At 36.4% G+C, this 72,089-nt stretch overlaps 1 protein-coding gene across 1 annotated transcript; it reads left to right on the plus strand.

Moving 5' to 3' along the window:
- The first annotated feature begins 9,528 nt into the window (after positions 1–9,528).
- Positions 9,529–59,916, plus strand: ABCB1 (ATP binding cassette subfamily B member 1). The gene is given in 30 exon segments (XM_018075595.3): positions 9,529–9,716; positions 17,321–17,437; positions 22,353–22,515; positions 23,360–23,469; positions 24,196–24,256; positions 25,567–25,714; positions 27,056–27,122; positions 30,755–30,946; positions 31,594–31,765; positions 32,889–33,013; positions 33,721–33,892; positions 35,479–35,592; positions 36,565–36,675; positions 37,741–37,866; positions 38,054–38,257; positions 38,641–38,811; positions 40,959–41,120; positions 42,653–42,835; positions 43,662–43,808; positions 44,133–44,237; positions 45,400–45,477; positions 46,363–46,446; positions 47,418–47,621; positions 50,535–50,635; positions 51,633–51,773; positions 52,900–53,056; positions 53,832–54,029; positions 55,621–55,827; positions 57,107–57,253; positions 58,616–59,916. Coding segments are annotated over 27 exon segments (3,858 nt in total). The 5' UTR covers positions 9,529–9,716; positions 17,321–17,437; positions 22,353–22,515; positions 23,360–23,383; the 3' UTR covers positions 58,811–59,916.
- The last annotated feature ends 12,173 nt before the right edge of the window (positions 59,917–72,089 follow it).

The following is a 72,089-nucleotide window of genomic DNA, read 5'->3' on the forward strand; positions in this document are numbered from 1 at the left end:
CAGTCAGGTGGAAAAGAAAATTGGAAGAGTAAAAGTGAGAAAACTCATGGGTTGTGATAGACATTTTAATAAGTAAAACAAAAGTTGCACATGCAAACTAGGAAAAACAAGGAATTCGTTCACCACTTCCCATGGGCAGGCAGGCGTTCAGCAGGAAAGCAGGACTCCCTCACATAATGGACTTGGAAAGACAAACACCATCACTCCAAACATCCCCTCCTTCTTTTTCCCCCAGTTTTACATGTTGGGCATGATACCACATTGTTTGGGACATGCCTTCAGTCACTTGGGGTCAACTGTCTCAGCTGTGTCTCTTTCCAACTTCTTGTGCACCCCAAGCCCACTCGTTGGCTGGCTATTGTGAGAAGCAGAGAAGATCTCGACTCCATGCAAGCACTGCTCAGCAATAACTAAAAAAATCTCTGGTTATCAATACTGTTTTTAGCACAAATCCAAAATACAGCCCCATACTAGCTACTGTGAAGAAAATTAACTCTACCCCAGTCAAAATCAGCACAATTATTTTGATTCACATTTGATAGTTGCATTCTAGAATTATTCCTATAATTAATTTCATAAGAAAAAGTACTTTCGGCTCTCAAGTTTCTGAATGCAGAATGCATAATATGAATGTACCATGTCATTGACAACACAATGTTTGTGTGAGTTGATGCACAGACTTCCACCAGTTACCTATAACAATGATTTTAGCTTTAAAGCATTAATAAGATACTAATAACTGTGTTTGCCAGAGTATGTGGCTTCACTAAAGAAAGTCCATAAAGAAAGCATGGGCATGGGTAATGAGTGAATTCTAAAAAAGTATACAGAAAACTCCCACAAAACCAAACCTACTGGGAACTAACTCCTGTTATATTTCAACCTTGTGAAACTGGAATGCATTACTTACAATAGTCAGAAACAGTATTGCTGGAGTAGGAATTTGAAGTCTCACTATGTGAATAAATAGAGCAGCTTTGACTGGTATAGTGGCAATGAGGAATATTAAATGAACAAAATACATTTGGATCTACAGATAGCAATGCCTGTATGAAATTTGCTGCATCTCAAAGAACAAAAGACTCAGAAGTGCTTCTCCAGACTTACTGGCTTTCAGTCAATAATAAGATGATTTTTAAACAGAAGTGCAAAAACTCCAGTAAGGATATTGTTGATCTAAAAAGTGTTCCCCTATCAAATTTGACGTAATTAATTCGCTTGAATTATTTTCTGAAGATATAAGCACATTGGAAAATAAAATCTAAAAGTCAAACCTTTTATTGCATTCATAGTGAGTTTGACTCAGTACAGTTTGCAACTTTAAAACCTCACTTCTGAAAAAATTAAATATTTGCAAGGTTTAGTTTCACTTGAAACTTACTCTACAAGTTGTGTACTGAGTCTGGCAGGGACAGTTAATTTTCTTTATAGCATCAAGTGTGGTGCTGCATTTTGAATTACTTACCAAAACAGTGCTGGTAACACACCAATATTTTAGCTGGTGCTGAACAGTGTTTATATAGAGTCAAAGCTATCTCTGCTTCTTGCACTTCCCAGCTAGTGAGGAGGCTGTGGCTGCACAAGAAACTGTGAGGGAACACTGTTGGATCCCGAATTCATATATCTGCAGAAAGGAATTTGAACGGTCTCAGCAAAAGGCTTTGGGCTACGAGAGCTGGGGGAAAAAACCTCAGTTTAAGAAGCACATGGGACATCACCAGTGTGGAGTGCCCTGTCCAAGCCAGAGAGACCATATCCTGATATTATCAAACATCTGCAGAAGACCTATTGTGTTCTATCTCTCCCTTTGTGTTACCTGAATCCTGTACATTCTGTAAACTTGAATACCTATTCCCCCCATGTAATTCCCCTAAGATAAAATGGGGTTTCCCCTATGATGTAAGTGTTAAGACCCCAAAATTTGTAAACCTGGGTTTTCGCCTTTTACCTCATCTCTGTAAAGCCCCCAGTTGTAACAAGCTGACCCTCCGATGAATATGCCAACCCCACTGTGAATGTGTAGTACCCCAGACCCATAAAAATACCATTTTTGTACGAATAGAGGATTCCAGTTTCTTACCTCCCTGGGATCAACTTAGCTTTATTGACCTCCACAGCTGACTCCAACTGACCCAAGGGATATCCCATACCGTATGGCATTGTGTCCAGTGGTAAAAACTCAGTCAGAGAAGGAAGAAACGGGGACATTTGAGGTTACAGCATTTCTCTTCCCAAGTAACTGTTATGAATGATGAAGCCTCACTTTCCTGGAAACAGCTAAAAATCTGATTATTGATGGGAATAAGTGAATGAATTCCTTATTCTGCTTTGCTTACATGCACTGCTTTGTTTCACTTTTTAAACTGTCTTTAACTCAGCCCACAATTTTTCTTGCTTTTGACCTTACAATTCTCTCTCCCATGCCACTGGGCAAAAGTAAATGAGTGGCTGTGTGGGCCTTAGCTACTGGCCAGGGTTAATCCACAAGAAGTTAACACTGTATTGTGATTTAGAGTAGGAGAAAATGAACTTGATATGAAGATATCACATAGAACTCCCTCAGGAGCAAAACAGAAATTGATTATTGCACATATAGTATGAAATGTAATATATTTCACTATTGCACTTTCAGATAATTTGGAGCCCATCTCATGAATTTCAGTCAGTTGCTTAGCTCTGTGTATATGTAAGAGGCATACATGCTTGCTGTTTTAAAAGTTTGTGGTTTGAAACTATTTGGGCTTTTTTTTTTTTTTTTTGCTTTGTTGTGCTTTTTTTATTGGCATATCTGTATATCTATGTATATTTGATTTATCAATATCTTTGTACTGAAACATGGTAGGTATCATTTGAAATTCTGGTTGTATTTTTGCAAATCCTGTTTCCTACATGAATTATCATATTGGGTAAATTAGTCTGATTATTTGTATCTTGCACTTTGGCATTATTGCTTACCCTTATGTCTTAAAAAATCTGTAAAGGAGCCTTTAAAAGAAATGTTTGAGGGTGTTTTAGAAGATGGAATTCCACCCACCTTCTTTTTTGCCATCGTGCTGATACTTAATTCTGTGGAAGGAGTGAAAGCAGTTGAGGAAAGCACAGTACCATATGCCTCTTTAGAGCACACTTGAGTGACAGGCAAGAACAGAAGGCGGATAAGAACAAAAGCTGAATTTTACAAATGACATCATCGTAGTAGAACTGGCCAAAAAAAAGCCACTGAAATATGAAGCATGTTTGTGATTTAGGACTGGAAGGGTGTAAATTTCAATCTGTGAGTTTTAAAACTTGTTGCAAGTCAGTTTGAGGTTGCTTGCCTGAAATGAATAGGAAAACAATATTTGAAGGCATCGTGACTTGAGCACTGGAAAACAGTTTTTGAAACCTATGCTTGTGAACCATAAATGAGATTACTGCTCTATGTCATGGCACATAAAATTTAATCCATGTTCATCTCTCTTCATCAGTCTTTTTGCATATTTGAAAGTTATGTTATAAGAAGTTATTACACTTTTCTTCTGTGACTTAAAATATTTACATTGCCACTTGGTGGCCTCATTTGATCAGATAACAGAACGTAAAAATATAAGTTAAGGTCCTTTGTTTTTCACAGGTGTACAATTCAAACCTTGATATGTTATCTTCCTACACATCCAGGACAGTAGACTCCTTTTTGCATGTATGTGTCTGCTGCGGTAATTGTTGTGGTGGTTCTCAAGAGCCTGAATTTCTGATGTTGGGGTAGTCAGATCTGAGAGCTCTTCAGTAAGGATAGAACTAAAGTGGATGGTTTTTCTCCCCATTCTTCCTTGCTCATCCTTGATGTTTTAGTGTTCTTCACCCCTTCCTAATCAAAACAAGCAGAGGATATTTTCTGCTACCAATGGTTTAACTTCTTTCTTTTTTATAGGACTAGAACTTGTTCTGATTTTGCCAGACTTCTTTCCTGCTTATTCTGCATCCTTAGTTCTTATTTTCTAGGTTTTATTACTTGATGATGTTTTTCTGTATCCCTTTTGTGAAAATATACCCCAAATGTCTGTCTCTTTTTGGTTCCATATATAATATATTCATATGATTAGTTGTGTTACAAAATGCTAGTTTGTTATTGCCGGGTTTGCTGCTTTAGTGTATTTATGTCTGGATTCAAGGTAAGCAAATATTGATTATATCATATTTAATATACTTTTACTCATAGAAGTCTTCTACCTTGGTAAGCCTCTTGTCAGTGATGGGATGGAAACTCACTTCCCTGTGCCTTGCAAACTCAGGGAGAATGACCTGGATGAGTGTACAGTGAGCTGGATTGAGAACTGACTGAATGGCAACCTCACAGGGTTGTGATCAGTGGCACAGTTGCAGGGATGAAGAGGTAGATGCCTCCTCAGTGAGTTTGCTGATGATACATAACTGGGAGGACCCATCCTCTGCAGCCCTTCAGAAGACCCTGACAGGCTGGAGGGATTGACAGAGCAGAAGATTTTGAAATTTCACAAAGGCAAATGCAGTGTCTTGCACCCGGAGAAGAATAACCCCATGTACCAGGACAGGCTGGGGGCTGACCTGCTGGAAAACAACTCTGCAGAAAAGAACCTGGGGATCCTGGTGGGCAATAAGCTGTCCATGAGCCAACAGTGTGCCCTTGTGAGCAAGAAGGCCAATGGTGTTCCAAGGTGCATTAGGAAGAGCACTGCCAGCAGGTCAACAGAGGTGATCCCGTCCCTCTACTCAGCCCTAGTGGAACCATATCTGTAGTGCTGTGTCCAGTTCTGGGCTCCTCAGGACAAAAGAGACACAAAGCTCCTGGTAGAGGTCCAGCAGCAGGCTATGAAAATTATTAAGGGACAGGAACATCTTTCTTATGAGGAAAGGCTCAGGGAGCTGGGCCTATTCAGCCCTAGAAGAGAAAACTAAGAGGGGACCTCACTGATGTCTATAAGTATCTGAAGGAGAGGTACCAAGAGGATGGAACCAGGCTCTTCCCAGTGATGCCAAGCAACAAGAGGCAATGGGCAGAAACTAATGCACAAGTTCCACCTGAACATGAAGAACTTCTTTATATTGAGCATTGAAACAGATTTCCCAGAGACTGTGGAATCTCCTTCCCTGGAGATATTCAGAAGCCATCTGGACACACTCCTGAGTAACATGCTCTAGGGGACCCTGCTTGGACTAGATGACCTCCAGTGTCCCTTCCCACCTGAACCATACTGTGATTCTGTGATTCCAAACCCACAGTCTCAAGCTCTGCTGGCTCAAGGCTAAGTACTGCCTCAGAGCAGGAAGGTGGAGTGTCACCCTGCTCCAGTCTTGTCTCATGATTTCCTTGCAAAATACAGTTCTTTTGCAGTTGTGTAGCTCCAGATAGCCCCAGGTCTTCCATCACACATTACAAGGTATACTGCAACCTGTAACAAAAAGATAACTACTTAATACACAGGTAATGATTTATGGTTAAAAGAACATGTAATTCTTGTAACAGTGATTGTCCTCTGAAAATACCATGGTAGATTCAATGTTTCTTCATCCTTTCCTGGTCTAAGTGGCTGTTGAGTCTCCAAAACACTATGTCTTCTCACTCCTTGCTGTCTATTAATTAAATTTTTTTAGCTATTTGCTCTCTTTTCCATGATTCCTTAATGTTTTTGTCATAAAGATTTCAAATTAGCCCCAGGCGGGTGATGTTCTGGATATTATAATTCTGTTGGTATAGGCAAACATTACAAATGTCTATCCTAAATTATATAGCTGAGAAATCTTACATACCTGTTTCTCTACACAGAGCTCAGTTTTCTGGCGACTTATATTGAAATAAATACAGAGAAACAATAACATGTATCTGTATCTGGTGTCATAGGTCCTAGAATCATTAACTGTTTAGGTCCACACACAAGTAGCTACTGCTATCATAGGAGCAATACTCTGTTCCCATCGTGGGGGCTTCTCTGGACAGCATTCCTCTGTGACAGGACTCCGTGACTATGATCACATTTCTGAATCTGTTAATACACCATGAGTAGTGCCCCTCAGCTCCTGTGCAGTGACTGATACATATCTTCAGGCAATAGCAATGTGGGTTCTGCATGTGCTGTTTTACAATCATCTCTATGCCGCCTTCTGTATAGCATCTTGGCCTTCATTTCTTCTAAAATCACATCTCTGTCTCATTTCAGTGGTTGAAACTTTGGCCATCCTACACTCTGACTGTCCTATAACTTGTGTGCTGGTGATTACTGCTTGCAGAATCTACTGTTATTGGTAGTTTAACAATGTTAGTAGCACTTTTGAGTTCCAGTACTTTTCTTTCTGTAAAACTAATATTTTTACTATTTCTACCCACTTTTTGATTCCCATATGACATTGTACAATCTCATTTAATAAAAATATCTTGTGTAAATAACATTCAAATATTTATTTATACGTATTTTTATTTCATGGGGTTTGTATGTTGAATATAATATGCCCCAGTTTTGATCACTTACTACTCAAAGCTTTTAGAGAAGTGGTATCTAAAATTCCAGTTACAACTTCTACTCCCTTAAAATTATATCCAACCCTCTTGGTATGTTGGACTCAATCACATGGAATCCATTTCTGGGTCAATGTTACAAATAACCTTTTAATAAAAGCAGTATATCTGTTCAGTCTTAGAAAACTCAAAGTAAAACTTTCTTCACAGCGATATGCACTCTATTACTTTGTTACTACAAAGTAGTATTTGTATTTGTATACCCAAAATGGTAAATTTTCTCTGGAAACTTTGGTTAACCGCATGAACAGCAAAACTCCGTGAACTAAATGTTTGACCTCTCTTTTTTGTTGTTTGTTTCGCTTTCTACTTCGCTTCTGATTTTAACACTTTATTTAACCATCTCTGTTGTTCTCTGCTCATATATCAGTTGGTATGGTTGTCCAAGTTCCATCACAATTGCTGTACATTCTTTTGATTTTTAGCCAAGTAGGTAGAAATAAAATATCCAAGTTAAATTTGTATGTACTTCAAGCCCCCAGAGTACATTCCCTTAAAATCAGAGACTTTTGTTAAAATCATAAAATTATTTTTGGCACCATGGAACATAGATGCTGTTGTTTAGCCCTCATATTTGTTTCCCACAATTTTAAAGCAGTGGAGACATGTATCTTACATTTTTGTGATCTGTGGTACAAAAGAGTTTCCCATTGCTACTGGAGGTAGGATCTATTATCAACAAAAAGCAGGATGCTTACTACTTCCTTTTTATGCAAGCAAATATTCACAAATTTGAACCTAACATAATTATTAATAAATACATGAAAACTTCACTCAGACAAAGCCTAATAATTAATTTATGCTGCTTCTTTTAAAAGCCTTTCTGCTAGCAATAGTTCTGCTGTGACTTCCCTTACTGACTCTTAAATTGTAATAACAATGTCTGTAACATAACATTCTTGCTTTTTGTTGACTTATTTACCTTTCCATAATTAAAATTGAAACTGGAACTATTTAGACATTTTTCCATTCATGAGTTTTTCTTCATACATAAGGTCCTGCTTTGTTTATAATTGGATCTGGTCCATCCTATTTATAGTTTAGACTGTAAATTTGCGTGGAAAATATGGAACATTACTCTCCTTCCTCCTTGTCATTCGTCAGAGTACTGGTTTATTCTTGTTTGTGTATTCGTGCATTGAGCATTCCTTCCCATCTGAGTTGCTATAACGTCATTAAACACTTTCCATGTGTTTAGATAGGGTCTGTATACATTCTTCAGTTAAAACATTAGGCAATCATTTTACTTCCAGGCATAGCTCAAAATCACATGAGCTTGTGAGAAGCTGTTGTGGCTCACAGACCATTACAATGACAAGGTGATGTGATATCCCAAACTTTTCTGTAATTTTTCACCATTGGGCTTAGTGCTATTTTTGTAGTCCCATCAGGTCATTCAATTTACCTTGAACTGCAAGTTTCAAGCAATGTGGAGCCTTTCTTTTCTTCGCAGGCTCCCACATAATTCCCTGATTATTTGCCCCGGAATAAATATTCCTTGTTTCAAATCAATCTATTGGTTTAAATCCCATCTGAAATATACAATGTGGTATATTACATTGTGGTATATATATATAATAAAATATGCACTGTGGTACACTTGGCTGTAGCTTTCTTTACTGGAACAAACTCAACCCACTTTTTCAGTGGCTCTAAAATTAGGAAACCATACTTGCTCCCACTTTGTGTGGTAGGTGGGAATAAGATGGGACTATGCTAAATCTAGCATAGTCTGTTTGTATGATTGCCTGTTGTCCTGGTTTTTGCTGGGAAAGAGTTTGCTTTTTTCTGAGTCCAGTACTGTGTTTTGAATTCCGTATGAGAATTATGAGATAACACACTGATGTTTTGGTTGTTGCTAAGTAGTGCTTCCCTTAAGTCAAGGACTTTTCAGTGTCTCATGCTCTGCCAGTTAGGAGCTGCACAAGAAGCTGAGGGCAGGGGGAGCACAGTCAGGACAGGTGACCCGAGCTGACCGAGGGAATATTTCATACTACAGGATGTCATGCCCAGTATATAAACTGGGAGGAGTTGGCTGGGAGGGGCTGATTGGAACTCAGGGACTAGCTGAGCATCTGTCAGCGAGTGGTGAGCAATTGTATTGCACATTACTTGTTTCTCTTGGATTTTATGTCCCCCCCATCTATATTTTTTTTTTTTTTACTTTGTTTCAATTACAAAACTCTTCTTACATTAAGCCATGAATTTTTACTTTTTTCCACTTCTCCTTCCCACCCCACTGGGCAGAGAGTGAGCGAGCAAATGGCTGTGGTACTTACTTGCCGTCTGGGATTAAACCATGACACCTACAGTTCATGAATTCTGATGTTTTAATTTTATCTTAGTGAGGGTATTCACCACAGCACAAACTAAGCTATTATATACCCATCTGTTTTCACGTTTGGCCAACTACCTACCTTCTAATACTCCCTTTTGCATTCAAACACCCTGTAAATGATCTTGTTCGTGCACCTATTGAAACAAATCTACTGCAAGTGTACGGAGTGCTCCTTATCTACAAGTGTTTGTTACCTGGCCACAGTACACTCTCTGTGCTTCACCTCTCTACTAGCTTCTATAGTAATCGCCCCTCAATGTCCTCATTTTCATGTGGCAAATAGCTTGGTCTTTGATACCTTGCTTTGTATTGTTTGGTTTGTTTTCAAACTGTGTGTTTCTTCAAATGTTAAGTCTACTGGGGCCACCACAATCTTGACAAGGGTATGTGCTTGACTATCCCAATACTGCTGCCTCTTTATGTTCCTTTTGATATACTTTTACATGACTTGCATTTTTTTTTCCTCTCTTCTTTTTTTAACCTATGTACAGGATTTCCTTTCCATGATTGGTAGGCTACCAGATCTCCATTTTGTGTTTGAAGGTAATTTTTATTCTACTTTGGTAGCCAAATAGTTAAAACTTGATGCATCCGGTCTGAAACTATGTACAAAGCTAGATCATTTCCTTCGGGTTCCTCTTTTAACCTCATTAGCAGAGCTTGTGGCTCTGCTGCTTGCACAGAGTGAAGGCAGACGGCTCTTTTTATTTTTCCCAGGAGTTGCAGCATATCTAATAGAGGATTTTCCACACTTTTGAAAAGAACTGGAGCCATTTGTGAACCATACTGAATAACCTGTGGCACGAAGTGGATAGCAGAGCTTTTATCCGGTGAGAGACACATAAACAGGTAAAGTGCATTTATGTTCTGTTCCAGTGGTTAAAAGCCATACAGAGCTAGTGATAAATCTTTTTATATTCTACATAAAGCTTTTATTTTATAAAAGCCATTGTCCAGCTAGCCTAGGGTTTGATACATATCCAGTTTGTACTTTTCCACTGATTATGAAATCATGAACTTCAGTGGAGTACGTGTGATATATACTTTAGTGAAGCATGTGTGCCATGTATTACTGCAAAACAGCCTCTAGTGATGTATTCCTGAAGCTAATTGCCTATGCCAATGCTTAACCTGTTTTTTAGTATGTAATAGAGTTCTTTCCCACAGGTCTTAAGACTCTCAAAGCAAAGGCTGTAACTTTCATCTTATTTCTGTGTTCTTAGCACAGCGTAGATCATTAGTGGCCAGCTGAACACGAAACAGTTTACAATAGTCTGAGCATCTAAAGGCCAGTGTTTGAAGTAGTGCATTTTTGCTTCTTTTCTTCTTTCCATTCTTGTTGGTGAAATTTCTTTGCTAATTTGGTTAGTGGTGTACTGATTTCTGCAAATGTAATTCTCACGAAAATGTAAGCAATTCCAAAATTGAATCTCATACAACTATTACTTGCATGGACTCTCGTAGTCAGTTCTATGCATTGCTGATCCCATTCCTTCCTGACCTAAAACTATTACTGAATATTTCATTTCAGATTGTACCAGCTGAATCTTGTCATGATTAACTTTAAAGCCTGTGTTGAAAGTAATGATGATTACTTCCTGAATATATTCCCGAACTTTCAATTCATTTTTAACATGTACCAACTTATCATTCATGTATGGTATGACATAACACATTTTGATGGTAATTTCATCCACATGTGATACATTTGATCTGAAAGTCTTGAGGTACATGTATAAAACAATATTGCTTTCTCTCACAGTTAAATGTTTGTTGTTACCAGCTTTGCTATCTTAGTGGAATTGTAAAAAAAGCATTGGCTAAACCAATAGCAAAAAAATCAGTGAAATATTCTGCTTAGTGCTACATGAATTTCAGGCATGTTTCCACTACAAACAGCCTGAGAGGTGGCTACCTTACGTAAGTGTTAAAATCCCACTTTTAGGATTTTTCCTTTGCTTTTAACACTGGACAAATAGGATGTTAAAAGGATAAATTTCTGTACTAAAAACTTGCTTTCCAATAAACTTGTTGGTGGATTGGAGTCCTTCCTCTGTTTCTGGGTATCCAGGTGTTGATATTGTTTTTTGGGAAGGAGGATCTGGACTTTCCAATCACAACTTCTATTTTTTTACATTTTAGCTTACAGACACACAAAACTTGAGGAAATTCTGTTACCCAAATATCCACTGTTTTTACTTCCTCCGGATTCTTAATAACAAAGCATCAATGACTTGCAGGAATCACTCCACCCTCACCTCCCACTGGTCAGGCCCAATTCCACAAACATCCGTAGCAAAATCTGAATCTAATCCATTTTGTTTCAGCAAGACTATGCCAATAATTCCCTGGTGTTTATATGAGGGGTCCTCCCACTACTATACTCAGAAGGAACTCCTGAACTTGGCAGCTATTTAACTGCAGGCAGAGATCTTAATACGGGTACTTGAACATCCTTTCATGCATATAATACAAATTTTATCACTTTTCCATTTTCTTGAGTTCCAGATGGAACAAATATTCATTGAAGAGGGGTTATTGACTTTATAGTATCAATTAACATCATGGCACTAGTGGTAGTTAATGTTCTTTTCTTGGCCATCTAGTACTAATATTGTTATTGGCCATTTGCATTGATTATATTGTAATTGCACCACTAGGCTAGGGACAACTAGACAGCAGAGCGTTCCTAGTCTTTGTTATTGAGAGGAAGAGGTGATGCCAGAGGGCTTCACCGACAGGGATCTGTTATTTTCTGTTGTTTTCATTCCTTCTCATGATTTTTCATTTCCTTAACAAAATGAGCCAGTGAAGAATTTATGTATTCTATCCCATTTTCTCATATCTTTGCCTCTTTTCCTCAGATTTTACCATGTTGCTTTCCTGCAGTCCCATTGGTGTCGCCTAAAGGAAGTTTTTATCATTTTCTCCAAGGATCTTTTGCAGTTACCATTTTGCAGTTACCATTTACCCCTATTTACACAAAGAACTATACTCACAGCGAAGACTATTTTCCCTTTTCTGTTCCCTTTGATTTTTATTTTGAAATGGAGGCTTTGGGTCTTTTGTAACCATATTTCTGAAAATTACAATATGTGCAGACCTTTAGTCACATCCTTTAGTCACATCCTTTAGTCACATCCTTTAGTCACATCCTGAGATTTCCTTGCATTCCTTCTTACCTTCATTACCTTATCCATTTTCCTTGTCCATACTTGTTGGAGCTGAATTTGCAGCTCTTCTCATTCTATTTCTCCTTGATTCACAGGCCCCTGAGTTACTCTTGCTGACTTAACTCTGGTACCACTGTGACTTGAAAGTCACTGTGGTTCTGTTTAATCAGATACATTCTCAGATGCCAATCCCAACAGTTTTCCCAGGTTTCGTATGACTTTACAATCTCATAGTGTTCTAGATGGATTTCCTGCTAGCCAAATCTCCTTTCATTGCTTAGATAACTCTTCTGAGACATCTACCTATTAAATTTCTTACAGGAGATTCTTCTTGTGGTGTAACTGATAATCATACTCCATTTTGAGGTTGTGCAATTTTTACCAGTTAAGGAAAGCTAATCCTTTAGGCCCAAAAGTCCCATTTTACGAGTTTCTGAATTTAGTGGCCTATAGTTTTAAGCATGTCCTCTTACTTGCTGCACAGTCAGGTCAGTCGCTATTGTTATAATAATCTCCTGTTTTCGGAGCAATGCGACCAAGCAGGAGCAGCCAGTGCTGTGAGTTCTTTTCTTAACACTGTTTTGGTTGAAATTGCATAACTGGATCATAAAAGCCCATTTTGCTGTCACATTAGCATGAATTTTCATTGCAGTTGTGGTCTGAGTTTCCCATATATCCCAGTTTTATCCTGAATAGAAAAATGTTAACATATTTGCTATGCGTAGTTGGCAGTTGTGTCCTGGCTGAGTGCTATTGAAGTAAAGGGGCTTTTTGAGTCTGCAGAAATTAATCTGTACAGTATAGCTTTCAGGGTCTGTCTTCAAGTTAGTACATGGTCCACTGCAAAAACCATAAGGTAAATGTAGCAATCAGAACCTGCGGATGTACTGTTAAATGCCATCACACTAGTATTATACACCCAGATCAAAAAACACACAAAAACCTGACTGTTTTTATTATCAGCTAGATCAAAATTGATGCACAACAGAGGGTTTTGGAAACATTTACCATTATTTCTACTCATATTTTGCTGATATAGAAGATATACATATATATTTCTCCTTTTCTGTTGTTCAACCCTCTCTTTTTCTACATATTTGTATAAATATATGTGAAGAAAAAGGGGATTTTCATAGGTGAGCAGTGTCATTATTCTTTTCCTCTATTTCCTATCATGGTTCAACACTAATGGATATATGAGTCATCTGATACGGCATGACAATCATCTGTGTCCATGGGATCCGTTGTGAGGAGATCAGTTTACTAAGCTTACCATTATTAGAACAGCCACTGCTATGAGTATTGTGGTAGCAAACAAGATGTTTTGATCACTACCGTCCTGGTGGAACATCAAAAGGAAGAGGATAATAACTTCTACCTATTCTTGGGGTTTCAATGTTTGTGGGGAACATCTTACTATGAAATCTTGAGTTAAGCATTATTCTGCCTGCCTGACTTCACCCTTTTGTGAAAAAGAGGAAATGTCAGTGCTGGTGACAGATTTACTGGAACAAGGTCAACTCTGTAACAAATAAAGTGTGATAACCCAATCTAACCCCCAGTATGAAAAGACCATACATGCACTCATGATGATATAGACTTACCTTCATTTATAGGACTTAGGGAAGCATGTACACATGCTTTCCCTGAGAGACCTACCATGCTTAAATAGTTCAGTTTACTTGAAATACGAATATACGTGGAAATCGATTAGGAAAGTAGGTGGTAATTCTCTTCTGTGAAACAATCCACCACTATTCCAAAAGGGGTTTTGTCACATACATATTTGGAACAAAATGAAGAACTGTATTTCAATAACTTTTGTTCTTGTAAACACACAATTTCTTGTACACATTAGATTATCCAATTAGTGTGTGAGAAATTCTTCTGGTCCTGTCCCATAGAGTAATCTTTGTGACATAAGCATCATAAGCATGCTTACATGACACATAAGCATCTTTCTGAAATATTGCCAAGATGTTCCATAAATAACCTAGGCAGATACGTTCTCCTTCCTCATGTGCACCATACCATGGAATTGTTTGGTTATAGGACTTGGCCTGATTCTAACCACACCTGCTTATAACTTCCAACTAAATGGACACCTACATCAACTTTTGCCAGCCTTGCATGGTCACTGCAGAAATCATCTGTCTTCTTTAGGATGTGGGAAAACTTAGCAAAATATCTGTCCTCAGATACCATGATATAATGTCTTCTTCAAATGGCCCATGACATGGAATCACTGCCAGGTCATTTCCTCTATTGCTTAGATAGAAGGCTTTGTTTGCATGCCCCAAGCCCAATAGACACTCAACAGAGGTAGTTTAAAATATTTTCTAAATTCAGTTCTGCTTCACAGTACTGACTATACAAGGAACAGCTGAGGATGCTCCCATCAAGGAATCCCTGTAGCGTTTAATAAGCATACCTTGCCCAAGGAGGTGTCTCTGGATCCTTAGGATATTTGCCTTAGTTCTCTAATTTCTACTGGAACAGCATTCCTAGTGTACCGGGTGCAGACACAGAATACAAGAAATATAGGCATTTTCTTACAGTAGTTGGTATCTCAGTTTGACTAGGTGCTCAGATGAGCTGCTGAGAGTTGCTACCTTGAACATTTTCCATATGAACAAAATCATTTGCTTTGAGTGAAAGGTGACATGGAAAACAGGACTGCTCTGAACACTTAATTCAGTCAGGGTGAGCTGTTAATCATTCATTATTTCTTGCTGACTATAAAAGGAAATCGAGGAATTACATTTACTGCCACGACCCCTACACAGGGTCACGTGTCATTGCATGCAAGCAGAATGTAAACTGTGCAGAGGTTGTGACTCAGGGTTGAGTCAGAAAGGAGAAGTCTAGAGTGCAAAGGTGAGGAAGTCGCAATACAAGCCTTCACTTTGTTCTTTCAATTATCATTGGGTGATACTGGAGCACTCTCTGAAACCTCGTCGTTCAAGGGTCTCCATGAATATTGACTTTTTGTGGAGCCACCCCCAGTCCTTCTGGCTCTGACCTACAACCTTCATCTCCCATTCTGTCTGAGAAGTAGAGAAGAAATCATGTTGTGATTTCACAGTCTACACAGGGAAAGGGCAGAACACTGAGCAAGACCCCTGTGGTTTGCTGATTAGTTAAATATTTTGTATTGGTTCTTTCTGCTGTTTCTTGGGCAGGAAGGTCTCTGTTTACTAATATTACTCATATTACTCATATTTGTCTATGATTAGAACTTATACTGATCACATTGCTGTTTATTATGTTATGTCACTTTTACACAAAGCTTATGCTTAGAAGTGAGTAAGAAACAAATAAGAAAAAAAGGTGAAATTTGGATTTGCAAGGCCAAAGTCTAATAAACTCAAGTTTCAGTGGGAAGTATATGGGAGAAGGTTGTTTTTGCCTTGACATGGATAATATCTGGAGGTCTTATCCCAATAAACCTTGTTGGAGTCAATAAAGCTTGTTGGAATCAATAAACCTTGTTGGAATCAAAATATATTTTAGTAATCTTATGATGTACCAGCTTGTCACAACTGAAGTGAGTTTTTCCATTCTCTCTGCCACCAGCTTCAGCTGTTGACAGTCCCTGGACTAGAGATAGCTTGGAACTGCAAGCAAACGGGATCTTGTACCTGGATGTGTTAGGAGAGATAAGGAGCTTGGATTAACCATTGAGTACGACTTTAGGAAATAAATTTGTGGAAATTAAGATTAAAGGCTCCTGATGGAAAGAGGGAAATTGGGGGTTAAGAGAAGCTGCAGATAGATAATGAGACATCAGAGCATCTAGTCTGAGTCAATAGAATGACTGCAGGTAATTGCCTTCTCAGTAACCTCAGTAACTGTAGCCATAATGCAGCTGGCCACAACATAGTGAAATCTGATGGTCTGGTTGCTGAAGTCCTGCATGGTGAGAGATTTATTTCCTCCAATCTCTTTAGAACTGTTTCTTGCAAAATGATCACATGAAGCAGAACTTGATATCATAACTGGAATCTTCCTGTTGAATCTCCCTGGATTGTTGTCAGAGATGCACTGGTGTTGTGATATGTGAGGCAGACTGAGCTTTGGCATGTGACAGCATGTTTCTGGAAGCAGAAGTGATCGATATGAAGAAGCATTACCCCTACTGTCTATGGTTATGGCTGTTTAAAAGGTTTGGAGCTTGTGAACACGACTGTATACAATTGCCTGTAGAAACAAAATTGCCTTAGAGTGGACAATTATTTGTTTTATGGTAAACATCAAAAAGGAACAGAGCAATTTGACTCTGATTAAAGACTAACATGCAGAACATGGTCATAGTGCCATAATCGATGACTTATGAGATTAACTGAATGATTATTTTTAGTCATTTCACTAGTGTAACAAAATTCAATATATAGATTAAATAAAATATGTAAGTATCCTTCCATATTGCTAGAGGACAAGAAAGTCAAATTACTTACAGAAACTTAAAATATTTCCCTATTTTTTTAAATAAACAACAGACTGAGGCTACTTTCCACAAAGAAAAAAAAAAAAAAAGAACCTGTGAAACAGTTTGGGTCCAGAGGATAGTAATGGCAAAGATCAATGGCACCAACTCTATCTAGAAGGTTATAGGAACTAGGTTTTGTGTTTGGTTTTAGATTTGGGGTTTTGGTGGGGTTTTGTTTGTTTGTTTGTTTGCTTGCTTGGGTTTTTTTGGTTTTTGTCTAGAGAAGACAGGCAACATTTGTGAAAGCAACATTAAAAGTTTGAAAGCTGTGAAAAGGAGTAACAGGTCTAACCTGTGTCAAGGACAATTCATGTTAGACATCAGAAAAACTTCCTGGTGTTTCAGATAGTCTAAACGTCTCCATCGTTGTTTTTAGAAACTACCAATGGAGAGACAGAACTTAAACACCCGTCAAGAACGGCATATGTAACAATTGATCTGATCTGGAGGAAGGAGGATGGCCAGGATGGCGTTTTGACATTATATGTCATCTACATATAATGAGCTTTAATTGTAGAATAGCAAAATAAACAAAAAATTGGAATTCCGTATTACTAGGCAGAAGCTGAACGACAGGTTTTTAACTCTCATAATTTCCTGTGTAATCTAGACATTTCACAAATTGTATGGAATAGAATGTGAGTATTCATAAAATATGAATTTAAATAGTATTGTACAAGGAAATAAGTCAATATTAATAGATTCAATTTCTATACAGGTATAATTTTAATGCTGTTATATATTTCATATAGAGTGACTTGAGTTTGTAAACTCCTTTCCTTCTTCCTCAGGACTTCAGCTGTCTGTGATCCAAGACACAGTTGTGTCACCATCTCTCAGACTCGTGAGGAAATTGCTAAATTCTGAGCAAGAACTACAGAGAAATTGATAAAGGGGACTTCTGCAAGGTAAGAAAGGTAAAATGGCAGACAGAGGTAACAGTCTTGAGATGGAATTAAGCAACTGTTTAAGGATTCAAGAGGAAAACATCACCATGAAAAGGAAAAAGCAGCAATTTGGAAGACAGCAATTAAGTCACAATGAGAATCTGTTCCAGAGGCAGTAGAAAGCAGCTCTACCCCACCTCACTGGGGACTTCTTGGCCAGCAAAGACTTTTCCTGTTTCTTATTCAGAGCACTGAGCATACCAAGGGTCAGTTTAATATTTCATTAATTTAAGTTATCAACAAATGGTTGTGTATGGTAACTAATCAGTAACTGCTGAATACTTTTAAGTTGTGTGTATTCAGCTTACAAAGGATTCTTTGTGCACAGCAAAAAGGTGTCTGTCCAATCAAAGAGACTTGATGAGGGAAGGATTGCTTGTACTGTTACAATATTACGAGGCATATAATTGCCTAGAAAAGTTGTTTTCCACCTGCACAAGAAGTAATTTTATATTTTTCCTGCAATTTTTCATTTGTGATATAAAGTCCTGAGCATTTTTAAATCCCAAATATTCCATACCATATTTCTTTAAATGCATTTTTCTGTTATAACTGTAGGAAGAATATAATTTTAAATGCAACTATACTGCAAGTAATGATTATGAAAAATATTATATCCTCACACATTAATGCATGATTGAGTCATATTGAATAACTCTGGTGATAAAGTTGTTTCCCATATACAGAAAATATTGCTCAAAAGGAGGGGTAGATCTGTCTGGATTTTCTGTTGTTTAAGTGTAAGCCAAAAAAACTGTGAAGCTTTCAGAAACAAGACTGAGTTTGTGAAGCTGAAAACTGACACATTAGTAATAGGAAGCTAGTGACAGTCCTCCTTAAGTCCTCCTTAAGAGAATAAATAATTAACTTCAAATCAAATTGCCAGACAACAGAAGTAATTTTAGAACTTGCTTTTCAGAGTAAACTTTCTTTTTAAACACAAATAGAAGCTTGATGCTTACAACAACTTGATTTGTCCTCATGCTTAGTCTGAGACAAGTAAAATGCCCACCGATTCCAACGGGCATTCTCTCATGGCTGAGCATACAACATAGTTCAAGGAACATGCAATTCTCATTTTCTGACAGTATGATTATTTTTGTCACAAATGACAAGTCTTGTTGACAGAATGGTAGCCAAGTTGGCAAAATTCCTGTACAACATACTATTCTTTTCCAACACTGATTAACAGGAAAGAGGCTGCTAAAATGGAACAGGAGTTCCCTGAGTACTATAAATCAGAGCTTCTTCACAGTTGTTCTAATCTATGCTAGGATTGAATGTCATTTGAGGAATCATTGCAGAATTCCTGGGACCCACTCCACAATTTTGTCTACCTGGATCTTGTTGGAAAATCCAACTCTCCATCTTTAAAGTAAATAAAAGAAAAAAGTAGCTTGTGGGATTTTTCTCTGGTTACATTATATTCAGACTTTGAAGTATTTGCTTCAGTTTCTACTCTTGTTTGCTATTTTTATTGTAAGTATAAAAAAGGTTAATTTTTCTTGATTTTGTTTAAAAATTTTGAAGGCATCATGACATCATTTCGCTATGTTTTGTCTCTGCTATCAAAGTCAGATTAAAGTTTCTGTGTTGGTTGTTTATTCTGATATCAAGTCCCAGTTAGCCATCCCCTTTGCGGGCCTGCATCAGATAAAAAAAATACGTGGAACCAACGTGTGATTTGTGGGATGAGATCCTCTCAACACAAGTTATTTTCTGGAAGCATAAGCAGTTGAAATTTCACTACAAAACATGACAGCCCTATTTTTGAAATGCCTTTTCTGCTGCTCCAGAAGTTTGTTCATCAAATATTGAGACATTCTGACATACGGGAGAGGGTTGGATAAGTAAATTTAGATAATTAAATACTTGGAAACAATATGGAATAATTAATAGTGAGTTACAGTATAGGATGATCTGTGTTACCTAACTTAACTGCAATCCAAAAATTAGGTTATAATCATGCAAAATACAATTTAAACGCTATTGTGAATAACGGAGCTATACTGAAAAGACTGGTGAGTGGTCTGTAAGAGCAATGACTTAGAGAAGGATTTAAGGTTTGTCATAGTTTATTGTACCTGTACAATCTCTCATTGTACTAGAGTGCCCAAGAGAGATTATTCAAACCATGCATTTATATCAAGTAGCAGAAGGGAATTAATTGTACCTCAGTTTAGCATTACAGTGTTGACAGACTATTTCAAAGGATTGATGGTCATCCTTCAAACGTACAAGAAGTTCTTACGCTCAAAATTCTAAAAATTTGAGTGAATATAATGCAAAAACAGTAAAACTCTGTCAGCCAAAGGGAAACCGGCTATTATCTTAATAAAGAGAAGGTTGAGTAAACCTTCTGAATATGTATAAGTATTTTCAAATAGAAAATATATCTGACAATGCAGGTCCTCATAGCAATAATAATATCCAAGAGGTATTGTTCTCTCTTCAAATAGCAATATCCATGAAGGGAAATGCAGCAAGAAACAGTTAGCCAATAGGTGCAAAAAACTTGTGACCTATTGTAATTTTTAAAGTACAACTAGATATTTTCCTCAAGTATAGCCTTTACTTTAGACAAGGTCAACTTTCCTGACCCATTGAGTCACTTGGCAGAACTGTCAACTGCCTGAAATCCCCTAAGACATTTACCACATAACTCAATAGAGGTAGCTCTTTGAGCTGCAGTTGTCATTTGCTTCATAGAATCCCACTGGTCCACTGTTGGATAGGGCTGAGATGGACGTGTATTGGAGTTTTGGACAATCCAGGTGCATAAACATTATCAGCCATTTTTTATTTGCTTGTACAAGGGATTTGAATTGTCCAACAGTTCCCATTTCACCAGATCTCTGCTTCTTCTAATCATTGAATAACAAACTGCTTTGGGAAGGAATTTTGAATTGTTTATGAGCCTTAAATAGCTCAAAGGTCATAGATTGGTCACCTCTGTTTAAATCTATCTTCTGTGTGAAATTTTGTGACTAGTAAGTAGAAGGAGAAAAAAGAAAGGTTTTCTTTCTTCTGGACTTTTGAATGATCAGGACACTCTGCTTTCAAGACATATTTACTTAGCATCAAGTTCGTGTCCACTCGATACAGACAGTGACTATAGGAGATTTCATGCCTCAGCTCTTCAGTCTACAGAACTAAACCATCAAGGCTTGGTTAAAGCTGAGGGTAAGCTGTTGATTTAACCAAATAACTGATCTGAGGGAAGACAGCATTTTTCAAACATTGGGATTATGAATCCTGCCAATGTATTTAGGGCAAAACTGGTCGCCAGACTTTGGATGAGACAGCATTTCTCCTCAGAAGAGATTGACTGCCACCTACATTGTTCCTGGATGTTTTTGTACATCTTTGGTTGTGGATCACCTGCTATATTCACCTACATGTTTTTTTATACTCAAGTGCAGGTAATGTGCAGTGGTGATGCCTCGGATTCTTCTGTTGTTGTTTTATGATGCAAATTTAATCTCTGCAGACTGAGATTATATAGTCAAATCCAAATTATCAATTTTAACGTGGACGTATCTGAATGATTTATAGCCAACTGCAAGATATAAGAGATTAGAAGGAGGATTTAGTGATCTTCTCTGATTTCAAATTCTGTGCAATTGTGAAGCTGAGTGAACAGTCAAAGTATACAAGCTATAGAGAAATCACAAAATTTTGTATCCTACTAAGTAGGTGTAAAATACTGTAAAATACGTTCCCAATTTTCTCACCTTTTTAGTATCAGTTTAGTTGCTTCAGCTCATAGTGTGATAAAACCAGGTGTCTTTCATTTTCTTTGCTTTACTGTATGCAGGCAGTAGAAACTCTGGTAAAAATTAAATTGCTCTTCTGCTATATTTCTATTTCCCTTTCTTCTCATGACTGCAGTGCCATAGCATCAAGACATTCCAATGTGATAACAAAATGTTGTGAAAGATCTTTTAGTTTTGACCATTCTCCCTTAAATGTGAAATAGTTCTGAAAGTCCTGCATATAATATTTCATTTTTTAATCAATTAATTTTCTTTAAAATTTCTCATTTGACTTTATTCAATTTCCCCTGAAATAATTGGACCAGTTCATTAGGATCAAGTAGAGGAAAGTATTTAGGCACCCAGGTTAAAACCTATTAACTGCTGTGGATAGACCTCCATACACATATTTCAGAATGACTTTTCATAAACAGATAAGACTTATACTTACTAATCCTTTATATTTTGCTTGACTGATAAAGCTAAACTACCCTTTCTAAACCATTCCTCAATCTGATAAGACTGTTTGTATTCCAAAACATTATAAAAATACTATTTACCAAAATTTTGAGATTACAGGCATACATGAAAAAAAGGAACAAAAATAATTTCTTCTGTGTAATTATCAGATTAAGTAAGTTTTGTGTAAGTAAAGTGATAGGACACCTACAGAGAAATTAATATAAATCTACTTGTCTTCTAGGACAAGTATTTTTATTCAACTTTTCACAAATTTTACTTCTGTAAAAGTGTTGAAAAATGTCTAGTTCAATACATATACTGAAATAAGGTTAAGAAGTGAAATTCATTTATTTTAAATGTTTTAAATATTTATTATTTTCATCAAAGTAATGCCTACAGATAGTGATAAAGCCATTACATTCCACAATGTCCATTAATAATGGTCCAAGTGGACTACTAATAAGTGGTCCATTTCAAACAGTCTAGAATCTGAACATACATTCAAAAATCAAAAAGATGCTAATTGAGAAGATTTCTGCTGACCAGAGCTATTTCCAAACCATTTTTAAACTGAGTCTGACACTCATCTTGCTGTTCTGCAGTTACTCAAATGAGAAATTATATGCACTCCAGTAAAATTCCATTTTCTTTCATGCTAGATGGGTCGTGTTTTCCTGGATTAGACTTAGAAGACTGGAAAAGAAGCAAAAGAGTAAAACAATCCTTTGGTGTTCTTTGGTTTCTTTCTCACTGTGTATTCAAGAATGGATTCATCCTTAAGTGTAACAGTTACTTGGAGCATTCAGCAACACCTCTAATAAGGTAAAGAGGAATTCCTCTGAATTTAAGGGGCATAGTTAAGCCAACAGTAGATCCAGGGAACTTTTTTGGATGGAAGAATAGAGTATTCAGGGTTGTTTTCCCAGGTGACAGTGAAATAAGTGTGTGTTTAAGGAGTAGTATTACTCCCTTTAGGAAAAGGGAGGTACAGTCCAAAGTGCATACATTTTACTCGCCAAAATAGGCAAGGCAATTGGAGTGGGAAAAAAATGAGAGAAATCTATTTGTTATCTCTGTCTTACGTAACAAGAGCAAAGTCCAATCATGCAGTGTGTCCTGAACCATCTTAATTCTGCTCATGTTTGAGTAGTTTTTCAGAGGACTGGACACAAACTCAGAACAACCTTCCCGGTATGTCAGTAGTTTGGGACTTCTTTTAAATCAGAGATATTTTATAAATTCACTGATGTCTAAAATCGGGGAAAATCCAGTTAACTGGATAAAAATTAGTTATTTTAAATAAACATTTACTTTCTCCTTTATTTTGTATATCTTTACTGAATTGCAGAAAATATTATGCTTGTATCATTCAAATGAAATTAAATGAACAAGGTACTGTCATCAAATGAATACAAATCCAAAATGTTTGTCAGGAAACACCAAACTTCTGGGCTGTTCTCAACATGCTTATACTTGTTCATTATGAGGATTCACTTGCAATGTATGATATTAATAACTTTACTGATTTCAATAAATATCTATATTTTTCTTTCAAACAAATGGTTGTTGAGATTACTCAAAAAAAATTATGGTTTTGAGATTACTAAAAAAAATTTAAAACTTTTGCTTAAGATTGTGTATTTCTCAGACAAATATTATTTTACAGGGAGCTATTTTCAATAAATTTAAAATGCATTCTGAAGATGAAAAGAACTATACTGCAGATGGAAATATTCATGATGTTGCCAACCAGGGTCATGAATCTGAAGACAAACAGTAAGTATTCTTAAACATTGTGAACATTCTGTATTGAAGCTTGTAAGATTACATTACCTTATTTTATATTTAATTTCATTTATTTATTTTATTTTACTTTATTTTTCAGAAAAGCCTAATAACAGAAAGCTTGGTATCAAACTGAGAGTAACATTGATTGACATGTTCATTTGGTGCAGAAGGACCTTTTATCTTTTTCTTGTAAGGACTAAATGTCCACAGTTTTGACAGGAGTTTATTGAAAAAATAAATCTGAAATATGACAGAAATTCTGTTGGAGTGGACATCTTGGATACATTTATGTTATTTGCTAGATATTATCTTAATATCTTTCATATGGCAGGGAATCTATATTTTACATACCTTGAACATTTTATGTATTCCCCACCTACCATATGGAAAAATTTGATTTTGTAAGTTATCTTCCCCTTTCCCATTTTGAAATTATATAGTGCTTCAGTTCACAACTTCCCTGACCAGGTAGTGGAACCACTGAAACAGGTGAACTGGGGAGAACTTGACTTAAATTTACAGCAGTCAGGAGCTGAAACCTGGAGATTTAAGGTATTCTCAGGAATAAATCATATTCATTTTGCACACAATTTTTTTACTGTAAATTTTTTTCATAATTGTATTTTAATTGAACTGCTTTAATATGTTGCATTAGTATTTCTGTAAAATGTCATCCATTTTTAAACTCATTAAAATCATCACCCCTTTTCTTAGAAAGAAAAAGAAGAAGCAGAAGAAAGGGGAAAAACCTAAGGTGGTCAGCCCGTTTGCTCTGGTAAGATTTGTTCTCTCTGTATATGTGTACCTACATATTCATGCAGGCACATTTCAAAAGGCTAAACAAAAATGATTGCAATTATGTTAGTGCACTGCATCTATGATACTGTCTGTACAAAATACTGTGAGACTGCAGAATACTGGCTATAGCATAGAAATCAAGCAGTTCTCTTTGTGGATGCAGTTACGTTAAAGAAGCTGTCTTATTACTGTTAAGGATTCTTAGGAGTCTTCCCTTATAAGTGATCATGCTAAACACACTCATACTAGATTTTTGTTTGTGAAAGATAGGGATTTCCATATTCAGTCATTTCTTCTGACACAATAAAAAGGGCATCCATGTGTCTGCAATTATGTGTGGTGTCTTCTAAATTACAGGAGTCAGGTACTAATCATACTGATTAGGCCTATCAATCATTATTCAGTCATCTGAATCAGCAGTAAAAAGTAACTCTGGGGCATTGATGAAACTTAAAATTAAGAATTGAGTGCTAAAAAGTACTTAAAATTCCAGATTTTTTCTGTATATTTCAAAAAATTATTTTAATCTTTAATCAAAATCAATCATATGTCCTCTTTTAGTAATACTAAAATATTTTCTTTTTTTGTAGGTTTTGTATACATGATACACAGCAATGATATTGCAAATAACAGACATAAAACTACAGTCCATGATGCTGGACAATGCCCAATTTCTTTACTTTGCTATATCAGCTTGCACTTGTACAATTACATCATGGGACAATAATTTAAGTCAGTAATCTTAGTAATTTACAGTACAGAATAAAGCCAGTGGTTTTGTAACAGATGAACTCAAACTTTATTAAGTTCAATGGCAGGAGGATTTAGGATTTCAGTACATTTTTATAATGTCTGTAGTACATTAGGAACAGTTTTTCTGACTACATAATAATGAATTTAAAGTAAAAGAGATTATTGCCTTAATTATCCCAATGCCATTAACATTTCTTATAATTTGAACTTTATATGGTGAACTTAAAAAGGGCAAATTTCTTGTGCCTTGTTTACCTATGGCCTTTCTTACCCAGGTGCAGATAATAATACATTAAAATTGTACACCTCTCTAGTTTTGAGAGTTTATAGCATAAAAGTGCTTATAGTGAAAGGATTTATTCCTGTACATTTAAATTGTTTTGTAAACTGAATTTCTAATCAGATAAAATTGTAGTTTTGTGACGGCAGGTGTACAATTGATAGTTTTGTCTTTACTTTCTTGACTTTGTAGACATAGCATTGTGTTAGTATTCTAATAAAACAGTTAGAATTCATTTCTCTTCTCACTCACAGTTTCGATACTCCACTTGGTCAGATAAATGGTTAATGATACTGGGCACTATTCTGGCAGTAGCCCATGGAAGCGCTCTCCCTATTGCGATGATAATTTTTGGTGATATGACTGACAGCTTTGTTGCTTCTGGAGACTTAAATTTTACAGGTAAGAATATATCTGCTGTGCTGAGAACAATGCCTTGTATTTAAAAAGGGATGGGGAGATTCAGGCATCTTGACAGGACATACTGATGTCAGAAACCCCTGTGCTATACTATCACATGAATTAGTAAGTCATGTTCATTGTAATAGACATACACTATATTTTGGGGGATTTGTATTGTAGTTTTTAGTTTCTGCGTTAGTAGATTTTATTTTTGACTTTTTTTTCAAATTACCTGCTACAGTGCACATTCAATAAATCATATTTAACTGTGCTTGTAATAAACAGAAAGTGGTTGGTTTTCCATCTCTTCAGCATGGGTTCTTGTTGATTCCCTTGCATCAAATCTGACAGTTATAGTTTATGAGGTGAATCAGATCAGTAGGTAGATTAATCGGAGATTCACTACCAAAAATAAAAGTACTAATTTTCTCTGGGATCCATCTGTTGACCAGCCTCATTTGCTGAATCAGAACTGTGAAATCAAACACAAAGGAAGGTAGGTATGCACTGCTAGATACGAGAGGAAGGAGTGATACTGTCACTTTGGTGTCAGTACATAGATCAGATTATGTCATCCTCTGAACTCAGAGCATCAGTAAGGGACTCTAGTGTGTGGGTAGTTTTTCTCATCAGTCCTCCCAGTCAAAGAGAAGGGGTTTGAAAGGGCTAATCAAATCTGGTCAATCAAAAAATGGTTACTGGACTGGTGCCACAGCCCAGGGATTCAGCTACTTCCGACCATGGGACTCGCATTGAGAAATCCCATCTCCTGGGGGCTGGGTGGGGTCCATCTGTCGGAGAAGGAGAAGAGCATCTTTGGCCATAGGCTTGCCCAGTCTTTAAACTTAAGCTGCCAAAGGAGAGGAACCTCAGTCCATCCCACTCCCACCAGTGTGATGCCAGTGCCTGCAAGAAATGCCTGGAGCCTGGAGAGGGGACCTACCTATGACTTGAATGTTGGAATGAGAGGATACAGGCTCTTCTGGAAGAACATTTGGGAAGATGAGAAGGGGGTGTCACCCTCTATGTCAGTGACCAGCTGGAGTGCATGGAGCTCTGCCTGGGGTTGGATTCCTTCTGAGCCAACCCAATCTATGATTCTATGTATGCTCAGGAAGACCTTTTAATCTCAAGTTATGCTTGAGATGGTTTTCTAGTCAATGGAGTTATGACTAATCCTATATTAGCAAAGTTCATTAATTTTTGTTTAAATTTTCTCCTTTCATTCAAATCAACTCAATTCAAAACGAGATGTAACAACTCCGAATATGCTGAACAGCATGCAGGAAAAGTAATTTGTTAAAGCTTGCTCTATTAAAAGTATTTACTCTTCTTTCTAAGGACTGAATTCTTCTCAAATGAATTTCACTGCAGACATGCTTGAGAAGCTGGAAGAAGATATGACAAGGTAATTAGAAATTCGTATTTCCTCTTTTTTTAGTGTAGGCACACATTTCTATTCAAGCCATTCTTCTCCCAAGAATATTTTGCACACTTTAAACAACACAAAACCAATGACTGATTGAATAATATATGCACCTAAAGATTGGCACATGAGATTATTTGAGGCACTGGGAAGATTCTTGAACATCCTCAGCCATTCCCCAAAATTTCCCTGTTGTCACTTGCTCTCACCCATTCTGCCCCCATTTCAGGGGTGCTCTGTGTTCCAATGACATCTGCATTGCCTTCTTTTTTACTTCTCTTCCTCTGAATTCATAAAGAGTAATTGTTATGCTAAAAAATTATGTTGATTATCGTCCATTGATTCCTTGAGCTGTGGTGATTCACTTGCAAAAACAGAATTTAAATTGTCAGATAGTATCTGCTTTGCTGCCAAAGCATCAAGTGCAACTAAATGGCTCTCTACAAATACCTGAAAGGAGGTTGTAGCAGGTAAAGGTCTGTCTCTTCTCCCAAACAACAAGCAATAGGACAAAAGGAAATGGCCTCAAGTTGTGCCAGGGGAGATTGGATGTCTTCATGAGAAGGTTTGTCAAGCATTGGAAGAGGCTACCTAGGGAAGTGGTTGAGTCACCGCCCCTGGAGGTATTTAGAGGATTTGTGGATGTGGCACTGAGGGACATGGTGCTGGGTTAACAGTTGGATTCAAGAATCTTAAAGGTCTCTTCCAACCTAAACAATTCTATGATTCTGTGAAATTATCTGCAGAAAATACAGATTTAGATTATATGCAGCCTTAAATCTAGCATTCTAGAGCAGGCAATAGCAGAAGACAATATTCAGCAGATGCTTCTGCTAACAGAGCTCCATAAAGAAAAGATCAAATAAGCAGAAACATAAGCTGCTAATAGATGTGCTTTGTTAGGGGGCTTTATTAACCACTGTCGATACACTTGGTTTATGCAGGATATCTACAGTTCATGTAGGTTTTTTTTCCTCAGGTTGAACTCTGTTCCTCATTAGGTATTGAAAAATATCTGATGTGGTCTTCAAGGCAATTGTCTTTTCTGAAGAGAAGGAAGACATGAGACATTTGCTGTAGTAACTCTTGCTGTTTTATACCAACGTACATTATCATTTCTGGTAACAGTGGACTGTAAAGTAACATCATTTAGATTCAGTAGTTAATTTTGTAATTAAAAAAAAAATCGATTTATACCAGAAAAAAAAAGTTCTTTACCCTAAAATAAATGAGCAAACAAGGAAAAGACCGTTACTTAGAAATGACGAACTTTTATGTAATGAGAATGAACTGACAGGGAATTGGCTTTTATGCTTTATAGGAGAGTGTGGCCACACAGTTTCTTGCTCCCTCAGCATTTCTGACAGTCTCTGACACAAATGCAAGCAATGCATACACACCTTCAGTGGGATATCCTTTCGCCCAGTGATTTGAAAGCAAATTTGAAGGCAGAATTGCAGAACTAAATAATTTGTGCATGGTTGAAGTTACACTAACTGTTCTGTGTTTAGTAAATACCTTATGCCTACTTGCACAATATTTTTGAAGTCTGTCTTATGTTTGCTCTAAAAGAACTTGAAAAATAATTGTTCTTACTACCTATGAAATGATAGAACTTGTTTTGCCCATTATTTATTTGCTGGGTGATCTCTCCCTGTCCTTATCACCACCCATGAGCTTTTAATTGTATTTTTCTCTTCCCTGTCCAGCTGAGGAAGGGGATGGAGCATGTTGGGTTGGGCACCTGTCTTCCAGCCAGGGTCAAACAACCACAAACATCAGGCATGCCACCTTATCTTTTAGGCATTAACTCTAAAAGTGCAAGTATGAATAAAAAGCAGCACAAGTTTCTCTTTAGAAACAAATTGTTTAATGAGGAATGTATTACTTCTTAGCAGCACAGGAACAGGTTTTCTTTTCCAAAGTTTCTAGATAGAGCCTTGAGTTAGTGATTTCACTGGTTTGAAGAAGCAGCTGGTTGTATCCACTCCTTGTTTCTCTAAGAATGCCTGCCAGCAGGTCAAAAAATAATAAAACCTATTTACAAGGACAAAGTTCTCACAGAGGTGTGTTCAAATACTGAAATATACAGGTGGACTTGGTTGTGTTTGTTACTCAAACAACAGCTTGCCCAAACCCCTACTATTTCTCAAAAGAAAAATAACTATTACTTTACAATGCAATAAACATTTACTCTCTGATTAGTTTCATCAGTGAATTTACAGAATATGTTTTATCAGCATGGAATCTGGCAAAGATATGAATCCCTTTTGAGACAATTTGTCATGAAACAAAGTCCAAGCATAAATCAATTCTTTGAAGTCATATAACATCATAAAGTAATTGTCTAAAGTAATTACTGCTGAATTTAGATGCAGTGCTCTTGGGGTTAGTTTGGGAAGGTTTTTTTAAGTTTGCAGAGTTTTAATGAAGCTGAATGTGATCGAAGTCAGTATTCAGCTAACCAGCCTTCCGTTAAACATTAACCCGCTTTTATTAAACTGTTTTGATTAAACGCATTTCATAATGAGTATGGTTCCGAAGTCCCTAACTAAACTGTAAGGTATCATAGCTGCAAGAAAGACTGGATTAAAATTTGAAAATTTTGATCTGTCAAGCCATTCTCTCCTTTTTTGACCAGAGCATTTGCACACTGATTCCTGCAATTTGCTCCCGCCAAGGAGCATGTTACAGTTCTACAGAATCAGTATGCATAACTTAGTACACGTGAGTGAAAGTCATAAGAGTTTTATAGCTTTTTGCTCATTATTTGCTTTTATATAGATGCAGTATTCTTATGATTACAGATATATACACCCTGAATATTTAACCCTTGATTTTGATCATGCTTTACAAATGGAATCAGTTCAGATATATTTTTCTGGTTTACTTCTGGTTTAAGTTCACCTATAACTGATTCTGATGTCAATTGTGTATCAAATCAAAATTGATTTAATTCTTTTTGAATGGTTTAAAGTTGTGACTCAAGTTGTGTTCCAGTTTGAGAAATATAGTGGTTCACACACTCTTGGTTTAGATTTGACACCCTGCACAGGGCTGAATTAATTTAAAATTAAAATATCAACTATGCACAAAATAGTGAGCAAAAGAATTTTTGATCCAATGGTATTTGCTTGCAATAGATGTACATGTAATAATACTGTCTTCTCCAATCAGGAAACATTTCCAGCATCCATGCATATTTTTATTTATATAGACAGGCACATTGTATGATGAAAATGTGCCTATAATATAGGTATATATGATTAAGTCTGTCCATGTGTGCTAAAAATGCTAGGGAGTTTTTGGAAGCAATACACGTAAGTGAAAATGATATTGCATCTGTAATACAGTTCTAAAATAATCTTATGAGAAAATGCATGTTAAATTGACAAAAAAGAAAAAAAAAGAAAGGTAATTCCTGTCTAACTATATCTTTGTTTTGGTTATTGCAAAAAACCCCCCTGACAATAACTACTCTTCATAGAAAACTTATCAAGTTTTACAGAGGTCTGAAACAGAAGAAGTAAGCATCATGCTAAATTCAGATTGATGAGGTAATTAAAATCAATTTAAGAGAGTCTTGCTTTTTTTGCCTTTTTTTTTTCTTTCAGATATGCATACTACTATTGTGGAATAGCAGCTGGAGTTCTTCTTGCTGCTTATTTACACACTTCATTCTGGACACTAATAGCAGGTCGCCAAATAAAAAAAATTAGAGAAGAATTTTTTCATGCAATTATGAGACAGGAAATTGGATGGTTTGATGTAAATGATGTGGGAGAACTTAACACTCGTCTTCTAGAGTAAGTACACTATACCTTTCCCAATGTTGTTTTGCCTTATTAAGCACATCAGAGTTACAAATTTTTGTTTTTATTTTCATTGTGAAATTAAGTTTTCAATTTTTCTCATGGAGAGTCTTCTGATGCTGGACTGTCACAAAGATGTCAGAAAAGCTTTTTGTTAAGTTTCCTTGAACTCTGAGGATGACTAAGGCCCAGACTATGCGATTATCCCTTGGGAGAGAAAATATAGTTTGTTTCTGTGCACACTGAGGACTGAATAAGATGCCAGCTGACCCCAGCAGTGTGAACAGCTTTAACTGTATAACAAGATTTTCCTTTCTCTTTCCCTATCTTTTATTCCCAAATAGACCACAAGTGCCAAACTGATCAAAATTCTGGAATTAAGAGAGTGAGAGTAGTTTTACACTGTAGAGGGAATTTCAACCTTTTCAGACAAAACCAGGTTTATAGCATTACAGTTTCATAAGAAATAGGAAATTTTCCTGGACCACACTATATAGTGCTTTACCTTGAAGAAAACTATTATTTGGAAACAAGTAAATAGCAAAGATTGTCCTCCACACAGATGATCATGTAACAAAACCGAAAACGTTTGTTTTCCTTTCTACATTTTTCTTCCTTTCTGGATCTAATTTGTTTTTCAGTGATGTCTCCAAGATTAATGAAGGAATAGGTGACAAGGTTGGACTTCTCGTTCAACAACTAACGGCATTTGTAGCAGGATTTATTGTTGGTCTCATAAGAGGATGGAAATTAACCCTTGTAATACTAGCAGTTAGTCCTGTCCTGGGACTTTCAGCAGCCATCTGGGCAAAGGTAGGTTAACATACATTCAATGTCAGGTTTTATATTAATGAGAGATAATGAAATAATTCTACATATCTGAAATTCTTAGTGTTAGAACTTGTTATTTAGTCCAATTATAGCTTTAGATAACACTAAAGTACATAAACTCTTAGATGAACTGTTCATCAGCACTCTCATGTTCAAGGCCAGGTTGGACAGGGCTTTGAGCAGCCTGGTCTAGTGGAAGGTGTCCCTGCCCATGGCAGAGCAATTAGAACTGGGTGATCTTTAAGGTCCCTTTCAAACCAAATCATTCTATGATTGGATGATTCTATGTAGTTTCAATAATATCATTCTTATAGATTGGGCAGCCTTATTTGATTTGAAGCTGTTTCTGCCCATATAGCATATTCCCATACAGAGAAGTAGAATCCGCATTTGTAACTGTTTAACCACATCCACATATGTACTTCTTCTGCTGAAAGGAATAATTGCACCTCCTGAAAAATAAGGGAATAAATTAGAAAAAAACTTGGTCTCAAACACAGAGTTTCTTTCAGAGTTGTTAAAGTCTTTGGCAAGAAATTTTAGACAGACTTACATGAGAGAAGAACCAAATTACCATGGGATTAGAATGACTTACATTTGTAGTTTGAAAGTCTTCCCATTTTTATAGTATTTTATTTTCCCTACATTTTAAAGGTCATGAAAGCTTTCTCTATCCTGAGTGAGTATAGTGCAGAAAAGGTTAGAGAAGCATGTGCCATGCATGTCTACTGGCTGAGTCTTCACAGACTGTGGCCAACTAATGTAAGTTATAGGGCCCTCTGGCTAATGTAGCCAGAGATGAGAATGAGCTGAGAAGATCTGCCTGGGGAGAACCACACCAGCTCACTATGAGCAGTCATCTAATCTCCTGCACCGGGTGAAAGCAGAGTGGAAAATCCAGGCCTTAGCTGTTTACAAAGGGTAACATTTAATTATTTGATTGAATTCACAACATACTTAAAATTTGGATATTGGACATTCTGCACTCATACATAATATAATCAAAAGGCTTCCTATTGGAAGAAAGTAGCTATGATAAAAGTCATTATGAAGCGCTCGAGCTCATTCTATTTTTCCTATGTCAAAATATTTGATCTTGTATTAGGTTCTCTCTGCTTTCACTGACAAAGAACAAGCAGCATATGCAAAAGCAGGTGCTGTTGCAGAGGAAGTTCTGGCAGCAATCCGTACTGTAATAGCTTTTGGAGGACAGGAAAAAGAAATTAAAAGGTAAGAGCAATATTTGCTTTCATCAGTGGATTTTAAAGTCCTTGTTTCAGATAGTTTGAAGTTTTCTAGTATCTTTGTTGTTGAAAGTCTTGTTTTCTGCATTTTTAGGTAATGGAAGATTGTCTGTTAGAGACTATTACAAGGTTCACTATGTCTTGAAAGACAATTAGTTATTTTTTTAGAAAAAGTCAAAATAAGTTGATTTGTTGTCTCTGCTTTAGAGGGTATACAAACTACTTCACATATCACACTGTGAGAACTTTAGACAAAAAAAAGATCCCTCTCACGAAAAGAGATAACAATATCCTTGGTACTCTGATTACTCAGTAGCTGTGAATGTACTAACAAATAATATCTCTATTTCCACTACTGTAAAACATAATTGTTGTGATATATTTTAACCTTTTATCTTAAGTGGTTCACTATCAAAATTCACTGACCTTCGGTTTATTTAAGGAACTTGAATGCAAATCCCTGACCTGCAATGCCCTTTTATTTCTACATACCTGGTTGACTGATGTTGGCCTTTTTAGGAGTTACCTTAGGTTACCCTGTTCCAGGATTACTTGTATAGTCTTTGGGTTAGGTATTTTATATATCCTGATGTACTTTGTGAGCATTCTTGTCCTAACTCATCCGCACAGTTTTTGGTGCCGTGTGCCGTGGTACAAGTGTAAGTCTATTTTGAACTTCTTTCTTTCTTCCAGATACCATAAAAATTTAGAAGATGCTAAAAGGATTGGAATAAGAAAGGCGATTACAGCAAATATTTCTATGGGTGCTGCTTTCTTATTGATATATGCATCCTATGCACTGGCCTTTTGGTATGGAACTACTTTGGTCTTAACTGATGATTACACTATTGGCAAGGTTCTGACGGTAAGTATTAAGGAGTAAATTCTCAATACTAGTGAGAAAAGCATGTTAAATTATGTAATGAGAACTTATTTGATTTTAATGAGAGTTATGGGCCAAAATTGGCAAAGTAGAATCCCTTCTGAACAAAAAGATTCTCACCACAGAAGTCTACATGTTTCCACAGCATCTCAAAATCTATATGAACCTAAAATAAAACATATATTATTTTCCACTGTTCTTATGTATTTTCTGACTTTCTTAAGATCAGACTGATATAGAAACAATTCAATCCAAAGCTGAAGTACAATACCCTTCCTAGTTGCTATTTGCTTTCAGATTTATGGGTCTGAATATATTTTCAGCATGCAGAAACAAATACCTTTTTTTAACAGTCGTATGGTCTAAATAGATAATTTTTTTATGTTTTGCTCTATGAGAACTTGGAATCACTTCTCAGTGTTTTTAGAAATTGAGGGGGATAAAAATATACTTGTGACTAGGAAATATATAAAAAACCCATTATTCATAAGTCGTAACTTAAATTCTTCTCTTGATGTGGCAACCATTCTAATTTTCTATGAGATATCAAATTAATACGGTAAGAAGAATAACTTTGTTAACCATAACAAAAGCCCAGACAGGTGACCATATGCATATATTTATTTATTTTTTAAACTATCTGTTTTCTTTTGTTTATGAATCACTGAAGTTCATGAAAAATGTCTCTGATATGTGGTTTTGGCTTTTTGGAACCTTTTATGCAGGTTGGCATCTAGAACACTCAATGAGGTTCATGAACTTGTGTGTAATTTATTCTGTTAAAAGAATTTGCAATTTCAGTTGTCTGTGTTGTAGTTCATTGAATGGTGGTTTTGTAACAGGGATGGGAGGGTGTGGCCTTATCATGTGTTAAATGTGTGAGTAGCCCCTGTTCAAGACAGTGGGTGTCATGGACTTTGCTCTGACTTACTGTGGCTGTTACAAGCTCTGAGCAGCATCATTTAATTGCCTTCTTTTTTTTTTTTATACTAGCTGAAAGCAATAAACTATGCTACTCTGAGAAAACAGTTTATTTGTTCTTTTTCTCTTTCTTTTTTGCTTGCACTCCCTCTCATTGAAGCAGAGGGATCCCTTATTACTTTGTGATGGAGAAGCTGGATTTGTATCTCTCTATTTCACTGTAACTTTGAAAGCAGAGTGATAGTGCTTTGCATATCTGTCTTTGTTTCCCTGGAAGATATGTAATATACTTTCCAGTCTTTGGAATGTCTTTGGCCTAAGAATGAATTAATACAATAAAATCCCGAGACATCAAGTGAAAGTCTACATTTTTTGGCATAGATTTTACAAGTCTCAATCACCTTTTCACTTCTTCTCAGTATGTTTGCAGCATCAACATTGTGCATGAGCTCAGTTCTCAGCTGACTCTTAAAAAGCCCTTTTCTTAACGTTATTCTCTGATTTCAGTTTTTCTGTAATTCTAGATTCCTTAAACTTCTCTTAACAGGCATGGAGCCTCCTGACGCAAAGATATTTAAAGTAAATCAATAAATGTAATTCTCTGGTTAATAAGAATGAATATATGTCACTGTAAATATTTCTTTCAGGTCTTTTTCTCTGTATTGATTGGAGCTTTCAGTATTGGACAGACTGCTCCAAGCATAGAGGCATTTGCTAGTGCAAGAGGAGCTGCCTATGTGATCTTTAATATAATAGACAATGTGAGTATCCTTGCCCTTCTTATTATTTCAAAACTTCTTTTGAAGATAAGAGACCTTTCTTTTTAAAGACAGGCACTATTTATGGAAATGAAATTAATAAGATTAAATAACTGTGTAAAATAAGCAGAAATATAAAGATAAAACCAGATAGAATGTGTAATTATTAGTCAGTTCCTCTTTGTCTTTTAGAATTATCAGTCCTTGCTTCAAAGGTAAAAGTATTGGATCTCTGAATCACTTGGTTTCAAAGGGTATCCTCTAATGTTTTTATCATGAAGGACATGTCTGTGGTGCTGTAATCACATGATTATAGACAATGTAGGTATATGAGCATAGTTTTCATGGTATCAGTGACACCAATGGTAGTGTGAGTGCCAGCAAATCAAGAAAACACAACCTGGTAAACTGGATATGTACCTCAACTGCCAAGAGATTCTAAAATCAGGGAAGCTGTGATTTTGCTAGCTAATGAAGCTCTATGAAATGCAATTGCATGTTTTGGATTATTGTTGAGGTATACTTCAAGTTCTAGACCCACCCTGGATGGAAACAAACTCACTGATAATTAAGAAATCTGCTTCTGAGTAATGATCAGCAGATCAATTGTTTCTCAGACAAATTGTTTCAGCAGAAAGGCCAAAGCTATAAGTGAACAGCTCATTAGAGATGATGTACTCAGGTTAATCATCAGGCAGTGAAATGAATCTCAGATTATGGCTAGCTGTGAGTACAGTCTTAAGGACATTTGCTAAATTCACACAAAAGCTTAATGGAAAAATTCTAAAAGTATTCTTGCATAAGCCTATCATCGATGCAGCAACGAGGGAGCAAAACATCATGCAATATTTTTCTTTCAGAAATCTCAACTAAATTACTTAAAACCCACATTTAATGTCTCTGAAGAGTAATGGTGCACTCCAAGACTTCTTTATGAAAAAAAATGGGGGGGGTGTTGTATTTTGTTTTGCACAGGAACCTCAAATTGACAGTTACTCAGAGGCGGGTTACAAACCGGACTACATTAAAGGAAACTTGGAATTCGAAAATGTTTACTTCAATTATCCATCCAGACCAGATGTTGAGGTATGTAAATGACACTTTATATATATTAGAGTTAAACATATAGATGATTTGTTGGGAAAAAAATCATTAAGAAGTGACATAAATCAAATTTTGTTGAAAATATAACAATTCCAAGTTGATTCTCTAATGTATATAAAACTACCTTACCATCACAGTGATTTTAGCTAGATATATTTACACCTTAGCCAAACATGTCAAGTTTTCTGAGTAACTTTCTGTCTAAAGCTATAGTAAGCGTGGCTATGCAAAAAACCATAAATATGTATTTCTATCAGAACCTAAACTTACACCCTAACCCAGCTGTTTGTGTATTGTAATAATAATGAGATCGTGGGTTTCAGAGTACTTGCAATGCAGCTCTCTGATGACTGTGTGTGAGAAAGCAGATCCAGCAAGGACTTGCTATACATGGAATAGAGATCAGAATCTGTATTTGTCTGTCTAGACAGAGAATAAGTTTGCTTTTTGAAGCACTGTCATAAATCCATAGTTTGATTCAGTGGAGATGGGAGACATTTCAATGATTTCTGAAAATGTTTTCATGGGCAGTGTCTTTGCACTATGTAATTATTTCCTTCCTTACCTTGAAGGAAAATCACTGGCCATGATAAAACAATCTTTCTTACTTTTGATAGGCAGGAAGAAAAGACACAGAGCTTTTAACGATGACTTTTACATAGCTTCCCTGTAGTTCGCATGGTGCATTAGAAAGAATGTGAGGCAACAGAATACAGGAATATTGCATCATATTGCATTTCTATACTATATTTTAGTTTAGGTAGTAATGTTATTATTATTTTGTCATATGAACTGGTTCATGAGAGAGGTAATTGTGAAGTGTGTTGTATAACACCTTGATATTGGACCAACTGTGATGTAAATGTAAGAAAATTAAGCTGAAATCTTGTTATCCAAAATTTAAACCCACGTTTACAAATTTTATTTTGTACCAGATTCTGCTACAAATACAAAGGGTATTTTATTGTAGTCTTTATATTTTCATCAAATTTACATTGATATTTCTACATACTGTTATGTTTTTGATTCCCTTTCCTATATGCACAGATACTGAAGGGCTTGAATCTCAAGATTAGTTCTGGCCAGACAGTGGCTCTGGTTGGCAGCAGTGGCTGTGGGAAAAGTACAACTGTTCAGCTCATCCAGAGATTTTATGATCCCAAGGAAGGCACGGTAAGATACCTCAAGTGAGCTGACTGCTCTGTATGTCACACTTGTTGAAAGCCTAGTTCTGGCCTCACTCACCTTGTTCCAATGATATGGTGAAGTCTTCCTAAAAAGGCATGTTGCCAGCATGGAAAGAGAGGTTCCTTGGTCAAAACACTCAGTAAACAATTTTTGTCTGCTTCCTTATGATTAGGTTACCATTGATGGGCAGGATATTAAGACCTTGAATGTCAGATATCTGCGGGAGATTATCGGTGTGGTGAATCAGGAGCCCGTGCTCTTTGCTACCACTATTGCAGAAAATATTCGTTATGGCCGTGAGGACGTCACCATGGAAGAGATTGAAAAAGCTACCAAGGAAGCCAATGCTTATGACTTCATCATGAAGCTGCCCAATGTAAGCAGACCAGTTCTCCTGCTGAACCAATTTCTTCTAAACCCTCTTGTGCCAAATAGTTCCTTAGGAGGAACGCTTGTTAAGAGAGGAAGCTATCCTTGGAGCTGTGAATATGCAAAGCTATGCAGAGGTTCTCGAAACTTTTGAGAAAAATGTTAATTTTATATCTTCAGGTCGTGATTTGGCAGGTATTTGAAGAACTATTAGAATTCCAGGAACACAAATGATTAGGCGGGTTTATCCAAGTATGTGTTTATTCCTGTAAAGTAAGGAGGAGATGCTACTGGGGTTACTGACACTGGTGATTCTTTTCTTCACACTGCATGTCTTTGCTGGGAGTACTGTGGCACTGAGTGTTTTGAATGCGTGTGGTTGTCTTGTAGAAGTTTGAAACCGTGGTTGGAGAAAGAGGGGCACAGCTGAGTGGAGGCCAGAAACAAAGAATAGCAATTGCCCGAGCTCTGGTTCGCAATCCTAAAATTCTTCTGCTTGATGAGGCAACATCAGCTTTGGATACTGAGAGTGAATCAGTTGTGCAGGCAGCACTGGACAAGGTCAGTAGTGTTTGAAAATGAAGCAGGTAAGCAGGAGCCTAATATTTACTTTTTTCTCTGACTTTTGTTGAAAATAGAGACACATAAAACAAGAAAGGTAAACTTTGATTTGGCACATATTCACTGTAAGGAGAATTTTTGAGATCCTGCAAGTATTATAGAGAGCAATCTTATTTCAAGTGAGAAGATGGAATCATATTTTCTGCATTATTAAGCTTAAATCAACATTTTCTTGGTGTAAATACCATCCTCTGCTATTATCTGTCTTAATGACATGCATATTATTGTCAGTCACCTGCTTAATTAACTTATGAAGTCTAACAGACAAAATAAGCATTACCAGCATGTCATAATTGTTTGTAGCAGTGACTTGGCTTGAAATACTCCAAGGAAACACTTGCTTCAGTTAACATGAATTCTTCTAGGTGCTTCTTTTGTTCTTAGTGTAGAACTGTCTTGATAATGGACAGCTCATCCATCGTGCAACTCATGAGTCTCTATATTTACCTTACAAATTTGTATCCTTGTGAACCTTTGCAGAAGACCTAGGGACTCATAGAATCATAGAGTGGGTTGGGTTGGAAAGCATCTTTAAAGATTATCTAGTCTCCACATGGAACAGGGACACGGTCCACTAGATCAGGTTGCTCAGAACACCAGCCAAGCTGGTCTTGAACACTTCTAGTGTTCACGACGCTGGGCAACCTGTTCCAGTGTCTCACCACCCTCATTGTAAAAATTTTTTTCCTTATAACTGATCAAAATCTACATCTACCCTCTTTCATTTTAAAACCATTGTCCTTTGTCCTGTTACTACAGGCCCTGGTAAAAATCTCTCACCTGGTGGTCATAATGGTGGTCACCCTTTAGGTACTGAAAGGCTTCAATGAGGTCTCCCGGGAGCCTTCTTTTCTCCAGGCTGAACCCCAGCTCTCTTAGCCTGTGTGCATAGGAGAGGTCTGTTAGCTCTCTCGTAGTTTTTGTGGTCTTCCTCAGAACTCACAGTATTCCAGGTGGGATCTCAACAGAGGAGGGTAAAGAGGGAGAATCTCCTCCCTCAATCTGCTGGCCACACCTCTTTAGATGCAGCCCAAGTTACAGTTGGCTTTCTGGACTGCAAGCACACATTGTCAACTCACGTCCAGTTTTTCATCCACTACTATTCCAAAGCCTTTCTCTGCAGAGCTGCTCTCAATCCATCTGTATTGATGTTGAGGATTGCCTTGACCCAGGTGCAGGGCCTTTCACCTGGCCTTGTTGAACTTCATGGGTTCACATGGCTTCACTCCTCAAGCTTGCTGGAGACCTGAATGCTATCCCCTCCCTCACATGAATAAGGTGCACCTCTCAGTTTGATGTCATTTGTAAATTTACTCTGTGCACTCAATCCCATTTATCTATGCCAATGAGGAAGATATTAAATAGTATGGGTGCCAGTATGGACTCCTGAGAGACGTCACTGAGGATGAACTGCATTTGTTTTCCAACAAAATTCCACTGCTTGGGATCATTACTTTGATTAGTTAAGCTAAAATTTGCTTGATCACTTTCATACAGCCTCATGATTAAAATGGCAAGCTCTGACATTTGAAACATTAGGTGTAATATATTTATAAATATCCAAAGATAGGTAGATAGTTGAACTAATTTTACATGAAATAGTAGGAGGTTTTATTTTCACTGTAGCTACTTGAGTTAACAATGGCTTAGAGCTTAAAACACTGAATTTTTTAAAATATGAGTGTGAAGTATTCTCTAATGCTTCTGTGTATAAATTATTTTCCATTAATTTTAAGGTTTAAATTGAGAACTATGGGCTTAAATATAAAACCTTCTAGCTTTTTTAAAATTTTAAGGTTTGTAACATTCTAAAATTTTAAATATTGAGAATTTTGTTTAGATATTTGTGATCGAAATTGTAGGATGTACGTGTGCCACGGTGAAAGATTGTCTGCTTCATTTTCAGGGTAAAGATTATATTTCTGCTTTAAGGTACTCTTTGAAATATGCTTTTAAATCTTTCTGGCAAGTTATATTTTCTGTGAACTCTTTCAGTGTTTCCTTTAGGTCTTATTCAACTCTAGTATGCAGAGGAACACTTTTTGAATTTACTTAGAAACGCTCATATTAAACTTTGCTATTTCTAGGCAAGGGAAGGACGCACCACGGTTGTAGTGGCTCATCGGCTGTCCACAGTCCGAAATGCAGATCATATAGCTGTGTTTGAAGGTGGAGTTGTTGCAGAGCAAGGAAATCACGTTACACTGCTTGAGAGGAAGGGAATCTACTACAAACTTGTTAACATGCAGGTACTGTTCTTGCTAGCTGTTGCTTTGTTTTGGTTTTTGTTTTCCTCACTCACAGTCATTGTATGCTATCAGAAGTATGAGGAATTCTGCAGAATTTGTTAGCAGCCAAAAAAAAAAGTGCTTTGAAAGGCAAACAGTAATTGGAGAGAGGAGACCACTAGTCTTGATACAATACCTATTAAACCCAGGATAGTACATTTTTAATCCTCTTGGTATTTAAACCTGAAAGATTATTTTATTTTTTCTTTTTATGCAGATAATGTAGAGCAGACTACAGTAGGTTGCTATTCCATTTCTTGTTCTTAGCCTATGATAATAGGTAAAATAGAGTAGCTGATACTCAAGGAATAGAGCAGGCATATTTTAAACTGTTTGTTTATATTCCTTCATATTGAATTTTTTTCTAAAGAAAAAAATGTGGAGGAATAGAAGAAAAAGAAAAATAATCCAGCTATGCCAAGTGTGAAAATATGTTTTGAAGTTATGTAGACAGAAAAAAAGGGATTAGAAATTATAATAAATATCAGAAATGTATTAATTATTAAGTAAAGACCAAAATACTTTGATATTTACATCCCAATATCCCATGTGGCCATTAGGTTACAGCAGAGCTTCACTTTGTTTTACTGCATAACCACCATGTCCAATAAAGAAACTGAAACTGCCTCCTCAATATGTCAGATGGAAAAGAGAAAACCAGACCAATTAAAATATTTCTTCATAAAATATAAGAATTCATTTGGTCACCTTAGATGAAAAGTAACTTTGTATCCAAGCAAATGTGATTATGGGAAAAATGAGGAAATATAAAATGGAAAGAAAATTTAAAAACAAACAAACAAACAAAAACAAAAATGGAAAGCAAGAAAAAAGTTATTTTTATTAGTAGTGGAAAGAGCAGGAAAAAATAATAACTTTCTGGAAAAAATGAACACAAGTTGAAGGCAACTTTGACTCCAGTTACTATTAAATACCTTAGGGGTGGGGAAAGATTTATTTGTTCTGTCAAAGAGACTGGCAAAACTAACACCAAAAGTAGGGCTCTTTTCCAGACTGCTCACGTTTTTCAGTCAAAATCTCTTTTTGACCTGTTTCATCCTGAACTTTCATATTCCATTTAAAATCAAGAATTGCGAAGAGTGTTCTGTTGTAAAGAGGGTTCATTTTTTATCTCTTCATGAATAAATAGTGTATACCCTGAGAACCCAAGATGAGTGCAAATGGTTTACCCTCAATTTAAAATTCTGTTAGTAGTTAATTCATAAAAAGAAAGAGCAGCCACTTTCACTCCCCTGCCGTCCCCTTAGTATAAGTATTTTCTTGAGAGGTGAAATACCCATATGAATAAAGCTCTGAAGACAGAGACCTACTAAAATATAATACAGATTTTCATGTCTCCTTTAAAGCATTATATGTTGTTTCCCCCATATCTCTTTCAACTGAAACGAAGTTACTTTTACTTTGATTACCTTACAATTTTGAAAGTAATATATGCATAATTAATCTTAGCATCACATTCTTCCCACTTTTAGGCAATAGAAGCTGAAGTTCCCTCGTCAGGAAAAGATGAGAATGCACTAAGTGTCCAAAAACGTGAATCTGAACCAGAATTTGAAGAATCCCTATCAAGAGGATTGAGAAGACGATCAACTCGGAGAAGCATGAAAAAGCCAGGAGAGCAAGATGATGGCCCTGATGAGAAAAAAAGTTCACCTGTAAGTATCTTTGCAGAGATGTTAGTCAATTTGATTCCTTTGAAAGATGTATGTTAAATTCATTCTCCTGCTCAAAAAAAAATACAAGAAGAAGGAGGCATTTGATAGGGGTGAAAAAACCATGAGAATTTTTAAATTCTAAATAGCGTTCAACTGTTAATATTCATAGCTTGTTGTTTTATTCTCAACGTGAATGGTAATACAAATAAAATGGGACTTTAAAAGTCTGCAACAAGGTTGATGGGTTTATTATTGAAAATCAATTAAGTTTAAAAGAAATATACTTATGTATATTTGCATAACATACTGACATAGTCTATACGGGTTAAACATTCATTTTTGGGTCAGCAACAGAGCATTTGGCCCAACATACAACTCTTACAATAAAACTTGCAACCCGCCCCCAAATATGATTGCATTCATATTTACAGTGATTACTTTGCTGTTATAAATGCTTAGTAAACAGTTACTTCAATTAATCTAGTCATGGATTACACACAGCAATATGCCCAGAATTAATAGTTCAGTCACTATTGACCAATACCAAGAGTATTCACCAACAAAAATTATATAAATAAACTAATATACAATGACAAGAGCTGTAGATGTAGCTTAACAGCTCTTTCTTCCTTGTATTAGAATAATAAAAAGAAATGTACAATCAGCTTTTTGCAGTTTTGTACGTTTATCCATGTTATTAAAAGGTATACATTTTTACTTCCTCTGAGTAGATTCTGAGAGGAGGAAATTAACTATTAATCTCTCTTTTTCTCCCTATTTCTCCAAATGCGTTCATGCTTGTCCTAACAGAATTTCCATTTTTTAGGAGGAAGAATTACCTCCAGCTTCATTTTTGAAAGTTATGAAGTTGAACAAAACTGAATGGCCATACTTTGTAGCTGGAACCTTATGTGCAGTTATCAATGGAGCTTTACAACCTGGATTTGCGATCATATTTTCTGAAATTATAGGGGTAAGTTGGAGTAAAATATGCAAAAACTATATTTACACAAAATTTGTTTCTAATAAAATTAGGTTTAAAGCAATCACTGCCTAATGAAGTTGAGGAGTGGATGAAGCACTATTGCAAATATCTGGAAAATTATATGAAATTTACAAAATCCTAAAAATCTTGCTATAACCTGAATTTTGCTTGCTATACTTGTAATCATATGTAACATATGCTCAAATTTTATACAAATGCAAATGACTACCAAACTTAGTTATTGAGAAAATGGGAGTATTTTAGATTGTTAGTTGATTTTAAAAAATGTTGTTTTAAATATTGTTCTTACAGGTTTTTTCAGAAACGGACAAGGACATTTTAAGACAACAGAGTAACTTATATTCACTGCTGTTTTTAGTGCTTGGGATAATTTCCTTTTTTACTTTCTTTTTTCAGGTATGTTTTATTATTTTTACTTTATTATAATTGTTCATCATGTTTTAGAAATCAGTTCTGAAATATACTAAAAATTTGCATCTTCATAATACACATCTCCAACTCAAACCAGAACCTGTATTTATGGTTCTAGATGTGTCTTGTGCTGAAACCTTTTTGACCTAGAGCTTCTCATGTGTTAGAGACCTTCCAACCTATTCAGACCTCTTAACTTCAGAACTTGCCCTCTTAATCACCAGTCAAACACATCTCACCTAAGAACCAACCCCTCCAGCCATTACCACTCCCTTCTCACCCTCAAGCCTTCCTGCTTGAATCTGTTAGTGATTGAAAATCTACCAGTCTCTTGCCTTAGTTCTCCAGTTTTTTAGCTCCCTAAGCCTTTTCCTGTTCAAGCCTTACCTCATGGGAGTCTCCAAAAGATTCCCAGGCCCAATTCATCAGGCAACATTATTGTGCTGATATTCAGCTCCTCCTGCTGAAATACTAATGGTTTTAACTGCTACAGCAGTGCCACATAAAAAATTAAAAATAAAAGTAATCATAATTTCATGTACAGTCTGGTTTATAATGTCTGAATATGTTTGTATAGTTTTATCTGTTAAATGAACCTACACAGTGAAATAGGAAGGTGCACTTGGGACAGCAGTATAAACAGTCTTGCAAAAACCTTCTGATTTATTTATGGGATTGTCTTGCAAGAAGGCCTTGAGTACAGAAGACTGAGTTGTATATGGCTATGATAAGTTTGCTCAGTTTATAAATGTTCAGACAATGTTTTAAATATGAGTGATGTGTTTGACTTCAGTGAATCCAGATTGCCCTACTATTGTTGACTTAAAATGAATGGCCTAAATGCTACTTCTTTAAATCTGACTTAGGTCAATTCATACAAATGAAGTCAAAGGGTTGATTTTCCTTGAAGCATGGTGGTGAAATATTCCTATGCTGCCTGTATTATTTTCAGAAAGAATATTTGAATGTCTGTTCTGTGAGCCTGCTAGAATTTATGCATATTAAACGTGGTTTTGTATGTGCTTTGTGCAAACAGGACTGCAAGATTTTGTACTTTGACGTTATAGAGACGATGTATCTAAAACATTTATTGAATAAACACAAACACTGTAATAGTATGCTAAGCATTGTATCTTTTCTGAAATAGGGTTTCACATTTGGCAAATCTGGAGAAATTCTTACAATGAGGCTTTGATTCATGGCATTTAAAGCAATGCTTAGACAGGTAAAGATAATAAATATTTTGAACTTCGGGGTTTTAAAAACAATTAATTGTAATTAAATGCAATTGTTTTTATAATAATGTAATAATGGTAATTTAATAATTAATAGAAATAATAATAATAATTAATAGAAATGCAACACAGCTTACATTGTAACTCTTATTTCAAATATCTGATTTAAAGTGTGGTATGTATAGACATGTTTTTGTTTATAAATTGGAAGTCTCTGTCAAGGAGCCCCCAAATCCATAATTTTTGTTTGTTAACACAATAATAAGATTGCATATTGAAATCTAAAGCCACTTTCAGAGAATTAAAATATAAATATTTCATAATGTTTTAAAGTAATTCATGTTGGTATCTAAGACAGCCTTAATTTTGCATGATTTCAGGATCAGTATTTTAGACTTTGAAATATGCAATAGAATAGTTATGGGGTTTTATTCTTGCTCATAAAGCTACATGTAGACACAGAATTTGATTCATGTCAATATGACTATTTGCAATGCGACAGAAAACTCTTGTAGTCTGCAAAACTATGACTTACAGATCAGCCATACTCCAAATCTAATGAAACAGCAATCTTTCAATTGAGCCTTGAGGTCAGAAATGCCAGTAACACTTTACCAGGACTTAATTCAATGCACATTACAGATGACATTTTAAATCAGATACTGGGTCACATGGTGAATAAATTATAAACTGTGTACCTGACCCCAACAATTAATGAAGGAATTAAACTTAATTAAATATGCAGAACTGAGGCACGGCCACATACACAGTCTTCTGACACTGAACCCAGTTGTATTAGGTAGACCTTAGATTTACTTTGCAGTTTATATGAAATGTCCAAACACTGCTCTTAAACATAATGTTTCTTATTGTAGGATATGGGCTGGTTTGATAATCCAAAAAATAGCACTGGAGCACTAACTACAAGACTTGCTAATGATGCTTCACAAGTGAAAGGAGTAAGTAAAATTTTGGTTTGGTATTTTTCATATTTGGTTTAGCATATAGCAAAGTTGCAGCTTGGGTGTGACTGGTTGATAATAGCCTCAACTTTGACAACTAAAATTTACTATAATGCAATAGTTGGTAGAGAATGCAGAGAGAATGCATTATAACAGTAATGATAATATACGTTTACAAAAAAATTTCCAAGTAAACCTTTTCTAAAGTTTACTATTGTGCTGTATTGTGATCTTCATTATTAAACAAATCTATTGGGAATCTCTTATCTAAGAAATCCGTTTAAAGAGGTTTTATTCACCTAAAGACATGCATCTAAATTTGTTCTGCTTAGGACCACCTGCTACTTTTCTGATGACACAGATTCCTTAATAAAAAAAAAATAAACTTGCAAGCAATAGGCTTTCTTTCCTCTCTTACTTTTTGGAGTTTCTTTAAAAATACATTGTGGATTTTCAGGGGTCTGTAATACCTAGCCAAGGTACACTGAATGGAATTATTCGTGTATGCTTAAGTAAATTTTTACTTCTCCAAGAAGTTATGAGGTGGGTTTTTTCTGAACTGAAGAATTCTGAAGTATCTTTGGCTTTATTTCTATTGGAGAAGTTAAACATTTAATTTTCTTTTTCATTGGGCTTTGTGTGATGACTTATAAAGTAAGTGTATGATCTACAAAATATGACTGATTTTAATGTGAAGATGTACATGTGAATATGTATGGAGGTTAAAGTTTGTTCAGCTTGAAGAGCAGAATTTAGAAATTGTGGTGTACATTTAAGTAATCAGCACATGGGAAAAGAAGAAATAAATGTGATCTAGGTATTTTTATACAAAAGCATTGAAAAAATAGCAAAGCTGAGTTAAGACTTTTTAAATAGTGCCTTGAGAATCAGGAATATTGTGGGTGAAAATGCTTTTCTTATTTAAATCACAGTTACTTTAGTAAGAAATGCCTTTTTTCTTCTTCCAGGCAACTGGTGTCAGACTAGCATTAATTGCCCAAAACATAGCCAACCTGGGGACTGGAATTATTTTATCATTAATATATGGCTGGCAGCTGACCCTGCTACTTTTAGCTGTTGTGCCCATCATTGCAGTGGCAGGAGTGATTGAAGTGAGGATGTTGGCTGGGCATGCTAAGAAAGACAAAAAAGAGCTGGAAGCTGCAGGAAAGGTGGGTTTAGAGAAATTTATCTATTTCTGTATAATATATACAGTCATGTTTACCAAAGTATTGTTACTGGATGTATTACTTCCAAATACAGAACAATTCATAATATATAACTTCCACAGACAGCCTAAACTCCATGTAGTTACACTAGTAGACCTACAGAGCATCACACCTCTTCAATAATAATTGAAGAATTATGTTATTAACCAATATATATATTTATAGCTGATAAATCCCTGGATGTGCTAAACGCTATTTAGGCACATTCTTTTCTCATTCCTATTCTGATCATCTTTGTTTTCCTTTATTTTGCAACACTCTTCATTTTGACATTATTTTTCGTTGTTTTTTTTCCCTGTCATCCCTTTTTGGCATGTCATCTGTCTTATGTTTATTATATTGCTCTTTTTTTTCCACCTCCTTCGTCTTATTGGTGTTTGCAGGGATAATATGTATATACCCACTGGTTTCTGAGTCTGTTTGCCATTCCTTTCTTTCTTGAGTGGAAGAGAAAGATGAGAACTGAAAAGTAAGAAGGCTAGGCTCTTGTTTAACAAATTAAATGAAGGCATTTAATGTCACTTCAGTCCAAAAATTCTTTTGGGACAGAACAACTATTTCATCACTTCCCAGATAATTGCTTTCTGCAAGGTAAAACTTTTCTAAAATCTCTTCCTATGTCCTACTTAAACTGAGAGGAAAATCATTTATCTAAGATGATGCACATAAGGAATAGTACTAATATTCAGATTTGGTGTTCAAATATATGTGTCTGCACGTGTTCTAGCAGTGTAATGTCGTCTCGTAGTTACTTAGGTGCCATAGAGTTGGGTGGCCTCCAGTTGTCATTTCAGAAGGGCCTGGGTCTACTCTGTGCTCTATGTTGTATCTGCCATGCTTTACCCAAATGTTTTGAGTATCCTAGACCATCTCCAAGGGCACACGTCACTTGCATGTAGGCAACTAGATTAGAGTCCTTCCCACTCCAATCAATGATTTTGGAGAAGCAGACTGAGTAGGCACACCGTGCATAGACAGATGAATTGCTTTCTGGTTATGTTGAATAGGTATCCATTGACCCTCCCAGTAACTCCTGTTTACTAAATGAGGTTTATTTCCTTCCTTCCATCATGTCTGTAGATAAAGTTGCTGAAAAACATTTTTGTCCCTCCACAGGAAATTGTGCAGAATGATCTTTCCACGGGCTTTTTCATACAAGCCAAAGAATGCAATTCCTTTCCTTCCAACTGACTACATTTCTTCTGCTTCTCCTCTCTAATGGCTGAATATTTATGTCATGTAGTTTTGTTGTAAGATATGGCAGAAAAAAATTGACAATTCTTAGAATAGGCACTAAAGACTTTTTAATGCCGCAGATTGCAAAGAATTACCACAGGTGTTACAAATATTTATGACATTTTTACAAAACTTAAAAAAATATTTACTTTTCATAGAAATGTATAAGTTTCCCCTCTCAAGGCCACCTAAGCAAGGACTGGAATACCAGAATGTTATTAAATTTTCATTTTTTTAAAAAAAATTTGCATTCTGCAAAGGACTGCCAAACTTAAGTTAATGAAAACCTTACTTTATGAACTTTATTAGACTCAAACTATGATGCATTAAATGTATATTTCAGCAAAATATGTTAAAGCCCTCAAGGTCTTCATCATCTTTGTTGCCTTTCTCTGGACATGGTCCAGCACTTCAATGTCCTTCTTGAAGTGAGGGGCCCAAAACTGAACTGAGTACTCAAAGTGCAGCCTCACCAGTGCTGAGTACAGCAGGACAATGATTTTTTTATACAATGCCTCCAAAAGTCGAGGTAAATTGTTGTTGGTATTGCCCATATTCCTTTCCTGCTGTATGTAGAGTTCTGAGTTAAAAAAAGACATTACTTTGCATTTGTACTGTATCTATGCTCATAAATCAGCTGTCCTGCTTAATACCCATCCTTAGAAATGAGACTGATTGGCAGCTGAATAGAGCTTAGATATAGCTGTTTAATAACATTTGAGATGCATTAGGAAATTGAAAATATCCATCCCTGTGGGACTGTCAACTATAATACAGTACATGTGCCCTCCCAGAGCAACAGGATTTCAGGACAACTGGAATACTCAGTCTAACACATATTTCATGGGAGGCTATGTAGGTTGTGCACTCAAGCCCAATGTTTCATCCAGAGGTGAACAGAGGGATGTAGCATTGTTCCAGGGTCTGAAGAGATGTGGTTATTCCAGGTGTCATCTGTTGGTCACTTCTAAGCATCATCCATTCTACATTAATATGGACTAAATAGACCACACAGGTTCCTAGCCTCACTGTGTGGTCACTGAGGAAGACTTTGTGGGCACCTCCATAGTCTTAACAGATTATGTAAAAGCTTCGAATCTGTTACTCCCATATAGACACACATTTATTGGCTTCAGATGTTGCTGGGTACCTTTGTGCATACAAATGACTCGAGTCTACATATCTGCAAGATTAAAGAATGTATTATTGTTCAGATCAAATATTTACTGCTGAGATCTAAGTTAGGCTCTAAGGCACGTAAGCAACCTGGACATTTTGATTGTAGCCCAAACTCAGTGGACTGGAATTTGAATGCTCATACTCCATTTTTCTGGTTGAATAGCTTCTCCATACTTGTCATTGCTGCCTAATGGTTTCTCACCATTTATTTGTAGGACATTAAAGAGGTCTTATCAGAAAATTCTGAGCATCGTAAGAAAATCTCATTGTCATAAAAAGAAAAATGTAAAATGCTTATTTTTGATATCAAAGGTCCATGATTTTAATAACCAGTATAAAAAATATAAAATTACATTCCAACAGAATTGTTTTATTAGTTTAGGATAAGAAATTGCAACACAATCTTAATTTTTGATTAAAACATTTATGTTTCTATTGCAGATTGCCACAGAAGCAATAGAAAATATTAGAACTGTTGTTAGCTTGACCCGAGAAAGAAAATTTGAGTTGATGTATGGAGAATATTTGATTGTACCATACAGGTATAATAAAAATAACTAAGCTAAAAAAAAATCTGTAATAAATTGCACATATTTACTTCAACAAAAATAGATTTTTTTTGATAGTGTGTATGATTTAATGTATAATTTAATTACCTCAAAATTAATGTAAATATTTTGCATATTTTTTTATTAACAAACACAACCACCACCAGCTGACTTTTTTTTAAACTTGATTTAATTAATTTTCTTTATAATATTGGTATTTTCTATTGCAATGTCACTTGGTTTGGAAAAATGTTAGTTTTAAGTGAGCTTTGGAAGTGATCTAATCTGAATTTCCACCTGAAGTGTTTTTGATATTTAATTAAAAGCTTTTTAATGTAAATTGAATATTACCTTCTGCCATTGTTTAAAGTATTAGTGGGACTGAAAATATTTGAGTAATTGCTTATTGGTTTGTAGCTGAAAAAAAAGTAATATAAATCTGCCTGGGCTAAATAAAAATTTAAAAGTCTTAAAGTGAAAAACTAAAAAGATTCTTTCAAAGAAAGTTTTATTTGTTCTAGAAGTGAATGTTTCATTTTCAGATATTCATGAGAAAAGTAAAGGAAATGACAGCATCTATACACAGATATAACAAGAGACTTGTGAGGATGCCACTAACACATCAACCATAATAATTGAGTGATTAGAGCACAGTGCAGGACATAAAACATATTGCTTAGCTTTTTCCTCAGGCTGCTGGGTTTTGAGTTCACATCTCACAACTTTCAGTACAGTGCCTAACCATTCTCAGGGTTGACATTGATGGGATTGCTCCAAGACTTCCATCTTACTGTTGTTCTAGTATAAAAAAGAGGTTATTGCTCTATGGGTCAGTTTGTCTGGAAGAGACAGAGATATGTTTCTTAGTTAATGTTTCAGTGTATTTACACTTTCCATTCATAACAGTATCAACTGAAGTCAGTTGGTATTTGCATATTAGAACTTAAGTATGATTGCACACTTTAATGAAAATGTGCATTCTTTCTTACAGAAATTCTGTGAAGAAGGCACATATATTTGGCTTTACTTTTGCCTTTACACAAGCAATGATGTTCTTTACCTATGCTGGTTGTTTCCGGTTTGGTGCCTATCTAGTGGCAAATGGACACATGGAGTATAAAAACGTGTTTTTGTAAGTATCACATTTGCAATATTTTTCTGTCTATCCAGAAGAATCCTTTATTATTTAAGAGACAATAACTCAATACAGGGCTGCGTAAACAAGTTCTAAAAGACTGAGGTTCTACCAGTATAGATATCAGTGACCTCAATACCCAAGAAGGTCAAAAAATCATACCAATTTTTTGTTGGCAACGTAATTGTGACAAACACAGCTCATTTTGACTGGAAGATGTTGGAAAGTGCCTGCATCCCATCTGCTAGCTGAATGTCTCTAGTCAGCTGAGTGAGTGGACTTCCAGTGGCTCAGTCAGACTTGAAAGGGATTGTTTGACCTAAAATTGTGTGAGCTCTCCTAGGCTGTTTAATGCAGAATAAAACAGATTACTTTATGAGCTCTGAAAAGACAAAAATTAAAATAAATGAATCTATTTTACTTTGCTTTAAAAGAGGTCTCATAGATCTCATATGTCAAATAGCACTTCTCAGTTGTGTGGCAGTAATTAATAGCTGAAGACAGCAGGTTCTTAAACTATTCTAATGTAGCCTGTAAAATTACATAAAATTTCATAAAATTACATAAAAATCACCACAAACGATAATAGTATAGTTTTCAACCCTTTTCAGTATTGTAAATCATGCTATTTTTTCCATCAGAGCTGTGATAGAAAATTAAATCTTTATTGTCACTTTGTTACAGGCTTGATTTCTTATTTTCGTTGATGCCTTAAAAATTGATCACTAACTCCAAAAAATCATGGAACCACAGAGAGGAAACCATAGCAATAGCAGGATTAGAGTAAAAGTTTTGCCATCCATTGACCCTTTCCTTATAGCCTCAGCTGAGATGTAATATACTTAATCAGTATTAATAACTAAAGAAATTAGTGATAATAAGTAATGCAAATACTGAATTTAGAATGCAGACATGTTTATTTCACATCATTGAAAGACGGTGAAAAAGGAATTTCTGGAGCTAAATGAGTAATTGAATCAATAATAGTTGGTTACTACTTTACTCTTTCTAAATTTAGCCCTCTTTTTTCTCTGAGTGAAAGAAAAAGTTGGCTGCAGCCTCATTTCCATTGTCCTTTTCTCCATTGTCTATTGATTATTTTTTTTCCTGATTTCTTTTGTAGAGTGTTTTCAGCTGTTGTATTTGGTGCAATGGCCTTAGGAGAAACCAGCTCTTTTGCTCCAGACTATGCTAAAGCCAAGATATCAGCAGCCCACTTGTTTCAGTTGTTTGAAAGAGTGCCCTCAATAGATAGTTACAGTGAGGAAGGACAGAAGCCCGTAAGTAAGCCATGTGTAATGGGTGATATTTTCTGTTGGTAATATGAACAGCACTCTTCTCACTTCCCTCAAACTGATTTTTCCTCTCCTGATTACATCCTTTTCCCAATGCATTCTTGACACTTTATCTGAACACAACATAGACCAAGTTCTCTATTGTGAGTCCAGCTTTTGCTCATAATGGCAAAAGGTTATTTGTTTTGAAAACCCCTATTGATTTCGGGGAGGGGAGTAAATACTTCTGCAATTCTATTAGAATCATCTGTGAAATTGTCTTAAAGATGTAAGTGCCACGGTCCGAGGGGGGATGGGGCCGTGACACAGCACAGACGGGTCCGGAGACAAGGCAGAGCTGCAAATGGAATACTTCATTGAGGTGTCCTGAGGTTTTATGTGTTCAGAGGGGAAAGGGCTAGAACATGGGGTGGAGCATGAGACAGACAAACGGGGGAACAAATCGGGGTAGGGACACAGGCAAAGGGGGAGGAATATGGGAGGAACCGGGGAAGGAAAGGGCGAATGGTAACTGTGTCCTCTCTGCAGCTTCTGCAGAGGGGAGCGGGGAAAGCAGGGAGCAGGTAAACTCGTGGCAAGCCCGGGTATGCCCAGGCTGTGCACTGTGTAGTGTGGATACAATGAAACCACATAATTAATAACAGTAAAGTCCATACACTAAAGTCCTGTCAATTGCTGTATGTCTTTCTCCACGCCTGGAACCGCTCCCATCCTGAATCTTGTTCCTTCACATGTAACAGTGATGCTCTTTTAATTCCAGGAAACATTTGAGGGAAACATAACCATCAAAGATGTGGCATTTAACTATCCAAACCGACCAGAGGTCAAAATCCTCCAGGGTTTGAATCTAAAAGTAGAAAAGGGACAAACTCTGGCTCTTGTTGGTAGCAGTGGCTGTGGAAAGAGCACTGTTGTTCAGCTGCTCGAGAGATTTTATGACCCACTTGATGGAGAAATGGTAAGTATTTTTTCAAGAACGTGTCAATAGATTTAAGTGAGGGTGTGCTTATTGGTTTTATGTAATGTGATAAAGTATAATAGATATTTCTAGTTTTCTTTTTCAAGTATTTTTAATGTTAAAAATCAGCACTGGCTCATAAGGGCTCCTTAACTGAATGAGATGTAAGTCCCAGTTTCCCACATTGTGTGGAATTAATGAAACAAGATCTGTGTGGTAAAAATATGCCTGACCCATGGCCTAATGGTGGTTTTGAATTCAGAGCAAATTTCCTGAGTTTTTTATATTATGAACACTTTAAAATTTGTGAAACATATGTATACATATCTACTTCTGTAGAGTGTAGTAACAGAATTTGCTGTCTATGTTCTTTCAGAAAAACCAAAACCAGAGAACATTGCCAAAAATAATTTTTATTGTAATTTTTACTTGTCAGAAACATCTTTCAGAGTGTGTCCACATACCAAGTGATAGACTGTAAATACTTTCAGTAATTTTGGTTTAAAATACATGTAAAGTTTCTTACATTACTTATTCAGCAACTTTACATATTTTTGTTCACATAACAGTATTGTTTATTGCCATTGCTCTTTGATGTAAACATATTCAGAGACTGTGTTTGAAAAACAAGGCACACATTTTGGGTTGGATGAGATGAGAATAAGAAGGATTTCAGAACTTGTCTCTGCAGAGATACTCACAAAAAGGGAAGCAATACTTAAATAAGACCTAGATGCAATGGACAAGATTTTTTTGAGACTCGAAATGCCCAAACATGTCCAGTGTAGCAAAATGATTTGTAGAAAGTAGCAGCACAAGTACTCCAAAAGTATGTTTAACCAAATCTGTCTTCCTTACTAATTTTTTTGACCTTGTATTCATGGATAACCAACCATGGTTTCTTGAAAGGAAAGGCACAGACCTCTGGCATAGAAACCACAAAAGTGGTGGGCTAATTCAGAGGCTGAGTTGCCCTGGGAATTCAGGTGAGAGGGGTGTATTTTTAAAAGCAGTAACTGTCCAAGCAGCTGTACACAAAAGTGAGCAATTGTGCTGGTCTGATAAGGAGAGTAACCATGCTTAAAAGTCATGATGTTTGGTATGGTAGATCCAAAATGCATAATAACTGTATTCTCTAGTTTCTCCAGTGATTTTTCACATCAGATAAGGGACAGGAAGCAGATCTTAGCAGGCCACAAATCCATTGGAATTCTAAGGAAAAAAGATGGTAAATACCTATATAGTCAAAAGCCATTTCTCCTTTCAAGATTATTTTTCCTGCTGAAGAAAAAAATGAAAGAACATTACCCAAGGTTCTTTGAAATTGCCTCAGCATACCCTATCTTCCATTGTCTTCAAAATCCTAATTAAACCTTGAAACAAAGATAAGGACTGAGGCAAAACTTTTATAAAATAGCCCTCAGAAAATGTTGGGATATAGGGCAGAAGCAGGGCAAGGGATTATGTGAGCTTTCAATTGATCTCTCTAAGGAAAGAGTTGCAATTGCACAACTTCTGTGTATGAATTTACAGTAAGTCTCAAATACATATCTAGCCATGTGACTAAAATTTAAAATGTTTGCTTTCTCAGCTTTTTGATGGCAAAGGTGCCAAGGCACTAAATATCAAGTGGCTGAGAGCCCAGATTGGTATCGTCTCACAAGAGCCAATCCTGTTTGATTGCACTATCGCTGAAAACATCGCGTATGGAGATAACAGTCGTCAGGTGCCATTTGAGGAAATTGTTAATGCAGCAAAAGAAGCCAATATTCATACCTTCATTGACTCTCTGCCAGATGTAAGTTATTCCTTTTCTCTCCCACTTGGAACTGGAAGTGACCTAAAGTGGCAGGGAATGATTGTGTCTGCTTGTAAATACCCGGGGCACAATAATTCCCTGAGATGAAAAAAGATCTGAAACAATTTTTGAAACATTTTTCCTTTCTTAATTGTGTTCACCATAATTATTTTTACTCTGGGAGATTCCAGTGTCGGGTAGAGAGCTGAACATTCAAGATCTTTGGGAAGAAAGGACACAACTGTAACTAATTGAGAGCTGGAAGTGAGGGGTGGGGGTTTTTAAGTAAATGGAACCTTTCTTTTTAAGCTCTTGTCCATCTCAAGCACATGTAAAAGACTCTGCTAGACTGACAAGGTTATACATTTCTTCTAGTTTATCTAGTCAGAATTTAAATTTCTAGTATTCCTGTGGTCCGAAAATATGGTTTTTCACATATATATATCTGACCACCACACAATAATGTAAGAATGAGCATCTTGGTCAGACAAAAGGTCTGCCATGCACATAATCTTGTCCCAAGCAGTGACCACCAAGACATATTTACAAATAAGTATTCAGAAAGGCTGAACATTTAATCCCATTTCCCCTGAATTCTCATCTTACTTTGCGTAATTTGTGACTTGGGAACTTCCTAAGATAGAAAATGGTTTTTATTATTTAGTTTCGTATGGATTTTTCTTCTGTGTGTTTGACAAATCAGTTTCTAACCTGTGCCAACTTGCTTTCAAATCTTTCTGAAGTTGGGAGGTTGCCAGCTTAGTTGCATGTTGTATACATTCAGACTGATTTCAGGCTGATAAACAGCTTAAAAAATACAAAAGCTGAGGCCCATGATTTTTGCAGACCATGTTTACTTTCTAATGACTTATCAAGATCTGCTGGTCTGCCTTACCTTAACTTTCCTAACTCAATAAGAAGCATAACTGTCCAGACAGATATAGATAAAGTCTAAAAATGTCTGTGTCCATATATAGATATATAATTTTGCCTGAATCTCATACATCTTACACATTGCTTTTTTTTCAGGATGAATAAAAGTTGGTTAGAATAACTGATTTATTTGGACACTAGCTTAGGAAATATTTGATGTTACAAAGAAGTCTCCTGGTGAAAGATCTATAGATCTGTGTCAGCTGGCAATTCTGGTCAGTTGTTTTCAGAGAGCTACTGGCATGGAATATGCAGTTTATGGGTGGCTGGTGTCAGGGTTGATATGCTTCAGTATACTTCAGAACTGATTTGCATTCATAGCTTGAACTTAATCTGTTATTTCCAGAAATACAATACCCGTGTAGGAGACAAGGGAACGCAGCTTTCTGGTGGTCAGAAACAACGTATCGCTATTGCCCGAGCTCTTGTGCGTCGGCCCCAAATTCTGCTACTGGATGAAGCTACTTCTGCCTTAGACACAGAAAGTGAAAAGGTAACTTCAGGTTAAGCCAGGAGTCTGGAATCTAAATTCCACTCCCCCTTTTTTTTTCTTACATCATGATTATTGTTTTTACTCTCCCAGATTGAAGCCAAAAGCTGGAAATATGGTGTCTTATGCAAACTACACATTTATGCTAATAATAGACAAATATAAAAGTCTTACTCCTTCTTGCAAAAAAAACCCCAAAAAGGTAATTTTTGCATCTGTATGGCAGCAGACAGACTGAAATTGCAATGAAGAATGCATTCCTCAGCCTAGGATTCTTCAGGCTTCAACTGAAAAAGTGCTGTCAAACTTGAATCAGGACACACAACCTGCAAAGCCAAAAAGACTGAGGATGCTGACAGAGAACTTTTTTTTTTTTCTGTAAACCTGACAAATCTTGTTTCATAAGTTTTCTTCTTCTCCTAATGCTCTCCAGTCCTTGCTGCATGTTCATGGTTAACACAAGATGTTATGTGAAAATTTTTAGAGCACTTACTTCTTTTTTAAGCCCAAAGCTGCAATCTTGGTACAACAGAAATACAATCTAGCTGTAAAAAACCAACACAGAGTCCACAAAAACCTTACTATTAATGAGGCAAATGTTATATCAGATATTATAGTCTGAAAAGTTAAAACCTTTGGACCAAGTTGTTATCCATTGTAGGCATAAAAATGAGGTTTGAAGGGAAAATGCCATTAAATAATCCCATGATTCATTGTTTTCTTAATTATGTGTCAGTTAGGCACATAATTGAAATTTCATCTCTCTTTTTATTCCTCATTAATAAACATAAGGAATAAATAAAAGAAAGCAGAGATTCTTTTTAGTATTTTTCTGCCACTCCCTGCAAAATCAGGAGAACTAGTCTGATAGCAGTTGACCCAAGAATACTGACTTGACTCCCATGTATAATTAATCTGTCATGAAAGAGACCTGTGGAGGTCCCCAATTAAACATCTTCTTCACACAAAGGCCAATACTGAATTCAAACTTAGATTGCTTAATGCTGTATCTGGAAGAGTCTTTGAAAATCTCTAAGGAGATTCAGCAGACATTCTTTTGTCACTGTTCCAATGCTTAATTGTTCTTGCAGTGAACACTTTTTTTTTTTTATATCCAGCCAGAACATCTCCTGTTACAATTTATGACCACTTTCTCATTCTCCTGCCATGCACCTCAGTAATGAGCCTGGTTCCATCTAATCCTCTTGACTATCACACCTGCTATAACAGTTTTGACTCTTGGCCAACACAGGCTAATCCTAAATCAGGAAGCTTGAGCAAGATATTCCCTTTCCCTCACTCTCATATTGCAGTTTACTTCGCAGCTGTCAGAATAGTTCACCTTTTGGTTTGTTCATTGTGCAGATTGTTCAGGAAGCGCTGGATAAAGCCAGAGAAGGCCGTACCTGCATCGTGATAGCTCACCGGCTCTCCACCGTCCAAAATGCTGACAAGATCGCCGTCATACAGAACGGCAAGGTCGTAGAGCAAGGCACCCATCAGCAGCTTCTGGCTGAAAAAGGCATCTACTATTCTCTGGTCAATGTTCAAAGTGTGTAATGCAACACGGAGAATAAAGGCAGTACTTATCTCTGAATTCCCACTGGAGCTACTTCTGCCGCAGTAATTATTTCAGTATCAGCAGTCAGTCTTGATACTTTTGGTTTTCTTCCTTCCTTTCAGAAATCATACAAAACTAAGTAAATATGTACCAGTTTCTCTGTATTAGCTTTCATTAATCAAACAGCTTTATTAAGTGACCAAAACAATGGCCTATTGTCCTCATGAAAGTAGAAGCATGCTAAGCCAAATGTAATTAATATTAGCTTGCTTTGAACTCTGTCAAAAGTCACATTAAACAGGCTTGTCTGTAAGCAACTTGGAAACATTTTCATGCTCAGTAAAAGTAGCTTTGCTATTGTCAGAAAGAAACCTCAAGCCTTATCCTCACTGTGCCTGTGTAAGACACAAGTCAGTCCTGGCCTATTAGGCTTGTTACCAACCTGTTATGAGAACTGGTCAGCTGAAATTTGACTCCAGATGTCTCTTGTGGAGTTTTGGCCTGGGATGACAGTAAATGTCTTGAAAACATGGGCAAAGTCTGAAAACAAGGGTCTCAAAACTGCAAGTACCTCAGTGGTGGTTGGTTACTGATCCCCCAGGAGTTGCAACCTTAAGAGATGGAAAAAGACATAACGCAGGAAAGAAACAGCAGATCAGAAAAAATCCCATAACTGATGGGCAAGACAAAGCACCTGCTGCAGCCCGGGAAAGAACTATCTGCAAGTGTCCCGAAGTCCTAGGGGTCAGAGGTCAAAGACTAAGAATTCTGAAGACTGCAATATTGTATAAAAGGTGAAAATCCTGGATTTGGACTTGGAGGAGGGGGAAGGAAGGCATCTTTTTCATTGTTAGCATGCTTTGCTGAAGAGCTCTTGAACCTGATCACCGTGACTGAGACTCCCAAGGACTGTAATTGTTGGTGCTAAATCCTTGACATCAGCTCTGTGACATTGTATATTATTTGCTTATTTAGGATGACTGTTAAGCACTAGCTGCTTTGAATATGTAGTAATATTGATTCGTAATTCTTAATAACTAAACATGAAGCAATGTATATTGTTAATGCATATTTATTCAGTAAAGTTTTGGTTTTAAGTTTAAAACTGGCCTGATTAATCAATCTTCCACAATTCCATCCCAGCAACTTCTGATTCCCTGAGATTTATACGTATGGTCTGTCTTACATCTCTCTAGATATTTATACACACAGATCTAGACATTTATACACAATGTACTAATAACACTCTTCAGAATGTTGATTGATGCAGTCTCACTGGAATCACATACCTATTTTCTTTTGTTTCTATCTTAGATAGAAAACCAATTTGACTAGCAAACTTGTTTGTTTCCTGTTTATGCATTACTTGATACAATAAGATTCTTGTCCATGAGTAAGGCTATTATTCTGCATAATAATATAAAGAAGTTATTCTTGCAATTGCAAGAATTGAATAGATACTCTTTAACATTATAGTCTGAAGATTCAAGTGAGAACATACATAGACTCACTTTTTTTTCACTAAATTCTGGATGTTAGTATTTTGTTTTTAAACTAGGATTTTTAATTTTTGATGGAACAGTTTCTAACGATTGGATTAGTAATTATTAGATTCTTTCCCCAACTTGTGTCATTTTGAAGACTCTTGATTTACCAGACAAATCTAACTCTTTATGAAAATCAGGGTAGCACTGTAAATATTTTACCACAGATATCTGCAAATCAGTTTTTTAAATCCTGGCCATATGGTTTAGAATATATTTCAGAAATTCACATCAAATATAGAAACTTTCTAAAACAATTTATTTTTCCCTATCCTTTTCTCTACATTTCTAAAGAAGTATTTCCCCTTTGTTGAGATCTATGCAAAAGTTTTCATAATAATTACAAATCCACTGTAAATGCTTCAGGAACTCTCTGCTCACGATTACTTTCTTTTCAGAATTTTCTTTCAGAAGACTACAACAGCCATATTACTACAATTGAGCTACCGCTAGATAACTCATCATGTAATTTACAGTCACAAAACCAAAGGACAGAGAAGAACACCTCCAAAAATGCGTTCTTCACCACATTCTACTCATGCACCTTCTAATTGCAATGCTTTACCCAAAGGAAGGGTTGACTGAACTAGGACAATCTACTTTAAGGACCATTATTCTACCACATCTTTCCAAAGGGCATAAGAGGCCTTACTCCAAAGCTCAGCCTTTTCAGTTAGGCTCTGAGATATTTGGGTTCCCCTTAATGTCATAAGATGCTTGTCTGAGCTCTAAGCCCTCCTTGTTGGCATAGTCAGCTCTTGTCTCTGACCATAAGTATCCTAAACTCTTGATGATACGTATGTGTTGTTATTCTGAAGTAATAGGTCTTTTTTCCTCTGACCTGTTCTTCTTTTGAGGGCCTGCAGCAGTTTCAAGCAGAACTTACTGTTTTGAGGGAGTTACTGTTTTCTTAGGTAGTCTAGCAGCTTTTCCACACATTTCTTGTGCCTCTTGACCTGTTACCTTTGGAACAAGTCTTTAGAGAGATGTCAGCATTGACACCACCTTGGCAATCCTAACCACTTTGCAAGCGTATGCCACTGGCCATGGAGAGACAGGAATCAAGAAGAACTGAAGTCCAACAGTCTGACAGCCCTCCTGCTGAAATGACTGATCAAAATAGAGTTCTCAGAAGAAAAAGAGAGTTTAGGACTAGAAAGTCTTTCTTACCACAGATTCTTATCAGGGTGTTGCTATTGCCCAGCATTCTCCAGCATACTTACCCCTACAGGGACAATTTGCTGTTCCATATAAAACCAGTACCTTACTGGTAAACTCTTCTATAATTTCTGACATAGTGCGAGAACATAAATATACTCCATCATCCTCCCTCACCTCAAGAGTGTCTGAAGCAGTATTTCTCACCAGTGCCATGTATTATCTGCAAAGGAAGACTGTGCATCAGTTCTGGATCTCTGCTGGTCTCTTCTTCAGGCATTCCCTCAAAGTTCTTCCTGAACTATCCCACATGTTGGGAGAAGTTCAACAGTCTTCCCCCTGACACGGACTTCCCATCAATCTTCTTTCTTTCAAGTAAATCTTTTGAACCTGTTGTCTCTTTCTTGCTGCTATACTGGTCTGTGAAAACAATCTTCCTGGTAGCATTAATTTCTGTAAGACACTAAGATCTCATTGAAGCATTTGTTAAAGAGTAATCCTTGTGATCGTTCACAGTACAAATAGAATCAAGTTAATCTCTTTGTCAAGGTGTATAGTTTATTTGTACATTTATAACACTTCCTCCTGCTCCTCTCCCTCAAAACATGGCAGAGTGCCTATGAATACAGGGTGAAAACACTCAACTAGCAATTCTTGTGCAGAAAAAGCCACATTGTAAATGTATCTAGAGACAATCTAAATAACTGTTATTGTCCAGCACCCAGTCTTCTAGACAAATCATCTAGAACAACGTAGTTTAGTCATTCATTCATTCTGTATTTCTAAGAGAGGACGGTATCTTTTATTCTAATTACTTTAATGCAGTAAAATGAAAGCAGAAAGTAAGAAACAGGACCAGCAGCAACTTCAAATCCTTTGCTGTGAATTTCACAGACTGGAGAGATATCTGAAGTAGAGAGGAAGGAAAGGTGCAGAACACACAAGGACAGCAATCTTTAGCAATCTGTGTTTTTGCAGGGTGAGTACATTTCCTTTTGTCTTTGTGTGCTTATTCTTGCATACATTTCATTCTAGCTGTACTCTGTTAACTCAGGAGATCAGCATCAGAACGCTGTTGTTGTAGAGATCTAGGACAGGACTGCATGTAAGTCAAAGTGAGCATTCACACCTAAGTCATTTCTCTAAGCAAGTCTGTCTTCTGCAGGGTTAACAAAGGTCTGGCCAGGGCACAGTTCCTCCCATTCTAGAATTGCTGTCACTAGCAGGTCAGATTAGCAACAACCTTGTATTGTGTCTCTTCATAAGAGGATATAAGCATGATTATCATAAATACTTATATTGTTAATGCCTTTGTGTAGAGAAATGAGTCACACCTTGTAAATGACTGCTCTACTAAAAGAAACATCTTAGATCCTGCACTACATAGTGTTTCATAAAAGTAGATCCATAAACACTGCCTGCAGCCTTATATTCACCAAGACAGAGACATTTTTTACAGACATACTAGAAATTGTATGGGACTAATTTAAAATGCCCCAACATTTAAAGTCATTGATATTTCAGATAACTTGAAAGATAAATACTGCATCTCTCTATATGTGTGTATATTATCTTGTCTTACTGGATTTTAAGTGTCTAGGGTAGAAATGGTATCATTCATTTGCTAAGTAAAGGAGACATATATGTTAAGAAATTTTTTGAATACTGCAAGCAATTGTTTCAAGAGAGAATAGCATGGTTCTTATATCATTTAACAATCAGGTATAATTTTTATTCCTACATTAATTCTGTTTTGGTTCTCAAATTACAGATGAAAAAATAGGTCCAAGAATAATTTGATTAATCTAAGAAAAAAATTCAGTTCATGCTATGTCAGATATTAAAAATGAAGACATGTTGAGGAAGAAGGAATGTATATCTAGGTAACACAGTAGCTCTTAGTTCCCACTTGCTTTTAAAGTGTCCTTAATGAGGTCAGCTTTATTTACAGCAATATATAAAAGAAGTCAGGGCAGAACTTAGAAAGAATGAAGCTACTATAGGTGTGAGATGACTAATATTGTCTTCTCTCTTTACCATTGAGGCTCCAATGAGCTGTTCAGTTAATGCTGGCATCACAGTTTTTTCTTTCTAGGCACTCTTGTCTTCCCCCAAGGTTCATTTCTTCTTGCCTCCACTTTTACATATATCACATTTTGTACTGATTTCATTTTGGGTTAATCAATGTACCTTCTTGTTGTACAAACTCTTCAGTCATTCCTTGATATGTACATATTTCATAGAATTGGAAAACAATACAAAATTTCTATGTTGTGCAACAAAACAAACAAACAAACAAAATATATACATACATTCCAAGGGGTTGGTCGAAAGCAGTACTATGCTTCTCCATTCATAAAGGGAATTCCTAATCTTAATTAAGTTTTCTCAATATTTTCTTTTGGGTAGATCTACAGAAGATTTATCTCCACACATCTGTCTATTCTTCAGTGTAAAAGAAGGTGAGTTATTAAAGATGAGAGTTATTGACATATCTGCTAAATCAGAAACAACTCAGACATTACTCTTCATGCATGCTAGAGTTGAGAATTACAGTTCAGGATGCTAATATTTCCCTGTTCAGCTTGTTAAGGGTACATTCAAGGAAACATACAACAGTCTAGTTTTGCAGATGTTCATAATTTTCTTTCCTGCAATTTCCTGAGGAGCTTGATAAATAATCAGAAACTTCATTTCTCACTTGGCTGTTATTTTGAGACATTTGAAATCTTTTCTCTGAAGACATGATTATTCCTTCTGACTCTCATTTTCCCATTATTGCCTATGAGACTTTAATGACAGAAAAAATAAATGTGATTTCCATCTAAGAATCTTGCATTGAAAAAATTTCAAAATATCCTTTAAAATTTCTCAAGAATTGCTCATGAAAAAAATTAAAAGCTAAGAGGAATTTCTGTGTCTGAGTTTTAACACCAGTTTCCTTTGAGTTCGTGATGAAAGTTGTGTATTTTCTTCTTTATTACCCAGTACTGTAAATCAAAAATTTTTCTTTCTGTGGCCATGTCTGTAATTTGCCACATGATGGCCTCATTTGTTCAGAAAATGGCTTCGTTGATCTGCTTTGTCTTTTTTTTTTTTACTCCTTCATGTATATCTTGTTCAATTCAGTATATGCAGTATCCAGTCTAATCCAAAGAGCAATACTCTTATGAGCTGCTGGCTACTGTCCAAGATACCCACTCTCTTTCCTGCCTAAGGGATCAGCAATGATACAGTCACACCTGACAGCATCGCTACCATGTCTTCTAAAGCCAGAGTTCTTCAGACCTAGACCAAGGCAGTAGATAACAACTGCTCATCCCGGCTTGTGCTATGTCAAGCAGTCCTACTGGAGGCAACAAATGATGGTAGATAATGTCTATCTTTGCATTTGAATCAAAGACCTTTCATTTATTTCTTCCCTATTTAATCATATTTGTCACAAAATCTGTTAAAGTAGAAGAATCTTCCCATGTATTAAAAATATTTCATAATATTAAAAGAGCAAAGAGGTTTTCATTTATTCTGGGTAATTTGATTCCAGATACAGAGTTTGAGTGCTATTTTTCTAAGTGAGTTACTCCTTTAAGAGATGTTAAATTCAACACCACTATCATTCTACATTGCCCCATAAATTTTAACCAGATATAGAAATTTAAAAAATAGGGTATTAAAATGCTACAATGATGTTAAAGTGAAACTCTTTAGCTGTGAGACAACAGGCATCTTACCACCAATATCAGTATTTGATACTAGGTGAATATAGTATTTCCTGTTAACAGAAGATAAGAGCATTACATAATTTCTCGATTTTGCCATTATGGACAGGAAATTCAATGTTTCATTTAATTTAATATACCACAGTCACAGATGTACAACATGCTTTCATATTACCTAAATTAAAATAATACTTTTAAATAATTTAATTCTCTAGTTGGTTAAACTGGCTGCAATGAGGACACAGAGATGGTTTATCGCTTTACACTGAGGAAAAGTCTTTTTCTAGGATGAGATTGCTTCCCAAGAAGAAATATCTCATGAGTATAATCACAGGTATCACAGAGAAAAATTGTTCTGAGAATATGCTCTTATCCAAGAAAAAAAAATTAATAGAACTACACAATTTAAAACTTCAGCTCCCAGCTGAGCGAAAATGTACATCAGTTCAGTTAGTAAATAGTTTTGTGTTTGAGACAAGAAAACAGAGTTGACATTTCTGAGAAGCCTCATGGAGCACTAACACAGCCTTCTCTGGCTGCTCCTCCACATCCACGTTTAGGAGTTTTTGTTGTGTTGCTGCTCATGCAGTTGAGCACTGGTCAACTGAATCAAGTAGGATCCTTGTACTATCACTCTCAAATATCAGGAGAGCAGCTGCAGTCCACGTGCCCATAACTTCCTACCTGTCTCCTTCTTGTGGACAGGGCAAACCATTTTCAGAATTTTTTGCCTCAAGATTCCCATATCATGTCCAAAAACAAAGCATCGCAGTATTCATGCCACTAAAAGGAACTTCTGTATCACACTACATGAACAAAAATTTTCAACTATCGTTTTTATCCACAGCTTTTGTTTCTAAATACTGGTGTGGCCTCACCTTGAATATTGTGTGCGGTTTTAGGCACGACAATATAAGAAAGACATTAAGCTGTTAGAGAGTGTCCAAAGGAGGGCAACGAAGACAGTGAAAGACCTTGAGGGGAAGCCATGTGAGGAGTGGCTGAGGGCATTTGGACTGTTCAGCCTGGAGAAGAGGAGACTGAGGGGAGACCTCATTGCTGTTACAACTCCCTTGTGAGGGGAAGAGGAGGGGCAGACACTGATCTCTTCTCTGTGGTGACCAGTGACAGGACCTGAGGGGATGGCCTGAAGTTGTGTCAGGGGAGGTTTCAGTTGGATCTTAGAAAGAGGTTCTTCACCCAGAGGGTGGTTTGGCACTGGAACAGATTCCCAAGGAAGTGGTCAGAGCACCAAGCCTGACAGAGTTCAAGAAGCATTTGGATGATACTCTCAGGCACCTGGTGTGACTCTTGGGGATGGTCCTGTGCAGGGCTAAGGGTTGGACTCAATGATCCTTATGGGTCCCTTCCAACTCAGCATATTCTGTGATTCTGTAAATTCTCAAAACATATTGCAAACATTAAGCTTCACACAGTAAGAAATATTACACCTGATTCAGGGGGAATCATTTCAATGTCTTCAAGTGGTTTCGCTTGCTGACTTCAGTTTCAGAAATGATAAACAACTGACAAAATGATAAACAATTTACATCCACTTACTTGGATGCCAGCCAACAGATTGAGGTTACATATTTTAGGCATCTGAATATAGTTTTTATCCATTTACCATTATATAGAGTAAGTCATTAAATCTTTTATCTTAAAAATCCATGTTAGAGAATTCACATATCAAACAGTCATTTGAATACTGTGATAATTTTTTTAATAGAAATAAATCATAGACTCTCTCAGATGACATTTTGCTAGGCCTAACAAGTTATTTTAGTTTTCTCATACAGTATAAGTTTGCCATTTCACTGGTCATATTTTTCTTTAATTTTGTTATATTGTATTTCACATAATTATAGTTCATCTGCTTCTCTTACTACAACTGCCCAGTATCACATATCCTGTAAGATATCCTGTATTCCTTTGCCCTAGTCTCACTAGTTCTCTGTACTGATCCTCTCAGTTTTGTATCTAGAAAATTTCATTATCATGAGTATTGTTTACATGCCCAAGTCAGTAATATAAGTAAAAACAATAAATCCCAGACTGACTGAAGAATTAATGTTGTCAACTCCCTTGGGTACGTCTCCCTGCTGAACACTTTTGTCTTCCTTCAAACTGTTTTTTACCTTACTGTTCTTTTATTATTTCACAACTAGTGTTTAATAATTTATCTTGTGGCATTAGGATAAATTGGCATTACTTGTCATTAATGAAGTCCCAGTGGATTAACTTTGCTGGGTCTAGCCTCTCTAGAAAAAACAGTACTAAAGAAAAGTAATTGGGTTTATTCTTCACTTTCATAGCTCATGATATAATGTGTTTTTTCATGATTAAATTTACCACCATTTATTTCAGATCTTATTGTTTTCTTCAGGATTTGTTTGTAAGCTTCCCATGCTGTTTTTGTCAAGATAAAAGTTTGCAATTTCTCAGATTGCTGTTTCCGTAATAACTCTTCAGTCCTGTGGCTCTAGCCACAATTTGAAATAATCACTAAACCTCTTTGTTACTGAACCAGTGTTATGTCTGCCAGTTTTTGCAATACTCTGGAATAAAGAGTTCATGATCACCATGAAAAGCACATTCCTTCCTTACCATTTTAGGTCAGATGCAGTAATTAAAATACCCTAATTTATTTTGACCACCTTGCTTTTGGCACTATGCACTTTTGTGTTTGTGTTTTTTTTTTTTACTGAAAGTTGAGGCTGAACTAGAATTTCAAAACCATCCCTGGTGCAATTACCATCTCAATGCTTTTTAATTTCTAAGACCCAGGAAATGAAAAACTGTTGTTGCAGACCTTTTCTGTGTATGTTCATCTGTAATTACATTAACATAAAATTGCTCAGTATATCACAAGATGAAAGGTAGTCATTACATTTTCTTCTACTCTTAGCAAGATCTTTCTTGGGCTTGGACTATTGTGTACAAAAATATTTTGTACATCTTCAATATTTTTCACGGGAAATTTATGCATATACACAATGAAAGAAAAGGTAATTTCCAGTATGTTCTGATTTTTTTTTGTGTTTGGATTTTTTTCCTTTCAGATACTGAAAAATCAAGAAAATGTCAAACACATTTCTATCAAACAGGCTATTTCAGCCAACATTTCTATGGGTATTGCTTTCTTTTTTGGAATATGCATCATATGCCTTGGCCTTCTTTGATAGTTTCCAACTTTTATACATTTCACAATCCTAAAATTCTTGTGATTGATGAGGTAACATTGGCTTTGGATAGTGACAGTGACTCAGATGTGAAGGCAGCACTGGACAAGGTCAGTATTGATCAGTGTTGAAGTGCTTTTGTAAGTGCTCATGGAATTCAGTTAATGATCTTATGGGTTAGGACTGAACAGTACCAGACTTCTCAAACAGGCTTTAGTCTTTGGAGCACTGGAGAGCTCAGCTTGTGCTAAGAGCTAAATATTCCCAAGCCTGTGTGCTATGCTCTTATTAACACCCAGCAAAGTAATGAAAAAACAACTCGAGGGTGTCTTCAAGAGCAGCTGTTGCATGTTGACTGCTGTCTAGACATAATTTATAAACCACACAGACAACTGAAAATAGTAGCTAATCCTGTATTCCTTGTTGTCCACTCTAAGCAAGTCTACAAACCACTTACAAAACAGTTTCACCTATTCCTCAGTCCGAATCAATCATATTCAGTGATGTTTTTTTACCCCACCCCTGTTTCTTTCTCTTACTATGCCTCTATACTTATGCTCTGGATGAAGACAAATTCCCACCATTACAAAAACATTTGCAGCAAAGATCACAGTTTCTTTATGGACAATATCTACAGAAGACATTTTTCTGGCAGGTGCTATTCTATCCCAGAAGTACCTAATCTACCTTCTCATCGTCAAAGATCTTTTAGTCCCTAATATTTACTTGGACACCCAATTGCCACTAATTTCAGGAAGAGCTAGACTACTTGTCCACTAGTTCTAACTCCAGATAATTCACAGTACTCTGTGACACTGTGCTAGTTGTCACACACAGGGACCTTTCTCCCAACGCATGACCCATCAAGTGAATCCCAGAGACAGCAGGACAGAGAGCTGCTTATTGAGACATATTTGGTGGGATTCCCAACTAAGTGCTGCAATATAAAACATATACAGCTAGTTTAAACACGTTATTAGCTTCTCACCTCCCACATATAGCTTTTAAATATGTCATATGGTGAGATGAATCTTCCTGTTGACACTTCTGGCAGAGCATGCCAGAAAGACTTGCTCAGACTAGACTATCCCTGATTGCTGATGTTAAGCAAGACAAAGCTAAGCTGTTGTGTGCCAAGCATTTGTTTATCCTCCTCTTGCCTAATTTTTCTTTTCCCAGCTGTGCTGAGCGTGTTCCTCCGTAGAAGGTTTACATCCAGCGTAGATTAGACCACTTTTCCCTACAGGGTTTACCAACCTCTGATGAACCTCTGTATACTGTTTATGTGAATGGGGCATTCTGCTTTTTATAATGAAGGACCTTAACTTGATTTTCTTCTACTTTTTGATGTGATTTTAAATTTTTAATATAATTTCAGACATAGTGAAGTTTTCAGTCTACCATACTGTGTACTGTTAGTCTAACTGGAATGAATTGATCCAAAAGGTAATTCCAACTTTGCAGTGTTTTCTCTGTGAAAAAAATTCTGTAGGAAAAAGCTTCCCCAAAGAGTGCTAAACTTCAGATTAATAAAATTCATATCAAGTAAAATGTTCAAGTTTAATTCAAAGTTGTGAATCACAGCAATTCTGAGCAAAATCTTTCTTTAAAAGTAGGAAATTAAAAATAAAGTCTATGAGAAGGCATAAACATTGTGGCAAAAATGTTCTGGAACTCATTGTTTTTCAGATCACTTTTCCAAATCACAGGATTATAAAATCACTCAGATTGCAGGTGACCATCTAGTCCAACCCCCACTGAATGCAGGATGAACTCTGAGGTCAGTGCAGGGTGCTTGGGGCTGTGTCCTGTTGGGTTTGGAATACCTCCAAAGATGGAGACTCCACACCCTCAAGTCATCTGCTCCATTGCCTCCCACCCTCATTGTGAAAACTCAAACTCTTTTATGCAAATACTTTTGCAAATCAACAGCCTCTCAGTGAGTCAGACTCCTGAAGTTCTGTCATTCAGACATGGTTTACCTTGAATATTTTTATTATCTCTCACGCTCTCTCCTGAATTTCTCAAACAGTTTCTCTCAGGTCTTAACTTTGAAATAGCTGGAAGTTTTACACCTGTTCTTCTTGGCTCCCTCCACACGTTGAAAGTCCCTCTCACTGGCTTTCTGATTCTCCTTTACTTTAAGGTTCTTTTATTTAATTTTTGATTTTAAAGACACTTTCTGGTGGGTCTCTTCAGTTAACTTAGTTAATTCTCCTGTATATTTTCAGAACAACTTAACATAATTAAAACCAAAAAAATCTCTGTGGCTAAAACACACACACTCATATATACACACACATGCCCTTTATGAGTGTTAGTGTAATGGCAAGTTTTTCACTGAATGTAGAGAAGACTTAATGAAACTCAGTAATTTATTGGGCTTTGTAAAATTACTCAGTTCTTATCAATCTTCTTTCTACCTGACAGGAATTGTAGCTTTTATTCAGAATATATTATCATTTGAAAGTACAAGATAAGGTAGAATCCTATAATCAAAGAACAGTTTGGGTTTGAAGGGACCTCAAAGATCATATTTCCAACTCCTCTGCCATGGGCATGGAAACCTTTTACTAGACCAGGTTGCTCAAAGCCCCATCCAACCTGGCCTCGAACATTTCCAGGCATGAGGCATCCACAACTTCCCTGGACAACCTGTTCCAGTGCCTCACCTCCCACACAGACTTTCTTCCTAGTATCTAAATATACTTTCTTTCAGTTTAAAACTGTTACCTTTCATCCCATTGCTACATTCCCTAATATAAAGTCCCTCCCCATCTTTCTTGTACCCCGTTTAGGTACTGGAAGGCTGCAGTAAGGTCTTCCTGGAGCCTTCTCTTCTTCAGGCTTAACAGCCCCAACTCTCTCAGTCTGTCTTCATAGGAGAGGTGCTCCAGCCCTCTGATCATCTTCATGGCTCTCCTCTGGACTCCCTCCAACAGGTCTGCAGCCTTCTCTGGGGCCCCAGAGCAGTACTCCAGGTCTCAGGAGAATGGAGTAGAGGGGGAAAATCACCTCCCTCAATCTGCTGGACACACTTCTTGTCACGGTTGGCTTTCTGGGCTGCAAGCACACATTGTTGGATCATGTTAAGTTTCTCATCAACCAACACTCTCAAGTCCTTCTCTGAAAGGCTGCTCTCAATCCATTCTCTGCTCAGCCCTGATTTGTGTTGGATTACCTCAGTGCAGGTGCAGGACCTTGAATTTGGCCTTGTTGAGTTTCATGAGGTTTGCATGGGCTCGCTTCTCAAGCCAGTCCAGGTCCCTCTGGATGGCTGTAAACAACTTTTAGCATCATACTGCGTTTCTCTTCAGGTATCAGGAATGGGGGATCGGTTACAGGAAGAGGGTAAATACATCATCTGTCCCAGGGGAAGCACAGAAGGAATCAACACTGACTGGATAAAACCCACAGTCTATTTAGAAAAGCAAAAAAAGGTTCAGAATACATCGCCATGAACTTAATATAAAATCTGTTGAGCTTGTGAGTGTCTCTATATTCTTACCTGCATGTGCTTTCCATATCTAATGGGATAAGAAAGGAACGGGATAAGAAAAGAATGGGATAAGAAAGGAACACAGTCTCACTTGAGAGGGAGTAACTTTTAAAAAAAATGTGGGAAGGCATCCTATATGTCTGGTTAAGGACTTATACATTGATAACATCCCACAA

This window comes from Manacus vitellinus, unplaced genomic scaffold (assembly GCF_001715985.3).
Source record: "Manacus vitellinus isolate BGI_N305 unplaced genomic scaffold, ASM171598v3 scaffold_3_pilon, whole genome shotgun sequence".
Lineage (NCBI taxonomy): Eukaryota > Metazoa > Chordata > Aves > Passeriformes > Pipridae > Manacus > Manacus vitellinus.